Source organism: Malaclemys terrapin, chromosome 1 (assembly GCF_027887155.1).
Source record: "Malaclemys terrapin pileata isolate rMalTer1 chromosome 1, rMalTer1.hap1, whole genome shotgun sequence".
Taxonomy (NCBI): Eukaryota; Metazoa; Chordata; order Testudines; family Emydidae; genus Malaclemys; species Malaclemys terrapin.
In genome coordinates, this window is record NC_071505.1 from 195,727,703 (window position 1) to 195,799,791 (window position 72,089).

Here is a 72,089-nt window from a genome sequence, read left to right on the forward strand (position 1 = left end):
TTTCGTGAGTGAATGCCCACTTCGTCAGACAAAAGCTTATGCTCCCAATACTTCTGTTAGTCTTAAAGGTGCCCCAAGACTTTCTGTTGCTTTTTACAGATCCAGACTAACCCGGCTACCCCTCTGATACTGCCTCCCTTATTTCAGTGCTTTGTAGCTGGTTTGGTAGGTCTCCCCGTCCCCTTGCAACAATTCTCCTGATTCTTGGCCCCCCACTCGCTGCATACGTGGGGATTTTGTGCACCCACACAGGGCAGCCCAGCCGGTGCTCAAACCACTGTGCTGCAGGCTGCCACACACCAGCCCTGCTCTGCCCCTAGCACTTACAACAGTGGGTCTCAAACTTTTTTTACTGGTGACCCCTTTCATACAGCAAGCCTCTGAATGGGACCCCCCCTTATACATTAAACACTTTTAAATATATTTATATAAACATAAATGCTGGATGCAAAGCAGAGTTTGGGGTGGAGGCTGACAGCTCACAACCCCCCCATGTAATAACCTGGCAACCCCCTGAGGGGTCCTGACCCCTAGTTTGAGAACCCCTGACTTACAGCCACCTGCTCCATCACTCAGAGCTGTAGAAATGATGCAGGTAGGTAGGTCTAACCCCTGCTGTAGGCACAGCTTGGGCCATAGAAGAATTTTTCCATTGACCAACTCCTGCCTCACAGGGTGGATTAGCTGTAGTCGACGAAAGCTTATGCTCTAATAAATTTGTTAGTCTCTAAGGTGCCACAAGTACTCCTGTTCTTTTTACAGGGTGGATTAGGGTGCCCACCTGTGGCGTATGAAAATAAGGGAAAACCTCATGAGAAATACAGGACAACACTGTATTTTAAAGGACATGTCAGGGAAACACCATTGCCCTTAGGATATCATATTCTTCTTTCCAGTGTTCATTTCCACTACTCTATTGTATACAATGCAGTTAAATGCCATTTTAAATATTAAATGGAAGCTATCGGTTTTAATACATCTTAAAATAAGGGACACCCTGGCTTTACTACAGTAACAGGAGTTACTTCTCTCACTGTAGCAAGGATGTACCCTCTACTGTAGTGCTTGTAGTGTAAACATACTTTTATGCTTTAACTGGGATTCTCTGGACTTAAACGCCGGCACCATACAATTAAACCCACAGATGCTAACACAAACATGAGATCTTCTGCATTACTAAACAGGCTGGAGCCTTCCCACAGTGCACAGTGTAGCCCATGAAAGCTTATGCTCTAATAAATGTGTTAGTCTCTAAGGTGTCACAAGTACTCCTGTTCTTTTTGCGGATACAGACTAACACGGCTGCCACTCTGAAACCTGTAAACAATGGGGCATTACTCACACCCTCCCATGTCCCAGCCACTATGCCACGTGTTACAAAGCACATTCACAAAGAGGTAGGATGGCTCCTGTAATATGACTGTTGAAACATTACACAGAATTAATAAATGAAGCTGTTAAATGATTTCCACAATGCTATTACAGGTGAGGCTGGAAGCACTGGCCATGCTTAAAGTTGCCTGGCTCTTCCCATTCCCAGACGCTGTTTCAGAAGTTTGAGTTTTGCCCAACTCAATATACTGGACGGGACGACATACCACCAAGCAACACTAACTCTGCATTTTTGGGGGCCATTGAATAGATTTATAGTTCAGTATGGCCAAACCCCTAGAAAAAAAAAAAAGTCAACTTAGGCAGAGAGTCACCACAGAAGAAAGTGTGTGCGTATGTGTGTGTGGGGGGGGAAACAGAAAAATCATTACAATTAACCCCTCCCTGGCTTTATACCCCCACACAAATCAAAAACTATCCTTTTCAGAAACAAGTTCTATTTACATACCTTTTGAGAGAAGAGGATAGTCAATAACTATAGTGCTAAAATGTGCATTCAAGCTGCTAAGAGGCTGGCAGGATTATCCAGAAGTAGAGCTGGGTGAAATTTTTCAAACAAAACTTTTTGTCACCAAACAATGCAGATTTGGGTTGACCCCCAACATTTTGTGAACAGGTCAAATTTGCCCAAGTGTTTTGATTGAAAAAAATTCTGAAAAATTCAAAATTGTTTTAAAGAAAAGTTGAACCAAAACATTTTGATTTTTTTCATTTGAAATTACTTTGTTTCAAAATTTACTTTATTTAAAAAAAAAAAAAAGATTAAAAAAGTAAAAAAATGAAATGGTTCATTTCAGGTCAACCCAGAACTTTATTTTTCATTTTGGCCAGTGAACTAAAAATAATACTTTAGGCTCCAATTCTACAATGGGCTCCATTCAGATGGCCCCCAGCACCCACCAAGAGCTCATTTGAGGACTGGGGTCTTGAGTATCCTTAGTGTTCCGGGTTTTCAGTTTTTACCAATTTCCATTGACAAATTACCAGATTTTTTTAATTAAGGGAGTTTGTTTTTTTTACTGACTTACACCCGGTTAATATTTTTTTCAGGTACTTATTTTTGTTAAACACTAAAGCAGTTCTGCAGTGTAAAACGCAGAACACACACCTGATGGAAGTCGAAAATCAAACAATGTTAATATCGCACTATGATTGACTCACAAGGAGATGCTGCTCACCTATTTCTTTGCTACAGAAGAAATAAAAGACATGAAATCATGCATCATAGGATTTGGGGCCGTTTGCGAACAAGTTGAAGGCTCCATTTTACACAGTGGGAGATGAGTGCAGAACTGGCTGCCAATTACATACCCCTTTGTGCCACATCATTGGATGAGCTTGTACTGCGCTGCCTATCATGTAAATAACGCATGGACTGTACTAATGGGTCTCCTAGATCATCCTGAGTTTGTTGGTTCTAAAGCAGAAACTCTGACGAGACTGGCAAATAACCAAAATGACCACCAGATTCTGCACAGCAAGGTAATGTTCATTGTTGAAAACTTGGTATTACTGTGTGACACACAGAAAACACGGGAGTTTTTTCTGACTACTGCCAACATGTTTGCCAATACACACATTTACCATATCCTGACAACCAAAATTTCAGCTGAATTGAGTACAAACGCTGCAGGAGAAACATATGTCAAGAAAACCCAGCTGTTTTTAGAAATCCTTCCGACCCCAGAACACAAGAAAACAAAAAAAGCGCGTTCAAAACCTTCAACACAATGAACCCTGAAGTGTTTGGTGCTGAAGATTCATTTTAGAACATCATCCAAGTATTGCACCTGTTCCTCATGGTGAATTTTGCATTTAACTATGACCCTTATGCCAGAGTGTTTCAACCATTTGCCACTAAAGGTGGAATTTCAAATCTGAAAAGGAGAATTTACTACTTACCTCAGGGCAGGATTAACCTTTTGTGGGCCTGGCCCCAAACATATTTGTGGGCCACCATGGAGGCAATGGAGCATGGCATGTGGAGGTTGGTCCCTGGAGTGAGGGGCTGGCCAAGGGCATGACATGGCATGGCAGGGACCCGCTCTACCCAGCCCAGTGTGAGAGCACTATTTACAAAGCGGTAGTTGCCAGACGCACAATGGCCCGCCTGGCCCTGTGCTGTCAGCGTGCCCCTTCCCCTCGGGGGTGAGCCCATGCCACGCCACAGAGCTCACCCACACAATACGGGAACACCCCTCCGATCTCCTATGCCCAGTGTCCCCCCCAGATCCTGCCACAAATGCACTGCACCCTGCACAACAGTACCCCTGCTCAGTGCCCCCTGCCCACAGCCCCACAACTGCCCAGCACCCCACACAGAACCTCCACTCCCTAGTGCCCCAACACACACAGATCTTCCCCACCCCCTCACAGCCCAGCTCCCCTTCCGTCCCCCCAGAGACCCACTCCCGCACTCCCTGCTGGGAGGTGACTGTCTGCCAGGCTGAGCCGGCAGCGCAGCCAGGGCTGTCCTGGGGCAGGGAATCACTCCGGCTCCTCGGGAGTGGCGTGATCAGGGAGGCCAGGGCTCTCCCCCACAACTGGCCAAGACTGGCCAGGCTTCTGCACAAGTCCCAGGCGGCTCAGCTCTGGGAAGACAGGTGGGGCCCCATAGATGACAGGAAGAAGAGTGCCTGGAGACAGAGATGCACTGGAGTCCAACCAGGAGGCAGAGAGGAGCTGGCAGGTGGGGCCAGGGGATGGAGAGGAGCCCTTGGCCGACCAGCAGGCAGGCCGAGAGGAGCAAGTGGTAGACGGGGGAGAGGGAACCAGAGGCTGGCGGGGGCTCAGTGTAAGCGGAGCAGGCCAGGGCCTCTTCTGAGCAAGCACCTGACTCCATGGCACCATTGTAAACCCGGTACTGACTTATCTGAATATGCCTAACCCTGATGTGAAACTGGATGTGCTGGCTTTTTGGAAGTCATCAAGACACACTTCCCAACTTCAGCCAAGTGACATGGTGAGCTCTGAGTGAACACCCTGGATGTCTTGATGCAGGGTGCTTATTTTCAAAGTTAGACTACCTCCAAGACAGCAAGAGACTCAACAAGAGTGAGGATACTGTGAAGAAAATTATATGAGCATATGCAAATCAGGATTTCTGGAAAAACTATTAGCTCTGAGTGAGACAAAAATATCTTTGTACATAAAAATGTTTCAATTATACTGTAGTAAAATGTGTATATTATGAACATTTTTTTCCCTTTTCCCCAATTTTTTAAAACCCCAATTTCATCCCAGTTTTAATGTTTGGAAAATGAACATCAAAAAATTCCAGTTTTTTTTTTTTAAACACACACACAAACTAAACACACAGAACACTAAGTATCCTTTAGGCAAACCGCTCCGTTCAGTTCATCTAAACACCATTGCATCTTGACAACCAACACTGCAATACTGCTATGTATACATAATCCTGCCTCAGTGCACGGGGCTGGACTACGTTACCTGTCGAGGTGCCACCCAGCCCTACTTTTGTAGGATTCCACACAAGGTGACTTCTGGACATTCTGTTCTGCTAAAGGACCTTTTCTGACAAAAAAAAAAATGGTGAAGTGATAGTTGGTTTTGGGATACAACAAATTGTCCATTAAGAGCTGGGCATGTTCATAAACCTGGACAAACTATGCAAACATCAAAGCTTAGGCTCAAATTATTCACTAGTCCCTCAATCCCCTCCAATAGGCTGCCTCCCAACACAGCTTTACTATGCATCTTAATAGAGCAGCAAAGGATCCTTCCTCGATGGGTTTAGGCACAGCTAGGAGGAGCTTGCTGCTAAAAGAAAACAGGTAAAGAGGCCCTGTAAACATGGAGTCTTGTTATTAATGCAGATGAGCAGACAGACGATCTGGTACACCTGGAAGACCTGGGCACATATGACAGGATACTATACAGAGACAATTGGTGTTTATTGTTTTATGTACAACAGTAGTTATTTCTTTTAAAAAAAGAGACATCCTCTTTTCATGCTTATTAGTGATAGTCTAATAAATCTGTACAGCACAGTCCTCTTAATTGCACCAAGCTATTTTAGTGTACAAATTTAAAAAAAAGTTATCACAGCTGAGTGCTAAGAGTAAATGTTTCACCCTGTTTGGAATATGCAAGCATATTACACCCTTGGTAAACAGCTACACTTTTTATATAGGGCTGTTAAAATAACAAGATTGGCAAGATAACCAGTTCCATATATGCCAGCTACTTTTGCAGCTCGCTAGTAGCTTGCACAACAGCAGTATAGCTGTCCTGAGTAATACATCGCTCACCCTTAATTGAATGGTGGGAAGATTAACTGAATGTATTCAGAGTTTCCTTATCATTAAGGCCCTGAGTCAGCAAGGTACCTAAACACAGACATTACTTTAAGTACATGAATCGTCCCACAGAAGTCAATGTGGATGTCAAGGAGTAAATGTGACGCCATTGGTTGCTAAAAGCAGTTTAGTTAACAACTCTGCTTTTTATATCATAGCTTTTTCCAGTAGGGCAGCTACATGTAAATATGGACTGTATTACCAGGCTCTGTCCCCTTCGAGTAGTCATTTAATCCTATGCTATGGTGTACTTGGGGTTTTTATGGTACCCCGCTCATATGTATCTTAACTTTCGGCTTTTATATTCAATGAGACACAAGCAATAAAAAAAGAAGTCACATTCATGTGATTCCTCCTCTACCCCCCCCCCCCAAACCCTATAGTACTATTGCTCTAACACCTAAGGGATCACTAGAACTGAAAAGGACAATTTGGAGTGAAGGTGAAGTGCTGTCAAATGTACAAAGTATAGTTAGTTTCACTGTTTCCTTCTGCAATTTCTACATAACAATAAAGAGAAAACACACGGGGGAAAAAACCCAAATAAACCAACTGCTGTATACTTTCTTTGGCTTACAGAATGCACGGATAAATAAGAATTAAAAAAACACCACAAAAAGATTTCATGAATTATTTCCACAATACAGCTTTGAAATAATTTGATTATGAGGAAAAACTATAACACAATGCAAGGGTTTTGGTGCATGATGTGATATTCCTTCTCAAATGCTGAACTACTAAAATCATTAAGGTATGTGTGTCTGTATATTACAACCCCTGCCCTTCCCCAAAGTTAGGGAACCATGCTGGATCTGATCTTGCAAGGTACTGTGCTGCCCCCATGCCCATTGGTATTCTTCACAGATCATTGCAGGAGGCATTCAGCACTTGAGAGGATTGGACCCAGTGTTAACGTTAAGTGCTCAATCTTGCTGAACTCTGTGGCAAAACTCATCTTTACGTAGATGGGAGCAGGCTGTAGGTGAACTACTGGTATGTGCCCATCTATTTCCATAGGATTGAGTGTTGCTAGCTCTTGCAATTTTAACAGTGAGCTTTCCAATATGAGATTTTATTTAAAGCCCCAATGCTTGGAAATAAAATGATTACATGAGACTCTCAGCTTTCATTTAAAAATAAGAGTAAGTTCCTAGTCCTCATGGTTGCAGAGGAAAGCTTGAAAAACATGACAGAGTGAAGGCTCAGAAACCAGAGGGCATATAACCCCCTCACATTTATTTTTAATCTAAATTTTTTGGGGGTGTGTGTGTCTGGATCATGATTTTGAACATCTGAAATACTGAGGATTTGAACTGTCAGTTTGGGTTCACAACTAGTGACTATGGCTAACATGTTCTCAACACTATCTACAGTGATTTCTAGAAGAGGGGGAAATGACCTAGCCACATGTGGCAAATCTTAAATCACTATCCATCTGAACAGGGCTATTTTGGAGGGGCCGTTGAGAAGTTTTTAATTTAACAACAAAAATTAAGACCCCCTTTTATCCCAAATGCCTTTGTCCCCTCCATCTTGAGAACAGGCTACTCTAGTCTCCACCTTAGTTCCCCACCACCAAAACTCAAATTTTGGCAGTCATCCAAGACTTCCATAAAAATGAAGAGTTACTGGTCTCCTGGGGGGTGCAGGAGGGAGCCTCCTGCTTGCATTCTGCCAAGATGAATGTAATCCCTCACACCAATTTAAAAAATGAACCACACAAGGTTTTGTACACGAAAATCCCAACTCAGTAATTTAACTTATTTAGTGTCAAATGTTTGGTTTACTATCAGTGATTCCTTTCACTCATCAGGGCCTAATCCTGCACTTCCTAGGTTCTTGTATACTATGGTGATATCTATGCACCTTAGGAAAACTTGAGTTTAGAAAGGCCACGACATTCAGGGTTTAATTTTGTTTTTCCTCCTTTCAGCAAATAGCATCACTAAGGGCAAGTTTACACTTAAAACGCTGCATCAGGGCAGCGCTGAATTGTGCCACTATAGTGCTTTAAATAAAGACACTCTAAACTACAGGAGAGCTCTCCAATCGGCATAATTAATCTGCCTTTCATGGAGGGGGAGAGGTAGGTTGGTATAACTACATTGCTCAAGGGTGTGGATTTTTAAACATCCCTGAGCAACGCAGTTATACCAATATAAGTCTGTAGTGTAGACCAGATCAAAAACTTTAAATAGGGCAGGGATCTCTCTTTTACCTACCATTACGTGCAAACAACACCTAACAAAGTCAAGGGGAATTGTGTGTGCACCAAAGAAGTGCAGGGTCAGCCTTTTGGTGCTGATGGCATAAACTGTTGTAAAGTAGATATGGAATCCTAATCTCAGTTTTTTGCAAGTCAGTAAAAAGGAGAAACAGTCTCAAATATGTTAAAGTAGGACTTTAACCTAATCCCAAAGCCATAATGATTTCAGATTTAAAAAAAACCAACAACCCACAACAGAAAAACGCCACAAAAGCTGTAGAGTGCATAGTTATAGTACAAAAAATTGCAACTGCAACAAACTTAAGATTTTTTTAAAATAGTGTTTAAAAATGCCTTCAAGTATTTATAACAACAAATACAGCAAGACTGTTGACAGTACCTATTTTCTGTAAAATGGTATGCATGACAGCACTGTCACAGTCCTATTACTAGGCCAAATAAAATGTATTTGGAACTAGAGGCTCAGTTAAAAGCATTTGGTGGTTCATTTCTTTGGATATTTTATTTTTTGCTAAACATTCCCCCTCCCCCCCCCCCCAAGTTTTATAACCTTCAGCACATCTTTGCTAAGGAATTTGGAGCCTACCACAAGTATTGAAAGCTCTTAGTTCAATTATTCAAGTTTCCATTTTGGGAAAATATGCCTTTAAGGCTAAGGCCCAATACTGCCATCCTTACTCAGTCAAATGTCTTACTGAAGTCTTTGGGCCAAATTCACTAGTGACAGAAACAGGCACAACTCTGTTCACTTCAATGGAATTGCATCAGTTTAGATCAGTGGTGATATTGGTGCAACAGGCATGTTTGCCTGGGTAAAGACAGCAGGATTGGGTGCTATGTTCTCAACAGGGAATGCATATATGGCAAAGGAATGTGTAAACAGGCATATATATGAAAAATATGTAATCTGTAAAATGTATCTAGATACAGAAGTTTTAGTCCCCTCTTAGGCAGTTTAACTAAGTGAGAACTACAATTTTTCTTTTATCAGATATTAAAGAAAGGAGCTAACTACAATATCTTTTAAAACACACAAAAAACCCAAACCAAAAAAACCCTTACCATATGACAAAACTTGTAAACTTGTAACTGAAGGAAGGGAAAGAGAAACATTTCAAAAATTCTGTTTTCCAGGCTACTGGTAACTAGCAAATCAGACCATGAACTAATAAAAATCTAAGTAGGATTAAACGTGATCTACACAACATTTATTGCTCCTAACTTTGCTTTTGATATGGTTGCTAGTATACTTGTCTACAAAAGTACTGTAGATAAGGGTGTAGAGTCCCCAAAATAAAACTGTTGCATTAGCACTTATAGCTTCTCATATAGTGGGGGAAATAGAAGTAACAGTAAGACCTTTTAAATACTTTGTTTGCAAATGGGAACAAAGTAAACCTAGAAAAAAAGGGGTTTTAGCATAATATATGCACATAATTAAATATTCTAGGATACAGCTTTGCATAATCATCAATTATTATGGCTAACATCAAAGGTAAACGTCTACCTACACTGATTTACAAGTTATTACAGCAGGTTGTACTAATCAGCATTTAATTTCCTTTTCCAGAAACAAACCGGTTTCCAAATTATAACAGGAACCAGATCAGAGTCTCTTGGCTTCCACTTTCAGCCTGTCTAGAAACCCAAGTTGAGATCTGCATTGCTACTATTGTTTCTTATTACAGAACCACAAACCACAATGGTACGTTACCTCTTTACAGTGGTCCAGTCATCTACCTAGAAACCAAGAAGTCATGTTGGCTAGAAGTTAAATGTAAGCTAGATTAAATATTCTAAACTTAAAAAAAGGTGAGCCTCCCCAGTCACACCACTTCCACAGTCCAACCCACCTTCTCTACCCCCATCCCTCCCAAAAATAAAAATCTTATCACTAGGAGTGGTAGATTCAAGCCTTCTTCAAATCAGGATTGAATGCAGAGTGACAACTTGGATTGGAGTGGGGGAGAAAACATGTTGTCATCATACAATCAACACTATTTATGCTTAGGAGTAGGCTGGTGGGGACAGGAGGATCCTTCTTGCTTAAAGGCTTTTAAAAAAAATAAAGTTTTTTGGAAAAATAAAAGCCAAGCTTTGTCTGCTTATTCTGGAACCACTGCATTTGTGAATATCATTTTATGCATGTCACAATCTGTGTTTACATCTTCTAGTATTGTTTTGTAAACCGCTGATCAATTGATGTGCAAGTATCATTTAGAGAGCATTAGGTTTTATACACATGGCTCCATGGAAGTGCCATTCAGCTTGTTCTTGCTTTTGTTCTTAGAAAGAATTTTCTTGTGAAGGATGCGTGTTAGCGTTGTTCCCTTCCTTCGGGTTTCATCAGATGTTGGCTGCTGCAGGTAAACAAGATCATTGTGTGACTGGCTCATTCCTGGATCCTTCTGATGATGCCGCCGACGGAAAAACAGCTTTGCACTTTTTTTCAAAATTCCACCTGCAGAGGTGAATGAGATGGAGAATTTAGATATAAATATGCTTTCCCCGATGGATCACCATTTTATTTTGTTTTAACATTCTATTTAAAAAATCATTTTTAGTGTGTTTCCAATTTTAAATTATGCCCTCTGAAATACTTAGTGTGAAAGACAAGCTAGGAAACCAAGAATGTTCTGTACTGGAGCAAGAATATTATGAACGTTCTCTAGGTTAGATAACATCAATGCTCTATCAAAGTTCTGTTTTGTAGCTAGTCACAATAACTTACGTTTTCCTGTACACGATCTGTGCTGTCAACTAGATGCTTACATGACAGAATGCATCTACACTGTATGCTACTGTATTTCCAGCAACATGCACATACCTCCTCCCTCCGCCCCAAAATGGAACAATTTTGGGAAAGTCTAGGCTCTTAAGTTAGTGAAAGAGCAAGTGTGTGTATATATATTCTTTCACCTCCCCTCAACTCCATGGAAATAGCGCTTTTCATTCTAACCTAATCACTCAGATTCATGAGGACCTACAGCAACTATAGATCTCTATTTATGCACAGACACTTACAGGTAATAGAAAAGCCAAGAAGAAAATATTATCTGCAACAAAAGCAACGTAGGCATTCACTGTTATTGTTAAGAGGAGCACTAAAGAGAATGTCAGTTTTCCTTCAGTCCTCGAAAAAAGAGCGTGGTTGAAAAGGACAGAGATGCTATTACAGAACAAGGTACAGATGAGAATTGTTTATATTGGAGATCCTTTGAATTCTCCAGCTTTTCAGGGCCAATCCACGAGTATTGTAGACTTCCCTTCCATTTGCTTAGTTTCAGTTGCTCTCTTAAAGCCCATGATACGTGCATAGCATTCATTGTGAGCTGCAACATTCCAGGATCTTTGAGTTCTCACATCTCATTCAGGTTGATTTAATCCTTCCAATACACTAGGAAGTACAGCATATGGTACGGGGGAAGAGATATGAAATGAATGGGATGACAGGTTCAGAAATATACACACATTCTACCCTCCTCCCTCCAGATATCTAGTGCATAGATTGCTGCTGAAATAGCAAGGAAGCTGGGGGGGGGGGGGGGCGGGGAGAGAGAGTATACAGCTAGTTTATGCACAAGATGAAGTTGGCATTTAAATTCCAAGTTCAGGATCCCCATTGGCATCTGTAAATGCTAATTTATTCAGAGCAATACAAGCCATGTGCCTGTACAAGTCAGTGTGTGTATTATAGGTGGAGCTGGTACCTACAGTTAAGTTGCCCAACACTTGCCATTATAAATGTCCTGTTGTCAGATGCTTATAACTTTGCCTAACTTTAGCTGACTGGGCATGGAAAGTGGCTAAATTTCTTCATTTTTAAAATTTCAGCAGAAAGAAATTCAATTGTTTCAGAAAACGAGGCTAGGGAAACATGCATTGTTTTTCCCATGTTAAAAACATTCTTTCAAGTGTTTCATTGAGATGCTCTTCGCATTTGGCAGGGAGCCTGCTGTCAAGGATGTGCCATTTGCTGTTTCCATGAGGGGAAAAAAAAAAGAAAAAAAAAAAAAAAAAAAAGCCCAAATCTGGACTAGTAATAAATCTTTGAAAAAGTCTCAGTTTGCACATGCTCAGAACAGACTTTAGCCGCCAAACTCTTCAAAATCCCTCGCCAGTTTGTCGTCAAGCAGGGTTGTTAAAATGAACAGACATAAGTAGTTACATACTAAATTAATACCCCAATTACACGAAAAATACTTCTAATAATACAGTCCTGATTAATGCATGAAAAGGCAAGCGTGTCATGTGTTATGCGGTCATGCCAACTACAGCCTGTCTCCCCTCAATAAACTTGCATATGTAACACAAATCATCAGTAATCTTTTCTTTCTGTAAGAAAATGGATTGCTTTTGGGAGCCAGCAGTCCCCCACTTCTAAGAATTCTCTCTTCTGTAAGTGATCCTGTTTTGTGTGTGCAAAACAGTGTCTGATACAAAACCCTGAAGTTAAGAGGAGAGGTCAGCCAACATTGGTATTAAAAGGAAGGTCTAGCAATACAGATTTAAAATGACAAACTTGGTTTTGTGCACAGTGGGGTGGTGGCATTTTCATCTCCTCCTCTAGAGGGTTCATGCAGATTGGAAATTGGCAGTTAAAGTGAAGAACTTGGGGGGAGTGCAGCTGAGGACCCCAAACAGTGAGCATCAAGTACTCATTATCTTCTTCTCTGGAGCTCAAACTAGTACAAGAGAACAAAATGTGGTCTCCATTACTAACTTGCCAGTGCTGTACAGTCACAATAGCTTGTATTCACACCACTATCTAATCTAACGAGTCTAGCTAGGTTCTTTTATTGGCACCCATCACCATCTTGATGCCATTCGCTTTGCTTTGCTGTCATTACCTATGAATGCATAAACCAAGGCAGACAGGGAACTTTTTACATTATACTGTCCTGGAAGTAGGATATGGCTACCATTATTGTCAATGGAGTCTCCTGTCAAATGCATCATATTAAGACATACCCTAATGAAATTCAGTGCAATATCCTTACAATTAATACAAGATTAGTTGTCCTGTACAACAACATTGTTCCCCACTCCCACTCAAATTGATTATTGAAGAATTGTATTTAGTACATTTTTTGTTTAATTAATGAGTTTTGTATCCCGTGTCTCCATATTATTCGTGGCTTTGGACTAAAGCCCCTCCTTCTCCCAGTCTTCTCTATTCCACAAAAGTAACTTTCATCCAGGAAGTGCAATATAGTTATTTAATACATGCCTCTGCTTTCACTTTGGTACTGCTTATACTTTAATGATCAATCTATACTTCTGGAAGCAGGAGTATCTTTCTTTCAGGAGGTGCTGCTGGTGAAACAGCCAGGTTAGCTGGGCAGTAGGATGGAAACACAAGTGACTGGAAACAGGTGAAAGCAAATACAAAATCAACTTGTATTCTCATGCAATCCTTTTGTGGGGCACGTAGAATCCTTAGCAAGCACTCTGAATGAGTTCAAGTCACGTTTGAGTCTTAATTGTTTTGCTTGGCTCCATAAAGGCAAACAAACGTGCACTATGTATGTAATGAATAATACGGTTTTTGAAATGATATTGCAATATTTTAAATATAAAGATATTATAGCTCAAATAATTGGGGATTGTTAGGAAAGAGTGTTAGAAAGCCATAAACAATTTGTAAAACACACAGTATTCATGTATGGGTATGTAATCATCTGTAGTTTGTACATGCATGTCTTTGGTAGGCTCCTACAGGGATGAATGCCATAGAAATACAGCGAGATGTCAGTAAAATTGCAGTAATTATCCAAGTTTCCCCAATCTGTTATCTTCAATCTGGACAGAGGAGAGGGGAATCTTCTCCCCCACACTCCCAAATCAATTATTTGTAAGGGTAACACACTTAAATTAGAATGACTTGCTACTACAGACTAAGCTGCTAAGAACTCTCTACAGAAACAAAGGTATTGCGGAGAGAAGGAAAAAACCCAACCCTGACACAGGGAAGAGGATAACAGGTGAGAAAACAAACAAAAGTTTTGCTTCACTTTTGCAATAAGTGTCTCACAGTAAAGCTACATTTTCTTTAATAAAAGTAAAACAAAAATAACTTACTGTGTAGGCAATTAATTCAGGTTGGCATAGTAGTCCTCTTAAGTTTACAAAAGGCATGAGTAAGAAAGATGAAGTCAGAAAGGTAATAAGAGGTAAAAAGCAACACAGGCAAGAGCAAAAATAATAATGAAAGACAGTACAAATTGTGAACCATTAACATTGTACGTGAAGGATTTTTTTTGGCTAAGTAGAACATTTAGCAAACGCTTCCCCTGCAAAACGAATGCAGATGTGAGTTTTTAAACAACAAACATCTTGTACTAGCATAACTTAGTGGGGGGCGGATGGGGGAAAAGAGGAAATATTCCTGTCTTACTTCACAAAAGCCATGATGCTATAGAGAACACAACACACAAGAGCCCCACAGTTAGACTGTGAATTTTTTTTCTGACAGGCTTTAGTGTAGAACAACATTGTGCTATTTGTGGAGTGTGACACAAACATCCTCACAATATGCAAGAATGTGACACCTGATGTTTTTTTGCACTCATGTATTGCATCATGAACTCAGAATGTTTCTACTGAAGAGTTAGGAGATGGTGAACACAATTATTTTAAAAATAGAAAAGAGAGTAGCATTTAAGTCTGAGCAGTCAGATTGTACAGAGAAAAGAGTATGTTTTTATTGTAACTGCATTTTTAACAACAACCCCACCCAAACAGCTACTCAAATGTAAGTTTTTGTTTTCCGAAGGTAAATTTTGAAATGAGTCCAGAGGCTTAGTAACAGTGTACCCTGGAATCACACATTTCCTAATATTCAGGTCTCAAAATATGAGAGAGTTACGCACAGGCAAACCCACCCTCTATAAAAGAACTTCTTAATGGCCAGCTTATGGACACATTTGCCAAACTGCTCATTTACCTTGACAGCTTCAGGTAAGGTGCTAACAATAAGTGACTGCGAGGAAAGACAAGATGGGAAAATCATGACAGAATGGGAGAAACCTCAGCACGTAAAGATCCACGTTATATTTTATGGCAGAGATTATGAATTTAAAGCACGAGAGATAAAAATTTTGTGGTGGGGTTTTCAGTACTATTCCTGAAGGCCATAAAAAAAAGAGTCAGAAAAGGTCTTGAGGGGGATGGCATACATAAGAACTTTGGCAGCTACTGGACAATGGCCCTTAGACTTGCCTCTCTCCTACACTAGTAACAGGCAAGTGGGTGAGTGGAGTCCATTGAACACAATGTTCCCAGCTCACCTCCCACCTGGTTTCTTTCAGGTTCAAAATCCCACCAGCCACAGAACAGAAGCAGTGAGACTCAAATTCGTCTCCAAAGTTACTATGAGGACAGGGGAAGAAAAATCTAATGAGCCACCAGGCACAAGACGTGCCCAGGTCATTTGCAGCCTACAGACACACTCAGGCAAGTATCAGTTATGATGATAAAACAATTTGTCCTTCATTTAAAGAAAACAATCACATCCTGTGTGTCACTCTCTTTTGTAAACACCTGTATTATTGAAAAAGGCACGAGGGGAGAGGGACAAACTATTCAATGGGTAGTTTAATATGCACAAAGAGTAAAAAGTTTATCAGGGACACAAATATCCTTTTGTGGGGAGGGTCAGGGGGAGGGGACAGTGGGAGGTTGTGCACAGAGGGGATGGTGGAGGGGATTGTGGATGTGTACTGTTTTCTCTCTTTATTTGGGCCCTCACTACTCTTGATCTTAATTTACCAGAAAGAATTTGCATCAGGGAATTTGCAGTTTGGTCAGTGATCTTCTTAGAGAAGCCAGATGACTGAATGGATTTGGAGCAATTTACCCTCTCTCTCCTGGAACAAGTCTTTCCATATCGTGATGGAGGGGCACAGTGCAGGGAAGCCTGTACTGTATTTTTGTGGTTAACTAGAGGATTTCATTCTTCAGGGTTATCAGTCAGGCACTTTTTACCAGCACCAAATCCACTTGGAAGTTTAAGAAGGTAAGAACAGAAAAGAATCACCCAATAGTGCTGCTTGACAAAGACACTGAAGTTCAGCTATAGAAATCAGTACTTTGATACAATACTAGGCAAGTGTCAAGAGAGCTCATATACCTTTAGATTTTTTCACACTCTCAGATTCCGAGACACTTAATGAACTCCCGGACACCTCTTCACAGTCCTGGTCTAAGAGTGCATTGCTGGTCCATTGTTGGCTGCTGTTATCCAAGTCCCACGCATTATGGCTATTTTCCTCTGGGTCAGTGGCAGGTAGCATTTGTGAAGCAGCTGGTGGTAGTTTTTTATTGGGAACTTCTGTGGTAGAATCCCCCACCATGGAAGGGGCTTCCTCTTTACATGAGTCATCCATGGCTGCTGCATAGTCCATCATCAGTGCAGCTTCACTGTCCTGAGATAAGGAGGTCTGCCACAGAGAGAGAGAGAGAGGGGGGAAAAAAGACACTATTTACTGGACAAACCAATCTCCACCCCAAGGGTTTTATTCATTTTTTGCACCCTGTTTGCATTGCCCAGATACTGCCAAAATTCCACAGTATCGCATATTCTCTTTGCTCCTTTTCTAAGCAGAGCACAGAGCTAAATTAACTTTGGTTTTAACAAAAGGATTAGGGCTTGGTTTAAAAAAAAAAAAAAAAAATCCACTGACCAGTAGTGATTACTGCAGTGGAAGTCTTTCCTTTGCAAGTAAGCATCTGTGTGGAAGGAACTAAAAAGATATCTTCCAGAAAAATCTAAGCTTTGGTTAAAAAAAAAAAAAAAAAAAGGTTTGAAGACCTTATGGTGGCAAAGGAACCTTTATGAAAGTCTGCTGCATTCAAGTCTATGTAGTGCCTCATTCCCATTTTGCAGACAGTTTCAATGCTGCTGCTCCGAGCTTTCACAGCACAGTGCAGACAGACAAGGGTTATGTCAGCTTGCACTGCTTCTCCTCAGAACCCTACAAGTAGCTGTGAAAAGTGACAAAAAACGGCAGTAAATTTCACTGCACGGCAGCTTGGAAAAATGAGAAGCAGCAGAGGCCTTGGAGCTCTTCGGTAGGGAGAATGAACAAGATGGGGGCTGGGCGAGAGCAGCCAGAAGGCTATATGAGGACAGGGAACATAAAGAGACAAAAGCTTCTTCTTTTTTCCAGCAGCCGGAGAGAGTGGTGGGACATTTAAAAAAAAAAAAAAAATCAACTACCTCTTTTACAGGGAGCTTAGTTTGAAAGATGAAGCCCCCATGCCCAGTCTAGGGACTGTAGCCTGGTAGCAATTCCAACACCATCTCCTTGCCTCGCAGCTGGAATTCTCACCAGGCTCTTGAGCCTGGACATGTCCTCCCCAACTCTAACCACAGCCCCATCTCCCAAGATAACGGCCTCTATCTAATAAAGTTAGTCGTCTAGCTAAATTGTGTCTGATTAACTCTCTGCTTTTAGGCTTAACTTGCAACACTTAATTTCTGAAGCAACAAGGATATAAACTCCAGCTTCTGCAAAAACTGTCAAATGGAAGAGAGCAGAGTGCGTGTTCAAGTATCATACTCAGCAAAGCGAAGAGTCTCTTCAGTGTCGGGCATTACATACAAGTGTGACTTTGAACTCTACCTTGGACACCCCTGATATGATAATGGTGCTTTTCTTTCTTGGAGATTTCAGCTTCTGCTTTGCAGACTCACTTAACTGTCGAATGGCTGCTTCAGCAACTGGATCAGTGCCATTCAACACCAGCAGCTCTGAAAAGAAAGGAAAGTGCTTTAAGATAAAAAGTAGGCAAGGGTTTAAGTGCAGAGCAAAGCATAAGAGCAGGAAAAGGAAGACAGCTTGAATTTTAAACACAAAAATAGAGAGATCAACAGAAATCATGTAACTAAAACACCACATAACCAAACGTAAGCCAAATAATCATTTTACTATTAGTTTCCATTCCATTCCCAAATCCTTCCTTTGTATCCTGGAATAGGTATGTCATTCACTCTTCCAAGACTGTACATGAAGCTTCAGAGTCTCTCTGGACACAGAATAATAGAATTGTCAGACTGGAAGGGACCTTGATCGGTCATCTAGTTCTGTCCCCTGAACTCATGGCAGTACTAAATCTTATCTAGCTCAGTGGTCCCCAAACTTTTCAGTTGCACCCCGCCTTACCCCCGTCCGCGCCTCCCCCCGCCCCCTCTTGAGCCAGAGACAGGGCGCGGACGGGGTAAGGGAGCCGAGGCTGGGGGTAGGTTTGGGGCCAGGAACGGAGCCATGGCCAGGGGCTGAGGCTGGGGCCAGGAGTGGAAGCCACGTTCAGGCTGCAGTCGGGGGCCAAGACTGGAGCGGGGACGGAGCTGGGGCCAGGAGCAGAGCCACAGTCAAGAACCAGGGCCACGGCAGGGAGCAGGGCTGGAGCGGAGCTGGGGATGGATCAGGGCTGGGTGGCGCTCCGTCACCACCCCTTGGGAGTTAGCCTGGGTCCCGCCCCCTCAGAAGGTTCCTCCATGCTCCCCTGTGGGGGGAGCACCCCACAGTTTGAGGACCCCTGATCTAGACTTTCCCTGACAGGTGTTTGCCTAATCTGGTCTTAAAAACCTCTTTGGGCAATTTATTCCAGTGCTTAACCACTTTAACAGTTAGGAAGTTTTTTCTAATGTCCAACCTAAATCGTCCTTGCTGCAATTTAAGCCTATTGCTTCTTGTCCTATCCTCAGTGGTTAAGGAGAACAATTTTTCTCCCTCCTCCTTGTAACAACTGTTTATGTACTTGAAAACTGTTTTCATGTCCCCCCTCAATCTTCTCTTCTCCAGACTAAACAAACCCCAATTTTTTCCAATCTTCCCTCATAGATCATATTTTCTAGACCTTTAATCATTTTTGTTGCTCTTCTCTGGACTTTCTCCAATTTGTCCACATCTTTCCTGAAATGTGGTGCCCAGAACTGGACACAGGACTCCAGCTGAGGCCTAATCAGCATGGAATGGAGCGGAAGAATTGCTTCTCATGTCTTGCTTACAACACTCCTGCTAATACATCCCAGAATGATATTTGCTTTTTTTTGCAACAGCATTCACTCATATTTAGCTTGTGATCCACTATGACCCCTAGATCATATTCTGCAGTACTCCTTCCTAGGCAGTCATTTCCCATTTTGTATGTGTGCAACTGACTGTTCCTTCCAAAGTGGAGTACTTTGCATTTGTCCTTATTGAATTTCATCCTATTTACTTCAGACCATTTCTCCAGTTTGTCCAGATAAATCTGAATTTTAATCCTATTCTCCAAAACACTTGCAACCATTCCCGTCTTGATATCATCTGTAAACTTTATAGAAGTGTACTTTCTATGGCATTATCAAAATCATTGATGAAGATACTGAACAGAACTGGCCCAGAACTGATCCCTGCAGGCAATGTTCCCTCTAATTTTTTCCATCCATGTGCGGAATTAATTTTGTTATGTGCATCAATATCGAGGTAATGTGCGGCACCAGTGGAAACAAAAAAATCTAGATATAATATATATATATTTTTAAAGTTACCATAGGGATAATTACTCCAGCCAGGACAGGTTAGGCATTTTAGAACTCACTACTGACTGAAAGAATTAAATTTAAGCATAAGAGAAATAAAATAAAATGCACAGACCAGTCAAAAAACTAAAAGAATAAAATTAGAGAATATATGTACAATTCAGGAAATACCAAGAAGTAACAACACCACAAATATGTGTTGTAGACGAGTGTGAAAGAGAGAGAGAGAGAGTGTGTGTGTGTGTGTGTGTCTCTCTCTCTCTCTCTCTCTCTCTCTCTCTCAGAGAGCTGGGGAAGTCTATGAGAGAACATGTGCTGTCTTTTTAAGGCACTCGCCAGAAGGCTCAGACCACATCAACTGCCAGCAGCTCTCCTGCTCCTGAGCCCTGTCCCCTCTCCCCTGCTCTGTGGAGATGGCGTACATGGGCGGGGGAGACGGACACCCTGACATCAGCGCCTCTCCTCCTCCCTCCCTCCCCCATTCTGCACAAGCAGGAGGGTGCCAGGAGCAACTGGCCAGGGGCTCCAAGGCAGAGGGCAGGAGCAATGCGGTTGCAGAACAGCAGGGGGAGGGGCATATGAACACATGCTGCTGTGCGCGGCTCTGCTAATCAAGTGTGTGGCACCTGATTCACTCCTAGGCCACCACGCGACCGCGCAACTTAGAGTGAACACAGCCTGCAGGATCCCACTCGATATGCCCTTCAATCTTGACTGTGAACCAATGATAACTACTGTCTGGGAATGGTTTTCCAACCAGTTATGCACCCACCATATAATAGCTCCATCTAGGTTGTATTTCTCTGGATTGTTTATGAGAAAGTCATGTGAGACAGTATCAAAAGCCTTACTAAAGTCAATATTTACCACGTCTACTGCTTCCCCCCTTTCCACAAGACTTGTTACCCTGTCAAAGAAAGCTATCAAGTTGGTTGAAATGTTATAAATGAAGTAAACAAATAGGCCTTAAAGAAGCCTAAGCCAAAACAAAACCGAAAGCATTTAAAGAAATCTGCATGAACTCCAGTCACTGCACTGATGTACAACAGCTTACCTACCATGGATCTTTGTCCTTGGGCCAGCAGATCTTCATCGTCCAGCAAACCCTCCAACTGTTTCAGGAACTGTGTGAATTGGCTCCAGAGAGTGTGCTATGTACTCTAATCTCTACCCCCAAAGGAGCAGTAAATTCCATAGCATGTGCCATTTAAAGATGACATAATGAGTCTCTACCATTATTAATTTCTATGATACTATAGTTCCAAGAAGGGAGTGATGTTCACTGTGACACAAGGAGTGAAGGACACAAGGACAGTGGATAAAGGAATTTTTTTTTTTTTTTTTTTTAAGTGCATTGCAGGAAGACATCCACAAGACCATATAAATAAGGACACTGAAAATTCAAAATATGGAGGGGAAAAAAGGGTGTTTGCTCTTATATACACTTGAAGAGTTTGGGTCTATATTTAAATACATTAAAAAGCATATGTAACCACATGCCAAAAGTGAATTCAATAACGGTTCTACCGCCACCATCCCTACCTAGTATTTTAAACACACTTCATCTTCTATCTCCTGGGTGATTTACAAAAGGTAGAGAAGCAGGCACAGTGAGAATACACGAGTTGCTTAAGGTCACAAAGTGAGTCAGTGGCAGAGCTAGAAGAGAATCCAGTCTTCTGACTTCCATAGGCGGTCTCTCTCTCCCACTAATTTAGACACAAGGGAGAGTGCACCCCCTCTGACAGGAGGACTCAGCAGTGGTCCCACTCACAAGGGCTTTTGTGCACCATCCCCTCCGGTGGAAGAAGTTTAGGAATTGTGGATTAGGGAGTCTTTGTACCTTCCTAATTCCATGGAGCCCAGGGATTTGTAGGAAAGAGATATTTAGTTGACAAGTAAAGAGGAGCCAACCTGGCTGCTTCTCCATTGGCTTCCCTTCTCTCCTAACAGCACAGCTCCTTGACAGATTTTCAGGAAGTTAGGAATTAGTTACACGCAGACTTCTACACTAACTGTAATATTTACTAACATAAATGCTATGATACCTGCCAGAAGGCACTAAGGCATGGGTCCTGCTGTTAATTTAATGTTTTAGGATAATCTATGGCATAGCAGAGAAAAAGGGATATAGATACAGGCTTTGGAGGTTTCTCTCTTACCTGTATCCGAAGAGGATAACACTTTGCTCACCGGAGCACCTTGACAATGGATTGCTTGAACTGAGAAATCCTTTTCAATCACTTTCACTTTAGCAGGAGTTTTCACAGGAGAATCTGAGAAGCAAGTTTCTCATTTATTATCTCTCACCTAGATACTCTGGTGATAGGTATTTTAGAAATGTGTATAACAAAAATAATGGGCATCTGAAAAAGTGCTTTTACTGATACAAATTACCATTTGAAAAAACCTGTCGTATAATTCTGAGCAAAAGTTCTGTCACTGGTAAATGCCAAATATTCAGTCTTAAAATGAGCTAATTTTTCTGTTTATATTTTTGATTTTAAAACATTCTAGACAAAAGAGCCACGTAAATAAAACTAAAAAAAGTTTGTGCAATGATTTGACGACGGTAGCTCATATCTACATTTACACGCACAACATTTTAAGAGGGTTTTAACTTCGTGCCTGTCACAGAAGGACTAACAACACTAGTTACAGCAAGGCACAGTCTGGACCAACACTGGACAAGCGTCCTCGCACAACACTGCCAATCCACTTTAAAAATAGTTATAGCAATCAGGATTAGAAAGAGCCAGCCAGGTCTGTAATAAGCACAGACTCTGGCAGTCTCATCAAGTTGTATGGTAGTGTTGTAATGTGGACAAGCATCCACCAGAAGCCAAACTCATTTTCATTATGATCTAAGACAAAAAGTCTAATATTATAAATAAAGTGTAGACATTACTGAGTGCTCTGAGAGCAACAACAACTAAGGTAAGTGACACAGGGAGCTCTTGGTGCTGACTGGCAGAGTATGTAGAGAGTGCATACAGTGTTAAAGGGATCCCCTGGGCTGGGTATCTGCATAATAATTCACTGAAGGGTGATACATGGGGTCTCTACCAAGAGTTGGTAGCCCACTGGTCATGATAATCATTGAGAAATGTATGTGCAGATAATACTTAAAGGAGTTATGTATCTATACTTAAAATTATGTTTTTAAAGTCTTGGAGTTAAGGGAGGTCACCAAGAGGTGACATACCTCAGAAATATTCCTTTCAGGCAGGAGGTAATTAGCACCTATCTGTCAGGCCTATTGTGTATTGTATGTTTTCAGGCTCAGGGCACATCTTCACTGGCAACGTTAAAGCGGTGGGCGCGGCAGCACTTTAATGTGGCTTGTGTAGTCGCAGCATAGCGCTGGGAAAGAGCTCTCCCCAAAACAACCACCTCCATGAGTGGAATAGCTACCAGTGCTGGTGCACTGTCTATACTGGCACATTACAGCGCTGAAACTTGCAGCGCTCGGGGGGTGTTTTTTCACACCCCGAGCGAGAAAATAGCAGTGCTGTAAAGTGCCAGTGTAGACAAGCCCTCAGTCTGAGTTGAGAGATTGTAAAATTGAAGAGAGGAAATCTACAGGAAGAAACAAACAGCAGGGGGTGTCCTGTTTATGAATAAAGACCAAGGACTGGTCTGGTTTATCTTGAGCCAGGTCTATAGTTATAGACCTGTATTGGTACAACTACCTCACTCAGAAACATGAAGAATCCACCCCCTGAGCGATACAGTTATGCCAGCCTGACTCTCTATGCAGACAGTGCTAGGCTGACACAAGAGCTTCTCCCGCAGACACAGCTACCGCCACGCAGGGAGATGGATTAACTCCACTGACAGGAGAAGCTCTCCAAGCAGCGTAGTAGCATCTTCACTAAAGCGTTACAGTGGCGCTGCTGTAGCACCGTACGGGAAGACAAGCCCTTGGAGCACAAAGAAACACAGAATCCTTCAAAAGCAAGGTGGCAAACTGACAACATGCAGGTCTCATGAAAGAAGAGTCAAAGCCTGTCTGGCTGTAAAGCGCTGCAGGGATTTTGGGTGAGCAGTACTTTATTAGACATGAGAGGAGCTTGTTAAATAAGTCCCAGCTCCAGAAAGAGAGCTATGATTCTATTTGATATGTAACCATTTGCATACAATACTTCTACTTGCTACTACTTGAATCTCTATGCTTGGTTGAATAAACTTAGATATGATCTCACCATAAACATATCTAAGTGCTGTGTGTTTGGTGGAGCAGCGATCTGAGGTGGAACTGGTAAGCTGGCATATACTACTTTTTGGGGAGAAATGGATTTGTGCATACTGCAAATGACCAGTGGACCAGGGGCTGGCCACTCCAGGGAGACACTCAGAGAGTTCAGGGATTGGACTGTGCCTATCGCTAATCAGCAGAGTACCAGCAGTGCCTGTAAGGCCTAGAGAGGAGGGCTTATGTTGCCCGTGGCAGCAGAGTTAGGAAGCTGACTCCCGGCAGGCACAGTCAAGGCTTCTTCATACTAAGGGCAGGGAGTAGCAAGGTGCCTCATAACCTCGGGTTACCCCAGGGAAGCGTCAGTAATCAAACGGTTTAATAAGGAAGATCCCTGTCAGGAATCCTGGTCAGGTGTGAATGGTAGCTTAGAACAACACCAATCTATACTAAAGAGTTGGGGGCAGAGGAGATAAACAGGTCAAGAAATACAGAAATCAGAAGTTAATAGTTTTAAAGCAATGCATTTTCCATATAGGGAATATGGTTTACTTATATCCTCTCTCGTGGGTACGTATGCCTACGGGGATGTGGGAGGGATAAAGAGGGTGGAAGAAAAGTGGGTGACTCCACATTTCTTCCCTTCCCCCACGTGACTGACAACAGAAGTAATATACTTCAAGAAAGCATTATGCATGTTAAAGCAAGTTACCCAATTTCTGTTCTGGTAATGCTGTCCTGTATCTTTTGCACTTGGTCTATTTTTTTTCAAGTTTTCTATACATCACAAACAATCTGACATCTCATAAGAGCGCCTACATTAGCAGCTTGTTGTGTGTTTTTAGAGGGTCATGTGCCATTTTTTCCACAGGGGCAGACAGATGATCACCTTGACAGGGTATAAGAAACACCCCAAATGCAATGGATTTATACATTAATAGCAGCATCATACTATCTACTCTACTCTTTGAGATTCATGTTTTCAAAGGGAATACTAAACACACACACAAAAACCCAACCTCACCAAAGAGAGACACCCAACATTCACAGTACCAAGCAAAGGAAGTCATGATCATTTCTCACCTTACTTACCAGGAGGCAGATTCTGCTCCCACTGAAGTCATTGGCAAGACTTCCATTGACTTCAGTGGGGCAGGATCTGGCTTCATGCAAAAGAAATATTTTATCCAAAGTAACCAGGACCACATTAAAAACAAAACCAACCAACACTTAAATGGATCTAGACAATGTTCTTTTTTTCTTTCCCCATCCCCCCTGGGAACTATACTCCTAAAAACCAGCACAAACCAAACAAACAATCTTGGATTTGCATTTTAAAGTTTCACTGATGTCTTCACCTGGGCTCAGTGCAGAATGTTTCCCTTCAAGTCGAGGTTTGGTTTTCACAGCAGTGACAGTAGTGACTACAGTCCCACAAGGCATCACGGTTCGATCCTTTTCTATTTTTGTGGCAGGAAGCTGAGCAGAAACTTGCCAGGATTTTGACTCATTAGGTTCTACATAAGAGAACTAAAAAGAGAAACATTGGTAATTAAAGTAATAATTACACCTTAAAAGGACAGAGAGACACTTTGAAACAGCAGCTGGAATTGTAGAGTGGACTAGATCAAAGCACACTGATGAACTGTTAGTGCATGTTAGCAAGGTGCCCACAGACCTTTAAGCATGCACTAGGGTAGTGTGGGGCAGATTGACATCCCAGCTTGCCATGAACTAAGTGTTCGTGTAGACAAGCCCTTAGAAGACTCAAATTATTCCTTAAAGCTTTGTCCATAACAGTCACAGCTTTTGCTTTAAGTAGGTAGGGTATGATTCACTGTTACCCTGCACCTTATGCAGTCACTTACGCAAGTACAAAGCGAGTTCACAACACTACCATTTTGATTAAGTAGCACCACACTCAGTTGGCACTTCTGTAAATAGTTACAAAACATGCTGGGCAATAGTGTATTGGGCCTGTATTCTTAAAATGGATAATCTGACAGTCAAAAAGTCAACCATAAACATAAGAATGTGATACCTCTGCAGTGACCGATCCTAACACAGGGCTATGGCTGCTGGACCTGCTCTTCAGTGCAAAGCTTTGTTGTCCAGAAGGCTGTTTCCTGAACAAGTCTAAAGGTATAGTTGTCCATGCTGAAAAAGAACCTAAAATAAATGAAAGTGACATAGTAAAGTCTTGTCTGAACTGTCAATACCTTTGAAGTTATTTTGAAAAGGTGGAAAGCAGAAGCCATTACTACTTCAAACTGCTGAGGCACCTAATATTGCAAGGCATTATCTCTACAGCACAATAAGGTATTTACTTTATAAAGAGACAGGATTATTTGCAGAGGAAATTTTTAAAGAAGGATCTGTAGTTCTTGCAGGCTAGGTTTTTAGAATAGATATGACACTGCTTGACAGAAAATAAGGCAGATACTGAATCATTAATAGTTCCGTTGTTTTTTTAAATAATTTTTCCTCTGCATCCAGGACACTTGGAGAAAACAAACAAACAAAACCAACCTCTAGAGATTCTGAACACTGATGAGAATGTTCAAGATACAATCCAGCTGAATTCTTTCATTTTCTCCTCAACTGCCCTTGTCTTGTATTTCATAGATGGTGCTCGCTGGATTCATTTTGGAATGGCATAGACAACTAAGAGTACTTCCTTATGTTGGTCTTAGAGAGCAAGTTTAGAGTCTCTCTCTCTCTTTCTCTCTATCTTATAGTTATGTTAAAGTGGAATTCTATTGTTAACAAAATTAACGTGATGCTAAAACTTTGTTATGTAGGTCAATGGGCAAAATCCTAGCCCCTTTCATGTTAATGAGAGTTTTGCCACTGATTTCAATGGAGTCAGGATTTCACTCCATTAAGCAGTCAGGATTTCCATATTTCAGGGTGACAAGCGTTTATGATTCTCCTTACCGCTGTGCTACAGCTTAGCTTCTTCAGCTGACACAGAAAGGCCCTTTTAGATTAGTCTACTATAAAAGACGCTCACAACACTGACACCCCTTCTAACCAGTAAGCCCCACCCCATGCAGAATGTTCACCGTGAGACGGGAATGCCATTATTCTTCAGTATTGCTATCGATTTTACACGGAAGGCACTCAGATGCCATGGTATATGGACCTACATTAAAGTTAGACGGCTGCCATCATTTCGCACATTCCTCTTACTAAGATTTAACAACCACTACCACCACCAATTAAATATTACTTTTTCAGAAATTTTATGTCTGCTATTTTATATTTATTTATTGTTAGACTCTTTTTAAGCAAAAAAAAATAAAGTAATAAAAATGTGCCATTAATGGTGTATGGTATGTGTAATGGTTGACACATCGTGAAAGACTGTTATTAAAGACACCTACAAAAATATCTGTCCTGCCCAGGTAAGTGATAATACATACTTTGCCCCCTTACTGTGAAGTGTTAATGGCTCTACATTAGACCGGTGTGAATTTTTTTTTTTGGGGGGGGGGGGGGCATTTCATTTGTGTGTGGGTCTTTCCATCCTCCACATCTCTGTATATATGTTTTTGACAAAATGGCTATTTCCCCCTTCACATTTGTTTGCTGAGGAAAAAAAAAAAGTTACTTTCTGTATGTTTCTGATACACAACCATTTCTCCCCCAAAACTGGCTTATTTCCACTTAAAAATCTGTGGCCCAACATAGCTTTTAAAAACAGCCACAATTACCAAAAGTGTAACAAAATACAAAACTCACCCACCCTTGTATGGTTTTCAGATAGTTTTGTAATTCCTTTTTGCCAACCTTGAATTTAAAAACACATTCTACATGACTAACATAGCACTCTAAATATGGCTTTGATAACAAGTTATTAAATATGGCTTACATAAGTTACATTGGATAAGGGTTTCATTAATAGGTAGGAGGCAGAAGGCTGGAGGAAAGATGTGTAGTGTTTACTTGGTGGGGTGTGGAAAGTTTATCACCGTACTCTAACTTGGTTTTGAATCATTATTAATCTAAAGCTAACTAAATTTGACAATACTGAAATAGAAGAGAATAGGTAAGACTCAGAAAGGATGCTTCCATTTTTACAGAATAATCCTGACATATTAGCAAACTGACCCATGAGGTGTAATATGAAATTTAGAGTTTCTACCTAAAGTGAAGCACTAGGATAGAGAAATACTGCTCTGGTACAAAGTACCATGTCTCATATAAAAGTAGTGAAACTGAACATTCCTTTTGATCTTAAAACCTGCCTACGCCATCCCCGCGCCAGCAATCCAAGAAGAAAAAAAATATATATGCCTGCGCCTCTCCTGATCAAGTAGAGAGTTACTCTGCAATGGAAACATCTTTCTTGTAAGTAGGGATAAGGAGCTCTAAGCTGGGATGGTAGAATCAGGTATAATAGCGTACAATTCCCTACAGTCAAAGTTTGATTATACATAAGTGGGATTATGTGCTTGGAAACAGCCAGTTTTGGGCAGAAGGGAAGTCAGGATTCATCGGGATTTCTTTCTATTCATTCACTCAGAAGCAGTGGATATTTTTTTCCCTTCTCTGGCACAAGAAGTAAGTTTTATAAACACAAGACTATTCAGAGTTGGTAAGCAGTTCCAGACACAAGTGGCATAAGAGTTTGTTTCTGGGCTAAGCAGTCAAACTTTTGCACTCTGTGTAGAAGTCCAGGACTGTTCTGCTGACCTGCCAAACAGTAAGTGGGTCTCATAAGCCCATTCAGGAACATAAAACATGAGACGTCTAAGGCAAGAGAATATTAGAGGGTGGAACCATAAAAAACACCAGCCAAGTTCAAGACAGCACTCAGACTCAAGTCTCGTTTGTACATTCAGTCCTGCCTTAGGGCTTTGTTAAAGAATAAAGCAAAACCCAGGAATATGGAAAAGCATTTGCACAATGCCATCCCTTGTGTCAATGTTTGGGAACACAAGGAAACAGTGAAAAACCCATACCCACTTCGCAGCAGGAGGTCATCTAAAACTGCCAGTGGAGTTAGCCTTTGATCTATAATTTAAGTAGCTAAGCCCTAAAGCAGAACGGGGTTTACAAACAAATTTAATTCTGAAATTCTTCCTGGGTTGGCTTTTTTTTTTTTTTTTTTTAAAATGGTCCAAGCCAGCAAAACTCTTGGCTCCTCTTTCAAGGGCTCTCTTGCCCCAGCGACTATCAGCCTTCTTTGTTCCTGGAGTTATTGAGGCATACCTGATCTGGCTACCAGGGTTAGTCAGCAGAACAGGTCTACATTAACTGCCAACTTCTGACAGCTTCTTACATGATCTTATTCAACTGTGTAAACAAAAGAGGATTTATTTCAAGAGCTCAGTAATGCCCATGAGGGGACCATGCAAAAGAATTCAGTTGCAGTACTTACTATCCAATTTCCCATCTTCCAAGATCTGCAGTTGTAACTCTTTTGATTTGGCATTTAATTCACTGTGGAATAAATAAAATGATGTCAACCCTTCAAGGAATTTTCATTCCTACTCCAGTTATTGTACGGAGAATGTTTCTCCATTCTTCATTTTAAATCACTCTTTACAGAAGGCTTTATATTATGTCTCACACCTTGCATATTGCACCATACAGTGCAGTGTTATTGGCCAGCCAGTGGAAAGTGTTAGACAGCATTTACAGCTCTCTGCCTTTCAAATACTGTGTCGAGAAAACATGTGTCCCACTTCTTGAACTCAATTAACTTGAGGGAAGGGAATGCTGGGGTGGAGCCTAACCTTGGGTCTATCTAGCTTCCTCACTAAATGTAGGATTGCCAAAACATTTCCATTATAAGAGGGCCTTTTTTCAGTTGGTTATAAACTTTGCCTTTCAGGATGAAGTTTTCCATGTCTGTGCTCTACCCGAAGACTGAGAAACAATTCCTTCTGCGTACAGCTGAGACAACAACAGCTCCCAAATTCATAAGTCAAGAAGATGGAATAGGTCCAGTGGTCTATTAAAAGTGGAGTAGCATCCTGCCAATGTAAGATTATTTGAATAAGGAAGGTAAATATTACATTTAAATAAATAGTTTTCTGGCATAGATATCTGACCACTGACTGTGAAACTTCCTGATTTAGAAATCATTGGCGCTTCCCTTTGGTATTTTCTCTAAGAAGGGTCCATATTATTTTGGCACAAAGTTAGAATGAAGGGACGCTGTAAGAGGATGAGAACATGACATGACCAGCATGAATCATTAGACACAACTGCTTTTGGTACAACCTGTGGTGCTTTATGCAATAGACAAAAAAAGACAAAAACAAAAACATCACACCCAAATCTATCAACTGGGCTGTTAAAGTATATGGATATTGTGAAATTTCCTCTAAACTTTATTCTATTCCTTCTGCAATTATTATAAGAGTTCAGTGGAGAACTTTAATATTGGAAACATGTTTTAATATTGGAAACATGCTTCTATTCAGGTGGGAACATTCTCAGTCCTGAGCCACACTTCCAGGGAAGACACAGGGTGCCAGCAGGAAGGGGAGTAGTGTTGGCAGTTCAGTAGGTGGCACTCGTCCCATTGAGCCAATGCAGTTCGTTAGGGGTGGTTTTATTTTGTCGGCGGGAGAGCTCTCTCCTGCCAACAAAGAGCAGCTACACTGCATACCTTACAGTGGCACTGCTGTAGCGACACAACTGTGCTGCTGTAAGGTGTGCAGTGCAGACATAGACCAAATCCTGACTACTTATCATCATTAAAGAACTCATAGGACTTTGCAAACTTATCTACTTTAGGCACATGTAGAGCACCCATCACTATGGAAAGCATACCATAACTATGGTGTAATGACCAAGTTCCAGTTAAAACAGTCATCCTGCTCACGTGAACTCCCCACTAACAGATAGCTGAAGCCATCTGCAAATACAGTATATGAAGTTCATAAAGCACGTTGAGATGAAAGATGCTATCCAACTGGTTTATTTCTATTAATGCAAATGAGTTGCATCATGCTCATCCCAGCAATGTGGTGGCAAAGAATCACATTGTCATGGCAGAGTGTCTGGTCCGTGGCCTTGCAAGGCCCCTGTCTTTGATGAGAGAGACATTTTTCCAGTGATGAGACCAAGCACAGAAAAGAACATAAGTCACTAGATTTTAGGTGTCTTAAGATGGCAGCTTCAAGGCTAATTATTTTTCACTAAACATAACAGCAAGATAACATACAGCAGCATGCACTGGACACAACTCTCATTTAAGTGCATGATAAAAACAAGATTTTCAGGGTTGCATTAAGAAATATTTACCAAGCTTCTCTTCCTGGCTAGGTCAAATTCAGAGCATTTATCATACATTCAAATCGGGGGAGCTGCATTCTTCACATCCTAAACTATCTCACTCTACAATTCCTTCACAACCCGTCCACTGCGGCTGCTGCTTCGCAATGCTCTTACCTGTGCTATGCATGCACCTACACATGCAGCGCCAGGAACAATGAGGAGGGAGAAAGCTTCCCTTCTTCAGAGCTGTGCACTGCAGTGCCCCCCACCCCCTAGGACTGAAGAACAGATAGCCAGTTCACTCCACCCCTCAAGCAGGTGGTAAAGCAGCTGCCAGTCCCAGCAGTAGCACTGACCTAATCCTCTCCTAGATCAGGTCTTCAGGAAATTTGCCTCTCTGCCCCCCTTTTAGGAGGGCAAAAGGGACAATGGATGCTGTACAGTGACTCCAGGGTGAGGGGGACACAGGGTGAAACAGCAAGTGGCACTTTTCTTTTAAGCGAGTAGAAAGGAGGGAAGGTTCCTAAAATGGATTGGGGTAGGAAAGCTACTGATAGGCTGTAAGGAGAGGGAGACCCCAATGGGAGCCAACACCTTTTGCTTTAATGCTCTAGGAGAAGAGAAGCACCTACAGCACAGTACGCACAGCAGCACTTCTTTTCCTCACTTATTATGACAACCTGCTTCTGCTCCCTCCCTTCCTTTTAGCCAGTAAAGTAAAAAGCCTCTGGCCCTATCAGTGGCTTTCTCCTAAACAACACTGAAGCGGATAGTGATCACCTAAGCAACTGCTGTATCATTCAGAGTACTGTCAGATAGCAGCTTTATCCAAACTGTCTGTAATCTCTTTTTCCATTCCCACTCCACAGCATAGAGCTCTGTGACCTGCACTTACAATAGAACTATACCAAACGCCCTTTTAAGACTAAGCCTTGGTCTGCACTACATAGTTAGGTTGACATAAGGCAGCTTATGTCAGTCTACATGACATGCTCCCGCGGATGCATGTGCCCTACTACACAGATATAAGTCCAACACTTTGGAGGTGGAATTATGTCGGCGTAGTTAGGGTGACACAGCGTCTGTGTAGACACTGCATTCCTTACATCGGCTGGCTTGTCATTTTAACGGCTCAGCTGGAACTGGGAATTGACAAGAAAGCCAACTCCCCAGTGGTGCTGCCAGGTCTCCACTCCAAGCTGGGCTGTCATCCAGGCTCTCGGCTTGGGCTGCTGCCCAGGCTCCCCACTGGGAGCACGGCAACCAACTGGACTAAGGCATGGATCTCCTTTCCAGAGACGAGAAGCCCCAGGTGGCTTCCCCTCACTCCCAGGTGGGAGCAGGGAGCAGTTGGGCTCCCGGCAGGGAGCTGTGTGGAGCTGAGAGCCCCGGCTCTCAGAACACCCACACTACCCCTCTTCAGTCGGCAGAAGCGCTCCTAGCAAGGACGCACACCACTGACAGGAGGAGGATAGTGTGGACATCAGCCACCACAGTCATTACTACGATGGCTGTACGCTGACCCAACATAGGTCGACTTAAGATTGTGGTGTAGGAATGCCCTCAGGTACTTGCCATCATCCATCTCTATTAGAAACCACACATCTGTACTTCCCAATCCCAGGCCCAACAATCCTCAATTAAAAATAAAAATGACTGAAATCCATGTTAACACTTGCTATAACTCAGTACTAGAAAATTGCTTTAAAAACCACAGTTATGCCCTGTCAGTGTCAAATCATCTGAAATAAAACTAATAAGATACGTTAAAAACACAGTTCCTCTTCCAACGTCTTATATAAATTGAGACTGTAGAAACATTTAATAGAAAATGTTATGTTGGTGGTTACTTACAAGATGAACTCCTCTTTCCAAGAGAGGTTAGTGCCATTTTTGGCTACAGAGCTGGAAAATTTCTGTAGAGGATCATTCAATTGAGTTACACACACTGGATTTATGCTGCCTGTATTGGGAAAGGAAAGGAACAAATATCCAACTGTTGACTTCAAGTCATCAATAAGCCTATTTCTCTTGAACAAGTACAAGACACCTTTTTGTCTAGACCACTGGGGAAAAAAAAAGCCCCCCACACCCTAGCGTTATTCCTTCTTCCTACCCCTTATTGTTTGTATTACATTAGTGCCCAGTCGAGATTGGGGCATCCTCGCCCAGCGTGTTGTATAAACATACTAAAAAAAAAACAATCCTGGCCCCAAAGATCTTACACTTTAATTTAAAGACCAGGAGCTATGAGTGTCGGTGTAACAAAATCACGAGAGCTGGAGAGAGGAGGAGGGTAATAACAATCGGAAATGTAGTTACTAAGAGAAGTTATGTAAACAGTTACATGGTTTCAAGTCACTTAAAACAAAAATTAGATAAATATTTAAGTCCTTACTGACGGTCTAACTGTTTCTTGAGGAACTACTATTTCTTGTGTTAACAGATATTGATCATCACATTGTTAATGAACAATGGATTTACAGATTGCTATTTTTAAAGAGATCATGCCACTCAAGAGCATTGCTTTACTAATACAGAAATGTCTACTAACAAGTTGAAGGTAAAAGTGAATAATTTTACTGTTATTCCAAGTGGGAACAGTTGGTATTATTTATAGCTTCTAAAAAACAAACAAAAAAAGGAGTAAATTTTACAATGCCAAAAGTCACTATTTTTCATCTTTGGGGCTCTGACAACAGGCAAGAACATACACAAATTTGCAGTGAGGTTTGTGCACAGAAATAGACAGAGATATATTGAATCTATATTAGATAGATAGATATAAATAAAATTTGCTATATTAGATCAATCTCAGATGTGTTACCTGAACCACATACACATAAGACAATCTATACAAAAAACATATGTAGAGCCTACTAGCAAAGTAATTGTAAACAATGGTTATTTACCAGTTAGAACTCACTATACAAACTCATACAGGCATATTAATGTGGCAAAACCCTGTTATGGACAGGTTAAAGATTCATGTTTTAGCCCAGGGGTCGGCAACGTTTGGCACGCGGCTCGCCAGGGTAAGCACCCTGGCGGGCCGGGCAAGTTTTATTTACCGGCAGGTTCGGCCGATCGTGGCCCCCACTGGCCACGGTTCGCCGTCCCGGGCCAATGGGGGCGGCGAGAAGTCATGGCCAGCACATCGCTCGCCCGCGCCACCCCCATTGGCCTGGGATGGCGAACCGCGGCCAGTGGGGGCTGCGATCGGCCGAACCTGCCGCGTCAGCAGGTAAATAAAACTGACCCGGCCCTCCAGGGTGCTTACCCTGGCGAGCCATGTGCCAAACGTTGTCGACCCCTATTTTAGCCTATCTAGAACATGATAGGCAAAGAAACAAGCTATGCAGGTTAATCAATCATGCTACAGAGGGCTCCAACAACATGGTCAGACTCAGCTTAGTCCTGCCTACAAATGGTGAAAAAAACCTATGTTTTAAAATGTTTTAACATGACCCAATAACAGTCACTTTTGAAAAAAAAAAAAAAATCCCTTAGCCTGGCAATGGTAAGGATTCACCTCATTCTCAGTAGGGAGCCAAACCCAAGCACAGGGTTTAATGACTGTTGAATTCTGGCCTATTTACACTACAAAAGCCACAGAGACCAAAGACTACACCCAACCTGAAGCACTTCAAAAGGGGCATCTGTTTGTTTGTTAAGTAACTAGCGATTCTGGATGCTCAGATTGAGGCATGTTAAAAGATTTTCAGAAAGTTCCGATCACCCATATTCGGGGATGGGGGGGGAATCTACATTGAAAAAGCACCCTTTTGAAAGGTTCAAGTTGGGCACGCACAAAATAGAGGCACCCAAAAGGTCACTGATCAGAATTCAGACACCTCTGAAAAGCTTAGTTGGTGCTCTAGCCCTGGAGCAATGAAGCAGGCAGGCTTGATCATGAAGAAGCTTAGACACTTGAAAGACAGGGTGAAAGCCTACGCCCCAAACATAAGCAGCACAACTTGTTTTCGTGGGCAGTGACCTCCTGCTTGGCTTCATGCTCCATGTGCCCCAAGCCAATGACTGTTTTTTGGGGGAAAAAGGTATGTCTTTCTTCAATACAGTATCCCTGCCTGAATAAACATCTCATGGAGGGTTCTAGTGTTAACAAATTACTCAGAGCACAGCTAAGCCAGTGTCATACCAAGTAATATTCAACCAAACAGAAAAGACCGGGAGTTGGATTATAACACCTATGTTGAGTCATCAGTTGTTAAGCAGAGCTTCCAAATGATTTAAGTGGAAAGTTGTATTAAAAAGTGACAATACAATAAGGGTATTTCAAGGTGTTTTACTTCCTTTTGTTTCCTCTCCTCTCCCCCAAATGTGACTTTTCAGACCATACAATGCCCAGAGATTTTCTTGGAAATCTCTGGGCATAACAACAATTCATATCGGCCATATTCAACCCCTTCCCACCAACAGACCTGCAGGGGAGAGGCCCTGACTGAGGAAAGAGAACTAAGGAGGTTTCCTTTAGAGTTCTCTCCACGCCCCTAACAGAATGATTACCCCCACCCTACATACACACAGAATTGAACACAACCAGTGCATTGAATTCTATGTCCTCCTCTTCCCACACCCACCCTTGAGGACTGTTCAGATCTTGCCAAAGGACAGAACCATCTTGATAAAGATCCTATGCCTTCACATTGGGACACAAGGGCCCTCTGTTCCTTGGCAGTGCAACTCCATTATAGCCACCTTATCAACTACTTAATCTTCTGCTGCCTCAGAACTCCCCGCCCCCCCTTAATTGCAGGAGTGCTTCATGGTACTGAGCAGTGCTACAAACCAGTTTATTGACTATGGTTTGCTGGGGGAGTAGAAGGAGAGAGTCATGATGTGCACTGTGCACAACCCCTATTGGTTTGAAATAACCCAAAATTGCTGCAAAGGAATCTGCTCCATAGGGTTTTTTTTTTTTTTGGGGGGGGGGGGGGGGGGGGCTGAGGGTCTTCTTCCAATAACGATGGCAGGATGGAAAGGAGCTTGGCAGGATTCCTTTTTGGAATCATTAATTAGTGCTTCTGGGGTTTTATTTTGTTACAATATTATGTGCCTGGACATTTAGCTTTGTGCATGAGTCTTTTAATTATTCAAATTAAAATAAATCAGTTACTCTGCCCCACCTACAGGTTCTTGGATGTGGAGAGGACAGAGAGGAAAAAGGCCCACCAGTGCCGCAGAGGCACCAGATCAGAATGAGGATTTATCTGATCCATTCATTGTATTTTGTTGTGTCTGAAAGTATGACCACTACAGGTTAAAGAGTCACCTTCCTTACAGCTTTGAAGCAGAATATCTGTCTGCAGTAGATTTTGTTTTACCTGCAGCACTGTGATCAGTCAGTGTGGCTACAATGTTCTTCACTAGCAGTTTTAGTTCATGAATCCTTGGAGGTTTCGGAGGGCTGGTGCCCTGGGGGAGGGTTCCTATGTTTTGTACATTCTGTGAAAAGGAAACAAGACACAAGGGATCATCTATATAAAATACTCAATACCTTGTATACTCACACAGATGAACATGCTAAAAGTCATTTGATATTAAAAATTACAGGGCAGCATTAGCAACAAAGTAGTCACCTAGGAATTTTAAAGTCAAATCCTCCTGTACCAGAGGTTAAGTGGTTTAAAGTGTTTCTCTATGATTTCTGATCAAATAGCACAGTGTTAAACTTGCAGTTCATTCACAGGATTATGAGTGTCCTCTGACCAGTCATATTAATATTAACAGAAAACAGGTTGCAAAAATTATTTAAATGTATACAAGACTTACCTGTACCTCCTTTATTATATCTGTAGGTTTTGTACTCAAAATTACAGATGGTGAAACTAAACTAATTAGATTCTGGAAAACATCTCTGAATGGCTCAAATATTGCACATGTCTCAGCCATCTGGCCCTAGTAGGAGAGAAAAAAGAATCATGCTTCTAATTAATCAGGAGAATAAACGTTAATGCAGAAATTCACTGGACAGCTGACTATGCAGTCTATCACTATACCATAAAGCAAATGTTGTAAGAATGAGAGCAGGTCTAGTGCCAATAGCCAGACATACTGAAATGTTAGACAAATAGTCACTGATCTTAGCTATTAAAAATAAAAAACCCACATTCACAATATATGCATTATAATCACAAGCAGTTCTGAAAGAGAAATGGAAAGGGTAAAGTCATTACTCACCTCAAAAAGAACCTCAGTCATGATTTCATACATATTTGTTATGCTGTTAAAGCTTTTACCACCTGGGCAAAACCAGGATAGCAATACAGTATATACAGACAGCAGGTCAGATTATCAAACTAGTACCACTGACTTCTATGGAACTATGCTGACTTCCATTAGCTGAAATTTGGCAACTTCCATTCAGCACACAATGATCATTTTGGTACTTCTTTAGCCCAAACCTCAGTCATGCCTAAAATAGTTCTGTCTGATCAGGCAGCTCCAGTCAGGAAACTTAAGCTATCATTCCCATCCGCTTGTCATCCAAGAAATGCTTTCTAGATATTGATGGTTCATTGCAGCACTCATTTATGCTCCGTCCTTTATATTGCAGGCATCAAAATGCATTGCAAAATTTTGCTTATACATGGTAGCTTTGAGGTTACTTATAAAGCACATCGATGCAGTAATTGTTTGCTTGCCAGTGATCTGATAAAGGAGATCACTTTACTTTTAGCTACAATCAATCAGTGGCAGCATGCTATTCTATGCTTCAGTTTTCTTCAATATTTGGAATTGAGGGGATATTTAATTAAATTATTGCACATAGACAACAAATAGGAAATTCAAGAGCACAGGAAGAATCTAGAAGAGGTTCAATTTCTAATGTACAGAGATGTAAATCAGGCTATACATGGAGACACTGCATAGACCTACATGACAGAGAATACCGATAGATGAAAATATATAGAGGAGTGTCTCAAACTGATATCTCATTTAGAAAGATTATACTGATACAGACCATAACTTTTAAAGGAATGGAGCCAATTTACTGAGTCTTATATGAAACATTCATGTCTCCTGATTCTTACAGTAAGATGGAAAGAGTATCCTGATGTGTGCTGTGGTCAGGTCGGAACACACAGCCATTTTGTACACAATTGGAGGACTCACATTCTCTGGCAAAAAGTTAGAGACCAAAAAATGGATATTAACTAGGCCCTATTGCAGAAGCTAAGCTATTTAGCTGCATTCCTGGCAGAAATATCCCAACAACTCACTAGCGCAACTCAAGATGATCACAATAAAGGAGATGAAAGACCTAATCCTGGCAGATGAGGAGTGTCCTGCAACATTCTGACTGAGCTCCATCAACTCTCAACAACTTTGATGAGAGCCAAGAATGCGCAACACATCCCAGGACTGACCACTTCATTTTGCAAACCTATACGGTGCTTTAGAACTAGCACAAGTTAATGAAATATTCCTGCACTGGTGCAAGTGACAACCAAATCTTCACCACAGGCCTAATAAATTTAAAGTCAGAGTCCCTTCTTGACCACTAACTTGTTGAGGGGTAGTATTAGGTGTGTTTGAACAATCCCAATCTGCAATGTATATACATCTTGTTTCACTACCCGCTTTATGATGTCACACTCTGAAGATGTGTAGATATTGTTCATATAAAGCACCTTCCACCCTTCAACCTTATTTTTCTCATGTTGTACTGCTGCTTCTCTCTCTTGTAACCTACTTAAGGAGCCTATTTGTATAAGTCGCATGTTGTTGTGCTCCAATATTTTAAAAAAATACCCCAAAAGACTGATACAATTAAACTTCCAGTGTCCACTTTGGCAGTGTCGCCTTATCAACTTGATAAGTGAATGGATAACAAACCTTTGTTACACCTGCTTGAAACCCCCCCCTATTTGAAAAATTCCAACGAGTTCTAATTTTGCTATGAACTAAGTTATGCTAATTGTTATAATTAGCCTGATATTCATTGACATTTTCTGATGCTTTCATGTCCATGTATGAAGCAGTTCACTTAAAACAAAAAACCTCCACTCACCCAAGTTTAGTTCCAAATGTAAAGGCTTGGAAAGACGGATACCCAATATCATGGGCATTTGGGGTTGTGGGGGAATTAGGTTCATATAAAAGTTTTTTCAAAAAGATTATATTCCATTTCCTTGTTGGCTTCAGGTAGAATATAATGTTTGAAAAAACTTTAAGTCCATTATCTGTGCCCCATCTTCAACTGTAAACGTTTACATTCAACCCTCTTTCTGGAATCCAACACAGGAAACATTAAAACTGCATCTGAATAAGTTATTCAAGAACCCTTAACACGTCATTTTTAGAATATGTTAGAACTGTCGTTCCTAACTGTAAAATATTATTTTTGTGACTGGGTAGTGCAGTTTCTATGCAGGCCATATATATCATCTGCAATACTAAAAGTCAGCCAAGTACAGAGCGCCAAGTGTGATTCAGAGTCATCAAGCTTTTGTCAGTGTAAACTAGAATCTTCTTATTTCATCCAGTTTAACTGGTGTGTATGAAGCACTGTGAAGATAAGTTCTTTAAGTGATGATCATTATTATTTTTGCATGTAAAAGTATTTACTTAAAAAAAAAAAAAAAAAAAAAAAAGGAACAGAGGGAAATTGTCGTTTAAATGAAGGAGCCGAAACAATTTCCAAACTGTAGTTCATTCATAAATGTCAATATTTTGGGGGTTTTCGACTCTAGACCTATAAGATGCATATTCAGTTCCCATTAACATTAAGGAGAGAATGAAGCCTTTAGTTAGTTAGATTTTACAGGTTCTTTTTAAGAGCATGTACAACACCCAATGCAATATAACTACACTTGTAAATCCACAGTCAAGCACTTTTCAAAAAGCAGAGTTTTTAAATACAACGGGCCACACTGTTTCAGAGACATTATGACCTGTCAATAAGTACTTAGTGACTGTTTAATACATGGATATTAGATATTATTCCCAGTGATTAAGGTCATTTAGGTTGCCACACATGCAAAATAAATCTGAGTTTTTGGTTTTTTTTAGTGTTCTGAAGAGTGTTTTGTCATACATCGTTTTTTAATACATTTAGTTGTATATCCATGATAATAAAATTAAATATCCCCCTGCCCCGCCCCCCCCCAGTAATCATTCAGTCAATACAATTCCTCAGAAGAAGCTCTAACATGCACTGAAGTCAACTTTTTAAGAAGGGAAAAAACACCACACAAGTTACAGTGCAAGACACAAAAAAGTAAGTGTATAGTTTAAAAAAAAAAAAGCACAAGGGAACCATTTCCCATTGTTAAGGTACAATTTCTCTAATCTGATAAATAAAAAGTGGAGTGAGGAGAGGAAGATCCCAAATAATGAGAAATTAATTTGTAACTTGAAAGATAACATATGCAAATAAGAAAGCACAAATCAAGTGCTTAGCACTATGGAAAGCCTTAAGATTCTTAGTCCCTCCCCCGTCAAACTAGTCATTTGTCAAGTTGACTCTGAAATAAGGTTGTCCTCTTCTAATACTAATGCAAGCGATCCATACAGTGACTTAAAAAAATATTTTGATTGGGACACTTATTACAGATGTCCAAAAATGCTCTGAGAAATAATTTTATTTAAGAAGCAAGATTTTTCATGCTTTTAGATTTGGATGAAACCAATGACCCAACAAAAGATTTCTCTGTGAAAACTGGTCAACTCTATCTCAACTTAGGTTTAACACTTTAGTATCCATGTAGGGTGCTACTGTGCTTAAGAGGGGACTCAAAATGTGTCCTTTAGTTTTGTTTTAGAGGACTGGTTAAGACAGACAGACAAACAAACAAAAATAAAAAACTTACTGACTGACCTCCTGCACTGCTGTTGGCTGGATTTTAATATTAGTTTCAGGGGCATTAAGGAAGGACCACACAACCTCAATGTCTTCACCTTTCTCTTTCAGATAGAGTTCCAGCTGTTGAAATGACAGAGGTTAGTTTTTGTCATCTGCAGACTTGTAAATATCTTTTAAGAGAAGCACTGGACAAAGCTCATCACTGCTGTAAACAAATGCGGTATCACTGAAGTCAGGGTGATACCAGCATTTAATTTAATAAATCTCAAATGATAGTGGCTTAAGAAGAACATAGAATACACTAAAAAGTGAAATAATTTCTTATGAGTATAGCCTAGGGCAGGGGTTCTCAACCCTTTTATTTCTGAGCTCTCCCCCCCACCCCGCCCAACCTACTATAAAAACTCCATGGCCCACTTGTGCCACAACAACTGGTTTTCTACATATAAAAGACAGGGCCAGCATTAAGAGGTACCAAGCATGGCAATTGCCTGGGCCACCATGACACAGATGCCTCCGCGAAACTACATTGCTCAGGCTTGGGCTGCAGCCCCACATGGTGGGGCTTTGGCTTTCTGCCCTGGGCCCCAGCAAGTCTAACGCTGGCCCTGAAACCTGCTCGCGGCCCCCCCAAGGGGGCCCAGAACCCTGGTTGAGAACATCAGACTCATGGGGAAAAAATGTATTTTCATGGTCCACAATTATAAATGCAATATTATTTATTTGCATTGTCTTCACAAATATTTAGTTTTAATTATACAATGAATTGGGACAAAAGTACCTTAAAAAAAAAAAGCCAATTTTTGTGTACAGCGCTAACATTAAATATTTAAGCATTTTGTAACTATGAGGTTCAAAAGTTAAAACAATATTTCAGTTTGACTACAGTGTATGTAAAAAAATTGGGCCAATTAGTTTTTTTGGATCTGAATGTAATATTTAGCAAGGGATATAATTAAAAAACGTTACCTGTAAGTGAAGTGGAGACAGTTTCACACTGTATGACTGACATTCTGTGGTAGTAGGTGAAGTATGTGACACATGAACAATAAATTGAATGGAGTCTCCCACTACATTACAAGAAACCACCTAGCAGGGAATAAATAAATAAGGTTTTCATTCAAGAAACTTTCTACCTGGATCAGTTAGAAAAATTATGAAGTTCAGAAATGCAGGGGACAAGGACACAGACTTTCATTGCTGGAGACCAAAGTTCAAATTCTGACTGTAGTGTAAAGCATTTACAACCACTACCTTTCTCAAAAATTGGAGGTTTTGACACAATCAATAAAATACTCCAAGTAAGTTCCTTGACTGTCAAACATTTCCCCCTTCCCCCCCACACACACTTTCAAAAAATACAAAATTTTAGTCAAAGATCAAATTTTTGCATCAAAACATGATGAAATCCCAGTTTTTTTCATATTTTGATGTGAAACTAGCCATCTTGTGGAAGTTTCACAAGACATTAAGATTTCTGGGTCACAAGATGGCCTGAATAAAATAATGAAGTCGCTTTCACAGCTATCACAAAGATGAATTTTGTTGCATCATCCTAGTTTCCCTGTTTGCGAACATAACAAAAAGCCATCATATAATTTGGCATAATTAGCCTCCTCTACTCAAGAGATCTTTGGTTGAACCAGAAAAGGTGTTGAAATTTAGTACTAAAGTGCATTGGCAGAGTTTGGGGTGAATATTCAAGAGACAAAGCTTGTACAGTGCCTGCCTGCAATACATGTTGCTTAACCCAAGGTAGCCAGTCCAGTTGCTTTTATGAACAGTAACTTTATTTATATACCTCAATATATACCTACAAATGCAAAAATCTCATCCTCCCTCTTCCCCCAAGCCAATTTGGTTCAGGAACTGACTTTCTACATTCAAAGAACTTGTAGGACACATTTCACAACACAGAGGAGCCCCAGATATAGACGATAATTCACTAAGGAGGCAGAATCACATCAGCAATCTTAAGTGAATAGACATCACAGTCATGCTCTTATAATGCAAGTACACTAGCTCACATGAAGTCATCAATTTCTGATTCAGGATTTGTTTCATAGGAACATTTTAAGTATGCTATTAAAGCACAAGGGTAGAATTTGTAACTCTAAATATAAATATATGGAGATATACCTATCTCAGAGAACTGGAAGAGACCCTGAAAGGTCATTGAGTCCAGCCCCCTGCCTTCACTAGCAGGACCAAGTACTGATTTTTGCCCCAGATCCCTAAGTGGCCCCCTCAAGGATTGAACTCACAACCCTGGGTTTAGCAGGCCAATGCTCAAACCACTGAGCTATCCCTCCCCCTACAGTCCCTTTCCACACCCTCAAAAATATTCTTAGGAGGACAAGACATTCATTATTTCCGTCTCTTTCCCCCACCCTCCAAAAAAGTCTGTTTTCTTGATAATTGATTTACAATTCTTATTTGTATTACAGTAACTCCTCACTTAAAGTTGTCCCGGTTAAAGTTGTTTCATTGTTACATTGCTGATCAATTAGGGAACATGCTCGTTTAAAGTTATGCAGTGCTCCCCTCTAATGTCGTTTGGCCGCTGCCTACTTTGTCCACTGCTTGCAGGAAGAGCAGCCCATTGCAGCTAGCTGGTGGGAGCTTGTAACCAGGGTGGAACGGCAGCCCCCCTATCAGCTCCCTCTATCAGCTCCCCTAAGTTCCCTGTGCTGTAGCCGCCCAGCAGGCTATCAATTGCCGGCAGTTCAGCTGTCCCTCCACCTACTGCCATGTGCTGCTCCTGCCCTCTGCCTTGGAGCTGCTCCCAGAGATTCCTGCTTGCTGTGCAGGGGGGGAGGAGGGGGCTAATGTCAGGGTGTCCCCCTCCTCCCTGCTCCTGCACCCCACTTACCCCTTCTCCATATAGAGCAGGGAGGGGACACAGACGGCGAGAGACATTGAGAGCTTGGGGCAGCAGCTGCTGTCTCAACTTCCTGATCCACTTAAAAAGACAATGCACTTAAGAGTGGGTCAGCTTACTTAAAGGGGCAGTGTGCATCTCTCTCTCTCTCCCAAACACAAGGTGTGTCTGTCTCTGTCTGCTATGCTGTCTCTCCTCCCTCGTGTTCGTGCTGCCTTGATGAGAAGCTACATTAACAATGTGTTAACCCTTGAGGGCTCAGCCGAGTGCTAGTTCATCATTTAGCAGCAAGGCATTCCCTGGGAAATATCCCACCCTTTTCCACCCTCTAACTTCACCACCTCAACCAAGCTTCACAATCATCATCGCTGTGAACACTATTAAATTGTTTATTTAAAATAAATACTGTGTGTATATCTATATAATATATAGCTTTTTGTCTGGTGAAAAAAAATTTCCCTGGAACCTAACCCCCCCTATTTACATTAATTCTTATGGGGAAATTGGATTCGCTTAACATCGTTTTGCTTAAAGTCGCATTTTTCTGGAACGTAACTACAACATTAAGCGAGGAGTTACTGTATCTATTTCAACAGTTGGTTATATAGTCCATAGGGTCACTTGTACAACTCCATAATAATAAACAGTTTAAAATAAACAGCAAGCCAAACAAACGACAAATACTCATTCTCAATCTGCTTATATCTCTCAGACTCGACCCAGAAGTCCTCAGTTTCATTCTGTTTCAAACAGAAACACCACAACACTTCTTTCAAAGACTGAGAAAGTTCTTTATAAAAGGTCATTCCTTCTTCTAGGAGGTCTAACATGTATACACTTACTTACACAGGTAATATAACTGTTTCCTTTATCCTAAAATGTGAAAGTCACACCTGCTTAGACCTACACCCACTGGAATGGGTGCTCCATCTTTTCATTCTCTACCTTGTCTCAATGGAATTAAAGGTAAAATAGCCAGTATTTGTATGGTGAATTTATACATTAAACAGTGTTCTTATCTTCTAGCTCTGGTTCTTTTCTTATTCCCTTCTCCCGAGTTGTAATCAACAACAGTGGTTCTGAGCCACAAACTATTAAATAAAAAAAATCTGTTAATTTCAAGATCCATCAGACAAATATTTGCAGATTTGTAGTTTTAATTCAACAAGTTTAGACACTATTTTAATGAGAATGTGTCTATATAAATAAGAGTGTCTAAATTATTTTAAGTTTTCCCTTTCACAATTTACAGAAATTTTATATTTCTATCTCTCAGTCTGATTTTAACTTTTTAGATGAACTTTTTCCTCCGGTTCTCCAGATACACCTCTACCCCGCTATAACGCTGTCCTTGGGAGCCAAAAAATCTTACTGCGTTATAGGTGAAACCGCGTTATATCGAACTTGCTTTGATCCCCCGGAGTGCGCAGCCCTGCCCCCCCGGAGCGCTGCTTTACCGCGTTATATCCTAATTTGTGTTATATCTGGGTAGAGGTATAGCTGAATTAGTAGGGGAACTTGTGTCTCAGTTTCAGTTTGCTCCCTCCTACCTCTCTAGAGAGCTATAAAATGTAAGCTACTCTTTTCTCCTTGAAGAAGTGGCAACATGCAGTTAAATAATTAAAATAAAGAGGTTTAGGTTTATTTTAGTTTGTATATTTGTTTTATTTCAATAAAATTGTTATGTACAGGTACTATATAAACCTCACGCACTTCACGCATTGTTCCAAATGTTGCCCACGCCTCTGACATTCTATTCTTCCTACCCCCTCTAAACAGGTGGGACATATCCCATAATTAAATGGATTTTAAGTGGTAAATTCTTAGCTTCCCAGTAGCAGTATATTTAGGGTTTGTTAAGATGACTAGCTATACGTATTTATTAAAACTCTCAGTGCATCACTAGCATTGGCTGGCCTTTTCTTTGAAAGAAAAGAAACAGGTGCTACTGTACAACACAATTTTATTCCCAGATAAATAGCTTAATGAAGGTTGACTGCATATCAGTAATTTAGGAATAAAAATCCTTATAAGAAAAACCACACAATTAGAAAGCCAGAAAATTGAAGTTAAGGTTAAATTTACAATAAACCCCAGTGTTGGAGGGTATGCCAATTTATTCTTAGGCACCCAAACTATCTTAACTCTGCACTCGGAGTAGTGACCAGAGAAAGACGGGGCTCTCTTCTTCTTCCACAACAGTTTCATCTCAGCCAGATCTCAGAAATACAAAAATCAGAGACTTCATCCAAGGCCATGCCTGGGTTAACCTTATTAGTCAGTGACCTTCAATAAGCAGCATGAATCACAGATCATGTTTCTCTCCTGCCAGTAACCCAGAGTCTCTCCTCAGGAGTTCAGGGTAAGATGATGGGATGGATATCAAACATCTCAAGCGTGTTTTAAAACTAACGGATTGCCTTTTGCATGACTGGTCTTTACCTGCTCCTTCTCTCTCCTGGCCAGCTCCAAAAGGGATTGAAAGGTTCCAACCACTACAACAGTGCTACCCTATACCACCTGCTCTTGGCAGCATTGCTCAACTCTCTCAGCCAACCTACGGAACCAGCACAGTTGCAATGGCAGAGTAGCTTAATAAGGCCCTCAAGAGCAGGCTGCAAAGCCCAGCTGAAAATCACATGGCTGATTAGCCCACTAAATGAAGCTTTCCTTTCTCTAAACCACTTCCTCTCTCCCTTACCCCAGGGGGAATGTTTAGAGTATGAAGAATATGTCAAGCAGGCAATGTCAATGTTTTGAAGGAAAAGGAGGGATACTTTTCATTGTAGCTTAAAAACAACTAAATGGATTTCAAAACTTGCTCTTGCCTAGGCCAGATCCTTATGTGCCAAGTTCCAGACATGAGGAAAAAAACCAAAAGCAAAACACAAAACTTTTACTGCCAAGTAATAAGCCTTCTGGAAACAGGTGATGGAAATGCTGACCAAGTCAACTAAAGCAATGCAAGTACTTCTAAAAACAAATCACTTCATTCTATACAGTTAGGCCCTGTCCAAACTATATTTTTAATTGATTTTGTAACTGGTTAGAGGCTTGGTCACCTTAACTTGCAACAAGTCACATGGTTCACTTTGCATCCACACAGCCACTTTTCTGCCATTACAACCATGTTTGTTTGCCCACAGCTGGCATCCTGCCTAACCATCAGTGCTTCCTGGGAAATGCATCAGTTTCTTAGATTTTAAGCTCTTCAAGGAAGGGATAAAGTGTGTTGGGATATGTTTGTACAGTGCCTGGCATAATGGGGCCCTGATCCTAAGTGGGGGTCTCTGGATCTACTGCAAAAAACAAACAACATTCTGGCCAGATATCCACTAATACCTCAGTAGGAGATACAGTGCCCTGGTAGACTTGTTCACAGAGTAGAACCTCCATCATGTGGACTAATGCACTCAGGCATGTCCTCCTGCAGAGAGAGCTGAGAGGAAGGAGACTAATCACACAGAAGAGATACACTCAACACATAAAAGAACCCCATGGTGTTTATGCATAATATTATGCATACATGTATTTACTTTACTGTCATTTTGTCCTTTCATTCCAATTCCTCTGTTGCATCCACTGTTGAGTCTTGTCATAACCCTAGTTGTGAGCTCTGAGGAAGGGACTGTGTATTTTTACATCAGTTTTGTAAAGCACATGGCATAATGGAGCCCTGATCCTTGAGTGAGGCCTCTAGATGCTCTTGTAATACAATCATAAATAAAAGGGTGCCAAACTGGTTGCAAGAAGATAGCCATGTGCCAGCCATGGCCTCTGGCAAGGGCAAAATGCTCTTGGCTGCCACTGCATTGATAAACATGTGGGGCCTGGTAACACACCATGCTAGTAACTAGTTACAAACTCAAGTTGAAAGTTGCAGTGTGGACAGGGCCTTAAAAAAGGTTTTTATTCTGTATTATAGAATTTCCCGTTCTAATTTAATGTAGACCAGTTCCAGGAACAGAACAATACAAAACAGTTACTTATTTCTCCATGAATTTACTATCAATGATCTTTGGATTTGCAATTAATGTTCTACAGGAAAACTACCAGAGTTTGCTAGGGAAAAAAAAAAAACATGCATTTAAAAAAGGAGTGGAAGTATCTATCAAAGGGCTCCTTCTTTAATTTACAACTATTGTGCAGAGAGGCAAAATATATTTGAATTTCATGCAGTGTGTGTCTTAAACCAAGAAAAGTAAAGAAATTCATAGATAAGGTTGAAGCCATTTCCATAAAAACCTGCATATATGATTAACACAGTGTTCAACCCAGTCCTGTCTATATCTGACTTTTTTGCCAAAATGTTTCTCAGTGGAAAATGTAGATTTGTCAACACCAAAACTTATCATCTCAACTAAGCTTCCATCAGAAAGGTTTTTAGATCCAGGATGTTTTGTTTTGGGGTATTTTGGGGGTGTGGGGAAGGAAGAGAAGGAGGTGAAAGAGAAAGGAGATAAATGGAAGAGACCCAGATCAATGCCTAAATGGGATATGGGAGACCCAGGTTCTAGAGCAGGTATATCCCAGGGGAGTGCCCTAATCACCAGGCTATTGACTTTTCTGGTCTGGGCTGGTTCTACTTCCCCCTCCTCAAAATCCCCCAGTCTCCCTCTTATGTGTGCTCCACAAAAAATATTTATATAGATTCATAGATTAAGGCCAGAAGGATCTACCATAATCATCTAGTCTGACCCCCTGTATAAAACAGGCCACAGAGCTTCCCTGATTGAATTAATTCCTGCTTGCACTAAAGCATCTCTTAGAAAAAACATCAATCTGATCCAGTGGTGGCCCAAAGTACTATAGCCATAGTACTAGCAGATCCAGCCTCTGGAGGATTCCCCCTGTGTTGGGGAATCCTCAGATAATGTGAAGCCAACATAATAGCATCCTAGCCCCAACTGCTGGAGAAAAGGGAGATGCAGATGGGCATCCTTACATCCTGGGAGTTAAGACTCCCCTAACTTACTCTGTGGACTGGCTGAGCCATCAGCTACCTTCAGGATTAGGGGTGTAGAAACACTCAGGTCTTACTCTGAATGCAGATCTGCCATATCAAATGATCTGGGCCCTTACCTTCCATTCAACGAAGAATTTGTTATTAAAAAACAAACAAACAAAAACAAACCTCAAATCGGGGAACCTAAAGTTAGACTACTCTGACTTATGTGCATAGTTCACAGGACTAACAGGAAGAGAGAAGTAATAAGAGAGTGGGTGCTTAGCACCTGTGAGAATCAGGCCATTTTGTGTTAGGGGCCTAACTGTAGGCATTTAAGTTTGAAAACTTAGTCATTAGCCTCTACAATTTTGTCCAAATTATGCCACCCAATGCAACTTCCACTGAAGACAGTAGAGTTGTGCTTGTGTATCTCACGGAAAGAATGTACATATTCAAATAGCCACATTCAGTCTTGTTTTAATGTTGTGTGCTTCTTAAAAAAAAAAAAAAAAAAAGCAAGAAAAAAAAAAGAAAGCATTCATATGCTAGTTCTCACTTAATACCTTTTAGGGTGACTTTCCAGACCCATTAAAGACCAGGACAAAATTCCCATTGAGTTCAACGGGGCCAAGATTTCACCCTTAGACTTTGTACCTACTTGGCCTATTCTTATCTGGTTGCAGTTAAGTAAAACTTTTAATCAACAAAACATTCTCCAGAATGTTCCTTTCCTTCCCCACCCTAAGCAGACTTTAACAGTAACGGGAGGGGGAAATAATGGGAAAACATTTGGCCATGTGACCTTAACAGATGCATACATAAAACTAAGAATGAGCTCAATTTTGTGATCAATTGCTAGTAGCCCTGAAACACACTCTGAAACTTATAATCGGCTCAAATAAGCATGCACAGGGTTTACAACAGTCCATAACTCAGAAAGTCCATTACCAAGCTTGACAAAGCTTAGTATTTTAAAAAGGAGTAACAATTTTAATCTATTAAGAGAAAACATTAAAAGTTTACCTTCTCTTGGGCTGACTTTACAACACTTACAACCCGTCTAACTGCTAGCTCCAGTGGCTGAGGAGTTGTGTCTTCTTCAAATGTAAGCAACAACAAATCCTAAGAAACAAGTACACGTTTTAATCAAATAAATTATTTTCACTTCAACATAATAGAGACACACTGTCATTAAAGTTTTTGAAACCATCAGATAATAGAAAGTGTCAGTTTTCATATATAAAATTGCAGGGGTTTTTAATCCTATCCACTATTCTCCACTACATAATGCAAGGAACATCCTGGAAAACCTATGCTGAATTTCACTCTCATAAGACCTGATTATGACTCATCTTGACAGCAATGGGAGGTGAGGGCACTCAACATATTGCAGGTAATTCTGTTGAATTCAATGAAGCTACTCTCATGAGTAAGGTTTTCTCACAGCTACCATAATATAAATATTATTTTTAAATAGTAACAACTGTTTTCAGGATCCGGCCTAATAACTCTAATACTATTCTACAGCATGTTATATGGCTGGCTGCATGATCTATCCCAAAATGAAGAGCTACCAAACAATTGTTTGAAAGATCTTTAAAAACACAACAATATTTTGTTTTTAATACTGAACAGAAAAACACCCCATGCCTACAACACTGACCAGAACCTAGGAAGAAGAATATGATGTAAACATAACACACACAAAGAGGGGCAGAAAGAGATCCCTAAAATCCACTGCTTTGTGAAGTCACGTTTTCAGAAACAACAGTAATTACATTTTACTCATGCTGTGAGTGCTCATTGGCGGCTGCTGCTGCTGCATTAACAGACTTCCCAGGTTAAGTTTTGCTTTGGTATAAGAGTACACATGGAGGAATTTCATTAGCGTTGTGATGCTGACATTGTTCTGATCATTTGGGAGCCTAGCTGAGGGAGTAACAACATATTGCAGTGTCAGGCAATGAATTCATCAAAATAAAAGGCTACAGAGGCTCTTTTGGGGAGGGTGTGTGTGAGAAGCAATGTTACTTTCTGTATCTGTTTGCCTGCAGTGTGGTGTTAATTTCTGTCTCCTGGAACCTGTATCCAATTCATAACAATTCTTAAAATATTTATTTTTGCAGAACTCTGTCTTTCATCCTTTATCATAACACCCATAGTTCTCTCACACTGCACTGATATTTTAAGAGGACAATCAAAAGTATTTCCTACTGACCTTCCCCATTTACAATGATGCCTGCACACACATGGGTTGCTTAGAAATAACAGATTACTAACAAAAGATCACTGGCTTGGGGAGATGGTGGTGAAGAGTAAACATAAAAATCTACACTCAGAAACAACATTTCCCAGATGGTTAGAATTGGGTATTTCCAGCGACACAGCAAAGTTTCAATTTCAGTCCAGGAAATTAGGTTGTTGTGGCCTGAAGTACCCTTGCATCCCCCCTTCATATCCCAAGGTTTTTTTTTTTTTTTTTTTTTTTAAATAACATATATAAAGTTTTACGTCCTTTACACAAAGATACTGGGAGTAGAAAGGTAGGTCAAATGTTGTGCATGCCAATTCAGACAATTTTTTTTTTTTTAAGTTTTATATAAAATTCAAACATAAGTTGCATGACTGACATAAGGTTGAACATTATCTTATTTTACTCTATTCTATTCCCCTCTACAAGACTGAGATCTGCCAGACAAACAAAAATAAGTTAAACAGAAGTAAACATCAAAAATCTGAAATGTGTTCAAAAACATACATGAGAGGGGCTGGAATTGACCAGTTTTGAGAGTTATATAAGGGGAAAAGTCTGGTTCATGATTGACATTAGAGTCATGTGACAAGTCAGGAAGTGTCTACTGTTTACCTCAGAGGTACAGGACAATGTTATCAATTGCTATGCAGAGTCTATCTTGATTGGTTAAGAGGTCAGTAACACCCTCTCTCCTGCACTTCTAGCCATCTCCCTTCTATATATCTTTTTAAAGGAAATAGTGGCTAGAATAAGAAAATTTCTAGATTTCACTGGCAAAGATATTCTGAATAAGTGTAACCATACACATATTTACTTCTTGTTTTGGCAAACATGGTAAACAGTGGGCAAGGCAAAGCAGAAGTCAAATAGTGACAATGACTTCAACATAATAAAATCAGGTAAACATTATGTATGTTTTATTAACAAACATATATACAGTTAGCATTTTTCATAGTCCCCAAAAGACTTGATTCACGGTTAGCAAGCGTAAGAATAAAACTAGAGTCTAGTAAAGTTCTAGCATGTTATTGGGATAGACAACACTTATTTAGCTCTCCTGGCAGATTCTACAACCACAAGAGAGCTCTGTAGGTGAGGTGTAAGTCTTTGGGTCGGATTCTACTTTCAGTTACACGAGTGTACATCCAGTTCATTGATGCTTTATACTGTACTCCTGATTTGTACAGCTGTAATGGAAAGCAAAATTTGGCGCTTGCATTTCCAAATTCATATGTATTTACCAAAATAGATTCGCCTTTTTAACGGAATGACAGTTCAAAAAAGTGGAAGGAATCATACTGATTTGGTAAGAAGTAGGAAGAAAGATTTTAGTTTAAAGCTTCCAGAAGGCAATTATGATGAACAGCGAGTGTTCATTTATTTGGAAGGGAAAAAATAACTTGATAATGTCCTTATGCTGTAGTCTTAAAAATCTGAGGTTCGGTTTTCAAATTACTCTCCAGGACTTTAACCTACACAAAAGTGCAGGTATAAAAGTCACAACAGTATTTAAAATACTACATATAAGATGCTTTTGGAATAAGAGACATAAAGCCATTTTTCCACTCCCCTTTCACCAGGTTCACTTCGATTTGAAACTCCATAAGAGTCAACAGGGTTACACCCCCATGAAATAGGACTGGGGAAACAGATCTACATTCAAAACCATGAGATCTCAAGGAACAGATACTTGCAATAAGTGCAGATTCCCATATTATGGTAACACAGACGACTGCAACGTCGTTTTCAGTGCAAGACTTCCACTATTTTTGTTTTCGTTTTTTTCCCCAGTATACACGGCCACTTACCCCTCTCACTTTGGCTTCTGCATTCAGGGCTGTTATCCAAGCTTTCTGCCACTGGGTCCTCCAGCTGTTCAGAGACAGCACCCAGGCCAATAGGGTGTCATTTCCCTGCAGAAGTTCATCCGACGACGGCGGTTTCCTCCTGCTGTTCCGCAGAGCGACCAGAGCATATTGCACCAGGTAGATGGCCAGAGTGACCAGGGCGGCCACAAACAGAGTGACCAGGGTAAACCACTGGATCTCGTCCACCCAATACGCCGGCCAAGCCATGACTGCACATAACCAGCCGGCTGCCCCGCTCCGCCCGCACGGTCTTCGCGTGCCAGGGTCCCTCCCCTCGCCGGGGGAGAAAAGTTCAAGGCATTTGCTTCTCCCGCGCTACCTCAGCCCGATCGCTGAGAGCACCGAGCTCGCCCTTTGCAATCCAATGACAGACGCCGGCTGGAGCACAGTCCGGCCCGAGGACGCCCTAGGGCAGAGCAGGCCAGAACACCCGCCCTTGAGCCGGAGCCACCCCGCAGCCGGGAGCAGAGGGAAATGACCGCCAGTCGCAGCCCGTGAAGGCGATGCCCGCAGGGGCCGCTAGGGTCCCGGGGCCCCTCGCCAGCAGCTTGCGCCGCTGCGTCCTCTGCGCGCTGCCCAGCCCAGGCTGCGCGGGGCGGGGAGCCTTGCAAGCGCCGGGCCCGACGGGCACCGCTCTCGCATGGCGCTGCGGCCTCTCCAGCGCGCGGGGCGGGCGCTGGGCAGGACCAGAGCCCGCCCCGCGCGCCGAGCTGCTCCGCCCCCGCTTCGACCTGGAGCCGGTGGCCAGCGCCGCTCCTTCCTCGGCCCTTCGCAGCCTGCGCCCCCTCACAGCACAGCCACAGGCGCCTTAGTCCTTAAAGGCGCAGCAGCCCCCGCCAGCGCCCAGCCTGTGCAAACACTGGGGTGACAGGGTAGGAAATGGGTGCGGGGGGGGGGCTTCGAAGGGGCCCAGAAGTGTGTAGCGATGGGCTGCAGTGGTGTCGTTCGTGCAGATCGGTCCCTCCTTGCACGTGTGTGTAGCAGACACGGAAATACGGTGAGGTCACCGCATTCATTGCTTTCTTCATGCAGCCCGCTCGGCTTGGAACAGCTTCCCCTCGCCACGTTCCCACGGCAGCTCTGAAAAAAACCAACTCTTCGACGCTATTCTAGAAGCCACTCGGCTGTAGTGACATTGTGCCCGTCTGGGCCAGCTCTCCTATTCCTTGGGGTGGAATCATTGACCCACCCTCTCCCTGGCTGGGCCAGTCTGTGCCAAAAAATGGTGGCAATTTATGAGAATTTTTAAAACATTTCCCATACAAAAACTGTGGTTGAAATATCCAATACTGGAAACATTTCAACCAGCTCTATATAAACTGGTTTTAAAAACCCAGCAAAAATGATTAAAAAAAGATTGAAATGTTGACCAGTATTGGTCACCATGGCAGGATCAGAAAGCATGGAGCCTGCTCACAGACTCCTTTGTCTTTTGCAAGCCATAGAGCCAGCTCTGCAGGGGCACAGAGGAGTTATGATGCAGGCCAAGGGTGTGTAGAGGTCAGAGCCAGTGGGATCACAATTTGGACAAGGTATTCTTAGTATTATTTGTATTCCAGTAGCACACAGAGATCACAACCAAATGCAGGGCCCCATTGTGCTAGGAAACATACAAATCATAATATAAGATAAAGTTTATGCCTGAACAGTTTGAAAATTAAATACATAAGTCTAGTTGGGAGGACAAGCGGAGAAACAGAAAGGTGAAGTGACTTGCCCAAGATCATATATCAGACCCAGGAACAGAACTCGGTCCTCTTGGGCACAGATCCTGTGTGTATGAATGTAGGGCACAGTGTTCTAAAAAAGCTGTCTTGGTATTCTGAACTCTGACTTTGAGTTGGAGTATTTGGGGAAGAGTTTAATTTCCCCCATTGGCTCAAAGTGACATTTGTTTTCATGTTGGATTTGTAATTCTTCAGTTTTACAGTTTGTTTTTCTGTCCTAATTCCTGCACAGCTTGATAGGATTTAGTGACGCATCCTGATGTTTGCTTCTTCCTTACACCAATTACACCATTTTAGCAGAAGCCATTGCTTCCTCCCTCATTCACTCTCTGACCATGCCTACCCTAGTTAATTAACTGTTCCTAATTGAACTGGTGGAACAGAACCAATTGAAGTTCAAGTAAATGAGTGTACCCACATTAGACACGGTGATTTGTGTTCTGTACATTACAGTTTTGCTCCATGTTCTCACTAGTGCTGTTCTAAATTGCTTTAGTTGCAATGCCTTCTTGGCATCTATCCCACAATTTCAAGCACATCTTCCAGAAGCAAGGGATTCTGAGAGATTTCAAAGGCCACCAGTGCACTATTGGATAGTAGTGGGAGGGCTACTTGAACCATTGTCCATCTACTGGCATTAAACATTACAGACTCAAACACTGCTTATTCAAACACTATTCGGCAGTTTGGAGAACTTGTTGCAGAGGTTTTACATGCCTGCTAAGTGGACCAAACTGTTTTTAGAATTGCTCTAGTGTAGACAAGTGCTTTAGGCAGGGTGTGTGATGAGAATAACTGCTTCAATCTATGTGGAACAGATGGAAATGTAAATAAAGGTATTGGTCAGGACACAAATGGGAGGCAGGTGCCCAACTTCCATTGACTTTCATTGCCCTTTTTGCCTTTGAAAATCTCCCGAGATTGCTATACTACTGGTAAACATTTTGAAAGGGATCATCCCCCACTTCTTTATAACAGCATATGACATTTTAGGACAGCCCCCATAATAACACCTTTGAAAGAGTAACATTGCACAACAGCATTTTTGGAGAGAGTGGGCCACAATAACCTTCCCACCCATCCACTTCACAAGATGTTGGGTTTTTGTTTTGTTTTTTTGGCAGGCAGGAAAGAGGGAAATGTATAAGAGTTTACTATACATTTTCTCTTCTTCCACCATCCCATGACAGAGGGAGGAATCAAGGCTCAAGTATTCTTTCCTCCAACCTCAAAATCCTGAACGTCTCCTTATCCTTTATGGCAGGGGTGTCAAACTCATTGGAAGAAGAGGGCTGAATTCTACTTTTAATTATGGCTCATGGCCCAGGGTATAAATTCAGGACTATATACTCTCAATAAGACATTGATGTCAGTTGGCAGTTTGCACAGATATCAAGGAAAGGATATTGTCTTTATGCAGTAACTAAATGTTTTATTGTTATTTTTCAGTACCTTATTGTCACATTCATCTTCAGTATGCACCCTTTTTGTTTTAAATATGTTCCTGTTTAAGCCTACTGTTGTTTATGCTTTTTGTTTCTCCTTCTTCCTTTCTCAATTTCTTCTCCCTCCCCTGTCTTTGGGAATTTCCTCTGTTCTCTGCATTCTCTTCTTCCCTGCAGAAATTCCAAGTTTCCAACCCCGTGGGCTGCACTCCCATCCTCTTCCCAACCTACCCACTAAAATGATGAGTGATTAAATAGTTGATGTTGGCACTGAAGTGTCATCCAAAGCAGTGGTTCTCAACCTTTTTTTACCCAGGGACCCCTAATCTTAAATTGACAAACTTGCAGAACCCCAACTCCCCATCATTATTTTGTTGCTCATAATTTGTTTCTTTCACATTATTTTAATAGTTATCCTGAATATTACTGAAGAGAAATTATTATTTGAACAGATCAACAAAACACAGCAAATTAAAATATTGACAGCTTATTAATGCCAGGAAGTTTTCAAACTGTGGGGCATGTCCATCTAGGGGGGCTCGAGGAGGGAGCGCCACCGCCACTCCTTGACTCACTCCAGTGGGCCACCCAGCAGAAATCGGGGGCAAGGCCACAACCAAAAATTGCAGCATCACAGCAGAAGAGAGATCTCCTGCCATCAGAATGGGTTGCCTCACAGCCATTGACTCCACAGGCAGCAGCTAGCCAAGGAGACACACCACTGCTCTGCTTTGCTGCATCAGCACTTCAGGGAGCAGGGCCAAATGTGCCCCCCACCACACGTCACCTCTGGTTGCTGGTACATTCGTGGACCCCCTGGACTATATTGGTGGACCCCTACTGGTGTGCGGACCACAGGTTGATAACCACTGCAAAATCTATATTCCAATCAGCTTTAGATTATTACCAATGCAGCTAGAAAATGGAAGCTGAGATTCTGGAGAATCTGAATAGGTCATGGTGACCATGTAAATAAATTATGTGCTGGCCATATATTTGATGCCCCTGCTCTGTCTTCTCCAGAGTCAGCTCCTAGTGTTTCTGAGAAAGCCTGCAGGTGGCAGCAGCCCAGGATTAGAGGCTCTGCAGCCTCTGTTTCATGTGCATGCTCTCAGGCTGCTGTTTACCCTCCCACACCCGAGTCTCTGAGATGCTTATCTGCCACAACCACCCATTTCTAAGCAAATGAAAAGTGAGAAATAGAGACAGAAGGGCTGTGCATGGAATAGGGATACATTATTTAATACATTATTTTAAAATAGCAAACATAAGTTGCCAGGGTCCTTAAGTCTATGGGAGATTTGCCTGAGAAAGGACTGCAGGATTTGGCCCTATTGTAATGTACTTACATATAGCGTAGTATCCACTTGTACCTTTAAACTTGTCAGGGCAAGGACTTGTCATTTATCTGGCACAGTTAATTTGCTGTCTGGGGATGGGAAAGATGGTGTAGGACACAGGACATGAGGGTTCAATTCCTGGCTCAGCTACAGACTCTCTATAGGACCGTATGCAAGTGACTTAACCTGCCCCATACTTCAATTCCCCATCTATACAATGGGCATATTATGTCTCTATATCACAGGAGTGTTATGAGGCTAAAATCTCATAATGAATGAGGTGATAAGAGTTAGATGTAACAGAATATTGTATATAAATAATAATACAGTAATAACCGCCCCCAGAAATATGACCGGCTGACACATTTGAATATATATTATTACTTTCAAAGTTTTATAAAATCTATTGTTATTAGAAATGTTTTAATTTCAGATGTAAGGATGTTGTGTTTTGCTTTTTTTCTGTTTGGCTTTAGACATTCCCCTGCAGTGGTAGCAATTCAAACACTGCACCATTGTGCTAGGGAATCAGCTGCAAGGGGAGCTTCCTAGAAACTAACTAGAAGCAAAAATGAAAGCGACTAGCTTAATTTCATTGCTCAGACTGAATTAAGTGCAAACTATGTATTTGTGCTCTAGAGATCAGGTATGAGAAGTAACACCTACAAGGGCCACCCAGATCTGACCTACCACACAGCGACCTCTTGCCTGAAACCTTCCTGAGGCTATGGCAATCTCATATGTTTGTGCTGTCTGTGAGGCTTTGCAGCAACTGGTGCCCCCCACTGCAAGACGGCAGAAGTTGGCCACCTTTCCAAAAAGAGAGGGCAGTTTGGAAATGTAATGTCTACCATGATCTATTGGCTGCGTGTCAGACAGGGACATGGACAGAGAATAGCTCCATCTGACACCAGGGGCTGGTGGTGGTCTATGTGTGTAAAGGACAGGTTTCCTGGAAGAATCAGGCCCTACAGAGCCATGTAGATGGCATAAGCCTAATGCTGCCACTGCCAGTTTCACTCCCTAGAAAAAGTGCAAATTAAGGAGCCATTTATTCTGTGAGCTGGAAAATCCATCAGTTATGAAATGCTGAATTCTCAGATTCTCTGAAGTACTTCCTGTCATTCCAGAGCAGCAGCTGGCAGATCCCAATCAACAGAACAGCAGTTCTGCACACTAAGTACCACCTTTTTTTAATCTCTTACAAAACACTGGTCCCCAGTGTCATTTCCAAGTAATAGTAGCTGTTTGTTGTTTTATATTTTTACCTGTCAATCGGGGGTGGGGGAGGAAGAATTATGACTCAGCAAACATTTAAACATTTGTCTTTTTTTTTCTGAAGCAATGAGTCTGTGTGAATTTGAAATAGTCTTCCATGAACAGGCAGGATCTCACTCATCAGAGTACAGCAATGGGGATGTGGTTAAAGTAATTAAGTGTCCATAATATTGTGTAATTTGGGCCTGGACTTCAAGGCTCAGATTCAGCCAGTACTTGGCAGTACCACTTATTGGTACCTCTCTCAAGTTGCTATATTGTTTTCCAAATTCTCCGCTTGTTTTTTCTTAGTAAATCTCTAGCTGATTTGGTTGTGAAGAAAATCTCAGAAAAATAAACTGAATGTAAGGCCACGTCTACACTAGCAAGCTTACAGCCGCTCTATGCCAATGGGAGAGAGCTCTCTCGTTGACATAATTAAACTACCTCCAATGAGCAGTAGTAGCTATGTTGGCAGGAGAGCGTCTCCCGTCAACATAGTGCTGTGCACACTGGTGCTTCTGTTGGAGTAATATGTTGCTCAGAGCGGTGTTTTTTTCACACCCTGAGAGACATAAGTTATACCTACAGAAGTGCTAGTGTAGACATAGCCTAAGTGATGTAGAGATGAGTCTGCAGAGAGCCTGAAACAATAGCTCTGAGAGATGTGAACTACCCCATTCATCTCAGTGAGGCATTAATCAGACGTCCAAATGATGGTAATTTAAGCTTTGTCCATAGTTTTATTTCTCATGTCAGAAAGGAGAGAAGAGGATCACAGATCAGCACAACATGCTCTGAGGGACAAGTAGGTGGTGGTTGGGAGATACCACCACTTATCTTTTCCCCCAAATCAAGAAGGATTGAAGCTCAGTGGAACGTAGCAGAGCCTGTGGTCATAGTCAAGCCCCACTGAGCCCAGATCAAGGAGGCCAGTGGAGCTCAGAGAGCTGCATGATCATGTTTTGAATAGCTGCATAATCTACTGTAGCAATGCCTCATTTTGAAAACTCACATGGACAGAGCTTGGAAGTGTATCATCATCTTTTTTTTCATCGAGTTTGGTCCCTCCTGGACTCTATTTATTGATACAATGGGACTCCTATAGGAAGCAATCATTACATAGGAAGCACAAATTCCTAACGTTATTATTGAAAAATATTTTGAAATAGAGCATTATGGGGGCCTGGATGGTGTGTGATTAGCATTTTATTCTATTCCATTCCCCAGCTGGCCTGAGCCTACTAGCACTGCAGTTAATGGCAAAACTCCCATGACTTCAAAGGGAGCAGGATCATGTCCACAATTATTTAACTAATGATGTTGTTTTATCTTATTTTACGTGTAGCTTTCACAGTAAATTCATTTACAAATACTTTACATAATGATTATGCAGGGACAAAAACACAATAAAAAATTCTTACCAGTTCGTCATCCCTATACTATAAGGTCTTCTTTTACTAACATGAGAGAGAGAGACAGAAAGACACATAAGAGAGAAAAACATAAGCCTATGAAGGCTCTATGCTGCATGCTGGGTTATTCATGTTCAAGCTAGTTCACAAGAAGCCTTATTGGAAGATATTTGGCAATCTATATCCAAAAAGGCTAAACAAACTGTAACAAACAAATAAAAGCAACAAACTCAGCAACAAAGGGTACGTCTACACTGCAAGCGAAGATGTGATTGAAGCCCTGGTAGGCCTACCTGGGATAGATTTAATCTAAGTAGCATGAGTAATAATAGCAGTGAATACACAGCAGCGTGGACTTTAGAATGTGCTAACCACCAGAATACAAGCTTGCCAGGGACCCTGTGTATTCTGGTAGCTCACCTGTACTAAAGCCCATGCTGCTGCATCTTCACTGATATTATCACCCCTCATGTCTATGTCTAAACTGCATAGTAAACCTGGGCTCCGACTCAGGGTTAAGCCCAAGCCCCCTACCATCCACACACAAATCTTTCTGAATTGGGCCAGAAAACCCTCAGGACCTGAGCCCAAGACTTGCCGTGATGTGAGTCCAAGCACAGGCAATTTGCAGTAGGGACACAGTTCAAGCCCGGGTTGCCAGACACGTGTCCGGAGAATCTGCTAACACTATCCCACAGTCCCTTTGGCCTGTGTTTTCCAGCCCTTCTATCTCAAAACTTCCTGTTTGATTCCCAGGAACTGGAAGTGACCTCCCGGTTCAGATACAGCTGCTCCGCATTAACCCTTCCTTTCCATGATGACCGCTTAACGGGAAACACAGTTAACCCTGTCTCGCGTTAGCTATGGCCAGCACTATGAAGAAGCCCTACACCAAGTGCTCAGCTAGCTGGTCAGAGGAGCACAGCCAGATTTTTTTTAATTTCTGGTGTGTGGCAAGCAAGACATTCAACTTCAGCTAGAGTGCAAGAAATGAACACATGTACAAAGGTACCTCAGAGAGACTTGCGGCTTTGGGGATTCACTGGACCCCTGATCAATTCAGAGAGCAAGGCAAGTAAGTCAAGACTGATTACTGCAAAGTCAGGGATGATAACCACCGCTCAAGGAACTCCCCAACTATCTGTCTCTTCTACAAGGAATTTGACCACGTACTGGGAACTTTACTGAGCACTGAACCCTCAGTAGTGCATGACAATCTGCTGAGCAGGGCTGACAGGCCAGAGCGATGTGTAGCTGTTGATTGTGGGGGGAGGGGCGCAATGTAAAGGTTCGGGTGCGGGGGAACGTGACCACCCCACATGTTTCCTCTGGATCTAGGACAGAGGTTTTCAGACTCTGAGGCATGCCCCCTGAGGGGGGCATGGAGGAACATTCGACGGGGAGGGGCAAGCGATGACACCAGAAGGCTAGGGCCGGTGATGCCAGACAATTCGGGCCAGTCCTACATGGCAGGGCACAGGGAGGGAGCACCACGTTTACTCCTTGACTCACCTCAGTGGTTCACATGCCCCCCCATGTCAACTCTGGTTGACACCCTAAAAGCCCCCCCAGTCACAGGCTCCACTGGAGGAGAGGCAGCAGCCGCTAGATGACGCTAACAAAGGGACCCTGGTGCTGACACAGGTCCCTGAAGAGGCTATGTCACTGGAGTAGCTAGAGCACATCCTGGATCCATATTTGGAGGACCTGTTTGGGGACAGCCCTGGGGAGCAGCCCACAGCGGAACACGCGGCTAAAGTGCTGCAGCCAAAGCCTGAGACTTGTATGTTTCTGCCGCCATGTTTGTTATTATTAATATACAAATGGGAGAGATTTCTGGGTTATGACCCTAGAAAATTATTATTACAAGTCAGGAGATGTAGCATGCGTCTGTTCAGTTCCTTAGCATCCGCCCTCCCCCCACACCACATGGGATTCAAAATGGACACCGGGAAGTGGGGGGGGGGAATGTTAAACAAGCAGTTATCATGAAATTTTTACTAGATACACACTGATTGTTAGAAAGATGAGTTGGGGTATTAATATTATGAGTCTTACATTCCCTTTCCTTTTCCTACAGTTCACCATATAAATCAGCCACGCTGGACTGCCTGTAGTATGACTGCAAACAATACTGGAAGGTGTTTTAATTCATGGGTGCAAGTATTATGAGTCCAAACTGCACTGGAGGTATTTAGTCCATGGCTGCCTGTATTATGAGTCCAAATGATTAGAGAGCGTGGTTGTCTCTGTTATGGATCCAAATGGCTGGCAGTTGGGGCTCTGCATGAATGCAGGGTGCTTGCAAGGAGGCTGAATTACATCTCCATGCTAAATCAGCATCTTGTTGATTTTGCCATTAATTTTCTCCCATTCCTGGCTCCTTTTTTAGTTCTTTTACTGTGTTTCTTAATTTGAGCTATACATTTTAGTTGGGCCTCTATTATGGTGTCTTTAAAAAGCGCCCATGAAGGGCCAAGGACAACAGAGGCACAGGGGACACCAGCAATCGTGAAATTGCTGTGCAGGAAATGGACATCGTTTGGGTGTTTTGCACTCTTGTACATTTCATATTTACATGCACTAGTCGCCTCTTTTTGCACTGCTTTTGTGTATTGTGTTCTGAGTTTTGATGGCAGCTGGTCTGCCTTTCAAGTTTTTATATTGCTAGTTCTTATTTAAATGCATGTTTAAAATAAAGTGCTTATTTGCACACAAGTTTCATTAGCAAATTTAATTACATTTATTAAAGTGGAATGTCATCCCAGTAATCCATAAGCTGTGGGTAGCGCATGTCCAGTTTCTATAAAATGCATAAAAAATTCCATCCACCATATAAGCCATAAACTGTGTGATGAGGTTCATGAACAGCGTTTACAAAATGCATACTACAAATTCATAAAAACAATCTTCTAGAGCTGCCCTACACCCAGAAACAGCGAGATGAGTGTGGCACAATTAAAAATACTATTTCATTCCCCTTCATCCATGGGGCCGTTCAAACATATTATGTGGCTGCACAGAGAATCCCTGCTTTTTGTTGCCCCTGGAGATCCTGCACCAGTAGTGACAGGTGCACCTTCTGGCTCTGTGTACAAATCCAGCAATTCAGCAGTGTTGTGGTTCCATTCCTGGTGAAATGGCTCACTTTTGTCCTCACAGACATTGTGTAGAGCAAAGCAGGCTACAATAATGTGGACAGCAGAGGTGACACTGGCATACAAACAGTTTTGAAAGCAATGCCACCACAATTTCAATCTGCCAAACACACATTACACCACCATCCAACAACTACTGAGCATGTAGTTAAACTTTCTTTGGCCAGACCCTCTGAAATCAGGGTATGGTTACATAAGCCACAGTAAAAGGACATCCCCTAGAATAACAGTGACTCCATTTATAACAGTGTAATTCGGAGGGAATAATGTCCCAGCTTGTCCATGAAGGTATAGTTCCCATCTCTGGAAAACCTTTGTATCATTCACTTTGCCAATACATCTCACATTGGTGTTCATAAACCTGCCTCTGTGATCAACTGGGGCCTGCATTACAATGGAGTAGAATCCTTTGTGGTTTATGTACTCATGTGCAACTTGCAGAGGGCAAACTATTGGCACATGAGTCCCATCGATAGCCCCAGCGAAGTTTGGAAAGTCTATTCTCTCCAAGACAGCAATTATTTCAGGAACATTGTTTATGCCCCCCATCTTTGGGTACATCACCTCGCAAACCTCTCCCATGACAAACCCCACAGTTGACTTGCCAACACCAAACTGGTTAGCTATGGGGTAGCAGTCTGGGGTAGCCAGTTTTCAGGTGGTTATAGCAACTGGCTTCTGGACCAGCATGGCCTCCCTCATGCATGTTGTCCTGACTCTGGAGGATCAGAGCAGGCTGATCACACAGTTCCAGGAACATCTGCTTCTTCATGCAAAAGTTTTAGAGCCCCTGCTGGTCATCTCAGGTCTGCTTGACAATGTGATCCCGCCAGTCTGTGCTCATGACCCAGCTCCAGAAGCACTATAAGGGGAATCTGGGGTTATGGCAACAGGCATGAGCAAGATCAGCTGGGTTGCCGCCGCCATGTCTGTACCCCCTCTCAAGGAGGTGTCTTTGATTGAATATATACCACCACTGAAATGTCCACAAGCATCTCTCAGATGCTGTGCCTGAATCCTGAAATAAGAGTGAAAGCATGAGCAGGAGAAATTCTTCTACCATTGCTGGAATCTAGTTGCAGGGAGTGTGCACACCCAAAAGTGACTTGGCTGGATGCACTGGTGGGCTAAAAACAGTTCTCGTCAAGTCCTGTGGGATGGACAGATAAGGTCTCTCACAACAGACCATGAACCAAGCCCTAGAGTGGGAACAGCTACCAAGGGCACTAAGAACCCTGGCATATACCCCAGAAACAACAAGGTCTGACTCGAATCTGTGTGGTGCAGTGTGGATGCATTGGCACAGGTATGAGACTCGAGTAGCAAGGGAGTGTGGATGCCCAAGCACAAGCTTGGAAAGAATGGGTCTACAGGCCTGGGTTCCACCGACCAGCATTTACTATGCAGTGTAGACACCCCTTGAGGCCTTATGTGCCATGTAAACCTCTCTGAAGTCATGAAGGGTGTCTTATCAGGAGAACTGATGCAATTGCACTATGCAGTAGAGGCAAGAAATGGGAGAGGGGGAGGTGGAGAGGAAGAGGTGTACCCCCCATGCACTGTATGGAGCGGAGCCCAGCTCCACATGGGGAGAGCGGATATTTGAAAGGGGAAAGGCCAAAGGATTTGCCACTGCACAAATCATCGAATCCTTTCTCTGCTGGAAGGGAGGCTGTTAGAGATGCAAAAGCTACTCCAATTGATGACTAGGGGAACCTCTTCAGAGTGCTTGACTGATGCTGTGAGGCAGTAAAGAGGATTCCTTTCCCCTTTCCATCTCTGGAGATCCTTGGCACCCTTCAGATTGGGTGTTAGGCACAGAAATTCATCCTGAAGGTTTAAGTGGTGCATATGCCCTATAACAGCTCCTTCTGTACTGGGGGGGAATTTGACTGTAACAGTTCAGGGCAACTGCACCTGTATTCCCCCTCTGTGGTCCCTTGACGGCATCCACTCTAGATTTCCAGTTCCTCAATTATCGCCTCTCTTGGGCGGAGATCCAAGTCTCCCTCCTGACTGGGATTTTCCAGGCTGCACAGTTCCATGCCATCACTGTGATAGCTCAGCAAGCCAAATTGTCTAAATAGTCTGTGCTTTGCTTTCTCTTCAAAGGCAATGAACAGAGTTATTGCCAGTACCTATAAGTTGCCACACAGCCCTTTATAAGCAAGCACATTTATTTGTAAGGTGACAGCATTACAGAGAAAACATAAAAACAATGAAACAATGCACATGTTAAAAACTTACCAGACGTCACCCATCAGTCTTATCGGGCATCAGGAGGCTAAAAGCCTTCTACTCTTTCCCAGGAAGGACTGCCCTCCAACCTTGGACAGGAGGTCCTATCTGTTTGCTGGATGAGAAAGAAGGCTCTGTCCATTTAAACACAGGCTGTTTATCCAACAGCTGTTTATCCCTTTCTTTGTCTGTTGGTCTCTGGATAATCCAGTTTGAACTAGTATAAACGAAACTCTGCAGGTGGTGGTACTCTCTGGAGGTGTTACAACCTGAGTGAATTTTCCTAATCACGCCCCGTTTTTAGTTCCTGGAAGAGCTGTGGTCACTCTCCACCATAGAATTACATACAGTCCCTGTCCCACAATGATGCATAAATGTAATAGAGTAAGAGCCCCAAAGACATTGCAGGAAATTGCCATATTTGTACCAAATACATTAAACATTAAGGCTAATAAAAATCCATAAATATATGATTCAACATATTAGGCTCTCAACAGTCTACTTTCATGTAATTCACTTGGTTGTGGAGTCTCATGTATGAGCTACAAGAACATGTCTGGTGGTGTAAAAATCATGAGATGTATGTTTATTCTTCCATGTTCCCCTCAGTACAGGTAGACACAGCATTGCAGCATCATTTGAATAAAATCAGCCTTTACAGATATGCTTTTTCACTGGTGGGTCTGTGTTGCCTAGCAATAACTAGGAAAGTTGGAATACTTTTATCCTGAAAATACCTCACTTATTTATCCATTGTTCCTTGTCCAAAACTGAAGCAACATTCACCCCCAACAAACAGTTGTGCAGCACCTTTGAGAATTGTTTGAAATTAAACAACTTCAGATGGATGCACAGGACATATCTTTTGCACGTATAGTGCAGGGTGAGAGGTTCGCACACATTAGGAACGCTTACAGGCATCACTTAAAACAATTAGGATGGGAAGGACCTCACCTCTGTCATCATCACATGACTATACCAGAGGAAGCTGTTGAGAGTTCTTCCCAAATATTTTGAATGATAACTCGATGCCTGTTCCTGTTATCCCTCCATTTGTACAAAATTATTTGATGTCCCTGGGGGAGACCACCTGACTAGTGTAGTCTCTGTTAATTAGAGACGGTCCTGGTTTGCACAATTTAGATCTGTATCTGGATTCATATTTTTACTCCCCCAAAGGTCAGGAACATTCACATATGGGGTTTTGGTTCATTCATTACAGGCATAGATCCCCTCATCAATTAAACCTGATCTAGATTTAGATTTGAAACACTCCTGATTTCAGAGGGCTCAAACCAAGGGGTTTGGTTTGGGCCCATTTCTGTTTGTAATTTGGGCTACAGGGCTTTTAACTGCTCGTGGCATCTATCCATCAGCTTAGAGGAATAGAAAGTTTCCTCTTTAAATTCATTCTCCTCCTCAATGTGCTTAAGATCCTTCAATATGAAATTGGGGATTTCTTCACCTTTCCACCCTAATGCCAACCAACAGCTAAAAAGGTAACTGTCTCACCAAACAACTTTGCATGCATAACTAAAAATATACTGTATATACTTGTTCATAAGCCAAATATTTTTGGTAAAAAAGTGAAGCATCAAAGAACAGGGGTCGGCTTATAAATGGGTCTACACCAAAATTTGATGATTTTAAGCTCTATAGAATTATTGAATTGAATATCTAATACATTGTCGTTTTGTTTACCTGGAGTGTCCGCAGGCATGGAGCCCCTCAGCTCCCAGTGGCTGCGGTTCGCCGTTCCCAGCCAATAAGAGCTGCGGGAAGTGGCGGTCAGCATGTCCCTCGGCCCGCACTGCTTCCTGCAGCTCCCTTTGGCTGGGAACAGCAAACCATGGCCACTGGGAGCTGAGAGGCTCCATGCCTGCAGACGCTCCAGGTAAACAAAACATCCCGACCCACCAGTGGCTTACCCTGACAGGCCGGGAGCCAAAGTTTGCTGACCCATTTATTGATGTCAGTACTGCAGCCTTTTAAAGTTGCAAAGGCTTTGTTTAGTGGACTAGATTGGCTAGAAATGAATACTAAAAGAGCAGTACTGCAGATCTGCATAACATTTGACCCATGCATTTCACAAAATGCTACACCTTACAAGCCAATCAGAAAAATAAAATGAACAATAGTATTATAGCACTGGTGTCAGTTTGCTACTGTGTAATTTGATCTCTTCATACATTTCTACCAAATGACCTTGTAAATCTCAAGCCAATATGAAAATATAATGCGCAGAATCGATGGAATCTCTAATAAAATTTAAATAGCCTGTTATTGCCATAGACATGCCAATCTACAGGGTTGCTTTGAAATAAACAAAGAACAATAATAATGTGACAGTGATAAAGCAGGTGGCATTCTTATATAAGGTCCTACAAAATCTATAATTATAATAATAATGATCTATTTTCATACTAGTATTTAAAATGAACAACGGTGAAATCAAAAGAAAACGATCTGCTTATCACGCAGCGTTCAAACTTAAAGTTGTTGAATATGCAGCATCAAACAATAATTGCGCCGCTGCTTGTGAATTCTGTATCAATGAGAAGCAAGTAAGAGAATGGCGAAAAAATAAAACAACACTAAAAGACATGCCAAGAAACAAGAAAAAATGTCCAACGAGGTGCGCTTCATTTCCTGAGCTAGAGAAAGATCTCAGTAATTGGGTTGTTGAATGTCGACAAAATGGGTACATTGTCACTAGAACTGGAATTCATCTGCATGCTGAATAATGACTTTATTGCCTCTGAAAGCGGTGATTGAAGGGGGGAGGTCAGTTGGCTTACAGGGAAGTAGAGTCAATCAAGGGGGTGGGTTTTCATCAAGGAGAAACAAACAGAACTTTCACACCGTAGCCTGGCCAGTCATGAAACTGGTTTTCAAAGCTTCTCTGTGTGTAATCGGCCGCCAGGCGATTTGCCTCAGCCTCCCACCCCGCCATAAACGTCTCCCCCTTACTCTCACAGATATTGTGGAGCACACAGCAAGCAGCAATAACAATGGGAATATTGGTTTTGCTGAGGTCTAACCTAGTCAGTAAACTGCGCCAGCAAGCTTTTAAACATTCAAATGCACATTCTACCACCATTCTGCACTTGCTCAGCCTACAGTTGAACTGCTCCTTACTACTGTCCAGGGTGCCTGTGCCTTCATGAGCCATGACATTAAGGGGTAGGCTGGGTCCCCAAGGATAAGTACAGGCATTCAACATCCCCAACGGTAATTTTCTGGTCTGGGAAGTAAGTTCCTTCCCGCAGCTGTTCAAACAGACCAGAGTTCCTGAAGATGCGAGCGTCATGCACCTTTCCCGGCCATCGCACGTTGATGTCGGTGAAACGTTCCTTGTGATCCACCAGTGCTTGCAGCACCATTGAAAAGTACCCCTTGCGGTTTATGTACTGGCTGCCAAGGTGATCCGGTCCCAAGATAGGGATATGCGTTCTGTCTATTGCCCCACCACAGTTAGGGAACCCCATTGCAGCAAAGCCATCCACTATGACCTGCACATTTCCCAGAGTCACTACCCTTGATAGCAGCAGTTCAGTGATTGCGTTGGCTACTTGATCACAGCAGCCCCCACAGTAGATTTACCCACTCCAAACTGATTCCTGACTGACCGGTAGTTGTCTGGCGTTGCAAGCTTCCAGAGGGCTATCGCCACTTGCTTCTCAACTGTGAGGGCTGCTGTCATCTTGGTATTCTTGCACTTCAGGGCAGGGGAAAGCAAGTCACAAAATTCCATGGAAGTGTCCTTACGCATGCGAAAGTTTCGCAGCCACTGGGAATCATCCCAGACCTGCAACACTATGTGGTTCCACCAGTCTGTGCTTGTTTCCCAGGCCCAGAATCAGCATTCCACAGCAGGAACCTGCCCTATTACCACCATGATGTCCAAATTGCCAGGGCCCGTGCTTTGAGAGAAGTCTGTGTCCATGTCCTCATCACTATCATAATCGCACTGTCGTCGCCTCCTCGCCTGCTTTTGCAGGTTCTGCACATACTGCGGGATAATGCGGAAGATGTTTACAATGCTCACAGCAGCAGCGGTGAGCTGAGTGGGCTCCATGCTTGCTGTGGTATGGCATCTGCAGAAGAGCAGGAGAGCAGAGTTGCAGCGGAACCGGTGGATGACGAAGGATGCCATGAGAATAGATATTTATACAGAACAACAAGAGGACCTGCAAAGTGGATTCATGGCACCAGGAGAGCAGAGCTGCAGCAGAAGTGGTGGCTGACGACGGATGCCACGAGACTAGATATTTATACAGAACAACGAGAGGACCTGTGAGGTGGATTCATGGCACCAGGAGCACAAGAGAGCAGAGTTGCAGCGGCAGCAGTGGTTGACAATGGATGCCACGAGAATAGATATTTATACAGAACAACAAGAGGACCTGCAAGGTGGATTCATGGCACCAGGAGAGCGGTGCATGACGACGGTTAGCAGTCCTACTGCACCATCTGCTGATAGCAGCACCCAGGACACAACAGCAGTGGTGACGGTGAGCTGAGCTGAGCGAGCTCCATGCTTGCCGTGGTATGGCGTCTGCATGGAAAAAAGGCGCGAAACGATTCTCAGACGTTGCTCTCAATGAGGGAGGGGGGCCTGACGACATGTACCCAGAACCACCCGCGACAATGTTTTTGCCCCATCAGGCATTGGGAGCTCAACCCAGAATTCCAATGGGCAGCGGAGAATGCGGGAACTATGGGATAGCTACCCACAGTGCACTGCTCAGTAAGTTGATGCTAGCCATGGTAGAGAGGACACACTCCGCCGACTTAATGTGCTTAGTGGGGGCATACACAATCGACTGTATAAAATCGATTTGTAAAAATCAACTTCTATAAAATCAACCTAATTTCGTAGTGTAGACATACCCTTAGTCTTAACTAGTAATGCAGTGAACAATCCTTAGAGCACTGATCAGTATGAGTTATGTCTGCAACACTGTCAGCTTGCACAGAAAATATTTGAGCCCTCTGGTTTATTATTTATTCTTCTCTCAACCAGTTTATAGCCATTACTTTCTAGTTGATGTTATCAAAGATCCATTTCCCTTGCCCTTTATACTGGCCCCCTGATATGTTAAGCAATTTGAAGCTCCTAGTGATTTGTTAGCATTCTGGCATTCTTTGACAATATAAATAAGGGTACAAGAAAGTTTCCATACCTGACAGGTGTATCATAGACTCACAGACTTTAAGGTCAGAAGGGATCATCATGATCATCTAGTCTGACTCCTGCACATTGCAGGCCACAGAACCGCACTCACCCACTCCCGTAATAGACCCCTAGCGTCTGGCTGGGTTACTGAAGTCCTCAAATCATGGTTTAAAGACTTCCAGTTACAGAGAATCCACCATTTACACTAGTTTAAACCTGCAAGTGACCCCATGCCCCATGCTGCAGAAGAAAACATCTCTGCCAATCTGACCCGAGGGGAAATTCCTTTCCAACCCCAAATATGGCGATCAGTTAGACCCTGAGCATGTGGGCAAGACCCACCAGCCCGACAGCTGGGAAATAATTCTCTGTAGTAACTCAGAGCCCTTCCCATCTAGTGTCCCATTACTGGCCATTGGGGATATTTGCCGCTAGCAGTTGCAGATCGGCTACATGGCATTGTAGGCAGTCTCATCATATCATCCCCTCCATAAACTTATCACGCTCAGTCTTGAAGCCAGTTAGTTTTTTTCCCCCCACTGTTCCCCTTGGAAGGCTGTTCTAGAATTTCACGCCTCTGATGGTTAGAAACCTTTGCCTAATTTCAAGCCTAAACTTGTTGATGGCCAGATTATATCCATTTGTTCGTGTGAAACGTATCAGTCAAACAACATGCACTCTAGGCTTTGATCATCAAGCTATCAAGCTCAAGTCTAAAGGTGGGTACCTCTTCCCCAAGGAAGAATTTATTTAAGTATTTGTGCTGACATATTAGCAACAAAAGCCCAATTAATTACAACCTGGAAATAAGCTCTTATGGAGACTTCTCCTCTCACATTCCCTGTCCTAGATCAGATTCTGGTGGGCATGTTGGGCTTCTCCTCTCCCATTCCTGCCACTCTCAGCTCCTTCCTCCACCCCTTCCCACTCGTCTCCTTTTTTGAACAGCACTGCCTCCAACTCTTCTTTCCTCTCCCATTCAATGTTGCTGTTATCAACCATCCACCCAACTCCTCTCCATCAGCCTTTCTATCTGATTTTGACTCCTGCTCTTTCACTTCTTCTCCTCACAATCTCCCACATTTATCTTTGGTGACTACAGCTTCTATGTTGAAGGTTCATCCAACCCCCTAGCTGCCTGTCTCCTCATCCTCACCTCCTCATTCTATCTGTGGCCTTGGATCAACTCTCCCACCTATCTAAAGGGCTGTTCACTTGACTTGGTATTCACCAAGCATTGCTTTCTCTGATCCCTCTGTTGCTGGGTTCCTTCTCTCTGACCATCCCCTGGTCTCTTTCAGCACGGACCATTTGCCTCCTCTCTCTCACTTTGCTACCAGCCCTTCTATGACTTCAAGCCCATCAATGCTGGTGACTATTTTCCTGTTCTCAGCCCTCTCCTCTCTTCCATCAATATGACCATTGATTCTCTCCATGCTTCATTCTTTTCCACCCTGACACTTTTGCCCCACTCTCCTTTTGAAAGGTCCTCCCTGCCAACTCTCATCCCTGGCTCACCCCAGCATCTGCCTCTTTCACTCCTGCTCTTGTGCTATAGAGGTCTCTGGCAGAAATTCCATGACCAAGCTGACTTCCTCCATTACATATTTGTTCTCTCCTCCTTCAGTTCTTCCATCTTTCTAGCTAAACA

At 42.2% G+C, this 72,089-nt stretch overlaps 1 protein-coding gene across 2 annotated transcripts; it reads right to left on the reverse strand.

Annotated features, from left to right (window-relative positions):
* Positions 1-6,062: 6,062 nt before the first annotated feature.
* C2CD2 (C2 calcium dependent domain containing 2) lies at positions 6,063-53,333 on the reverse strand. 2 transcript variants are annotated; one of them, XM_054004823.1, is made up of 14 exons: positions 52,620-53,333; positions 49,581-49,679; positions 41,698-41,817; positions 40,744-40,848; positions 36,693-36,818; positions 36,245-36,365; positions 32,754-32,862; positions 29,050-29,111; positions 25,705-25,820; positions 25,022-25,193; positions 21,631-21,744; positions 17,565-17,692; positions 16,070-16,379; positions 6,063-10,399 (listed from the first exon to the last, which is right to left on the reverse strand). In XM_054004823.1, the coding sequence occupies exons 1-14, from the start codon at positions 52,884-52,886 to the stop codon at positions 10,173-10,175; spliced, it is 2,076 nt and encodes a 691-aa protein (XP_053860798.1). In that variant the 5' UTR covers positions 52,887-53,333; the 3' UTR covers positions 6,063-10,172. The 2 variants fall into 2 exon arrangements, with proteins under 2 accessions (XP_053860798.1, XP_053860788.1); XM_054004813.1 differs by having other exon boundaries at positions 25,705-25,832.
* Positions 53,334-72,089: the final 18,756 nt, after the last annotated feature.

Excerpts from the sequence above, each read along its gene's own strand:
- C2CD2 (XM_054004813.1), bottom strand. The coding sequence starts at position 52,886 with ATGGCTTGGCCGGCGTATTGGGTGGACGAGATCCAGTGGTTTACCCTG. Across the intron at positions 49,680-52,619 it reads CAGAAGCCAAAGTGAGAGGG|GATTTGTTGTTGCTTACATT; the intron begins GTAAGTGGCCGT and ends CTTGTTTCTTAG. Across the intron at positions 36,819-40,743 it reads AGCCAACAGCAGTGCAGGAG|GGCCAGATGGCTGAGACATG; the intron begins GTCAGTCAGTAA and ends CTCTCCTACTAG.